The 72,089-nt window shown below is 36.8% G+C and overlaps 2 protein-coding genes across 3 annotated transcripts; one reads left to right on the top strand and one right to left on the bottom strand.

Moving 5' to 3' along the window:
* Positions 1 to 34,331: 34,331 nt before the first annotated feature.
* LOC114256052 (short-chain dehydrogenase/reductase 2b) lies at positions 34,332 to 37,555 on the top strand. The gene is made up of 5 exons (XM_028195641.2): positions 34,332 to 34,482; positions 34,607 to 34,850; positions 36,377 to 36,445; positions 36,632 to 36,811; positions 36,923 to 37,555. The coding sequence occupies exons 1-5, from the start codon at positions 34,466 to 34,468 to the stop codon at positions 37,298 to 37,300; spliced, it is 888 nt and encodes a 295-aa protein (XP_028051442.2). The 5' UTR covers positions 34,332 to 34,465; the 3' UTR covers positions 37,301 to 37,555.
* Positions 37,556 to 41,739: 4,184 nt separating this feature from the next.
* LOC114256054 (uncharacterized) lies at positions 41,740 to 71,738 on the bottom strand. 2 transcript variants are annotated; one of them, XM_082903408.1, is made up of 6 exons: positions 71,321 to 71,738; positions 69,040 to 69,126; positions 54,474 to 54,656; positions 54,275 to 54,361; positions 54,049 to 54,120; positions 41,740 to 44,064 (listed from the first exon to the last, which is right to left on the bottom strand). In XM_082903408.1, exons 1-6 carry the CDS (start codon positions 71,483 to 71,485, stop codon positions 42,145 to 42,147), a joined length of 2,514 nt encoding a protein of 837 aa, XP_082759534.1. In that variant the 5' UTR covers positions 71,486 to 71,738; the 3' UTR covers positions 41,740 to 42,144. The 2 variants fall into 2 exon arrangements, with proteins under 2 accessions (XP_082759534.1, XP_082759535.1); XM_082903409.1 differs by lacking the exons at positions 41,740 to 44,064; positions 54,049 to 54,120; positions 54,275 to 54,361; positions 54,474 to 54,656 and adding exons at positions 60,361 to 61,085; positions 61,193 to 62,775 and having other exon boundaries at positions 71,321 to 71,713.
* Positions 71,739 to 72,089: the final 351 nt, after the last annotated feature.

Raw genomic sequence — 72,089 nt, 5'->3', positions numbered from 1 at the left:
TTTATAATTTAATTACAAAAAAAGGAAAATTAATTTTCAAAAATGAAAGAAACCACATTATGAATGAAAACTCAATACTCTTCGTAGGTAAGTTATATATCAGCCCATTAGCACATATGACTCCAGCCAAAAAAAAACTTTCATGGCTTACAGGGAAGGATAAAAAAAAAGTAAATCAAATCTACATATCTGCTGCATCATCAGCAGCGTCTTCTGAAGAGTTGTCCGTACTGTCTGACTGACTGTTCTCATCCATTGTTTTATCAGACTTCGCTTCGTCCGCCGCCAATTTGTCATCGGTCAGCCAATCAACGTTCTGCTTGATAGCGCCGACTTGCCGCTCCAAACTTGACAACCGTGTGTCCACTTCATTCAGCCTTTCGTAGATAGCTTGCAACTGCTGGAATACAGGAGCAACATGAGCTTCAACAATAGCTTCAATCTTGTTCGAATCGGACATTTTGTAGGAATATGTGTATGGTTTATTTTACTGACTACTTTTTTAAAGGAATGTACAGATTCATAATATTACACAACACTATGCTGTAAGTATTTGTAATATATGGTACATGACTTGTATGTTTGCAGAAGACCTCATGCATTGTGACATACATCGTATTAATTTCTCAAACTGGCCGAATTCATCTTGCAAAAATTCGTTCCTTCTTGCATGCACCAAGTCATCCGTTCAGTACCCCTGATCGTCCATTATTTGGCATTTCCAACACACATGCATTGTACCTTCCATCAGTACTATCCCACTGTCATTGATTTCCACACCCACAGTTCATCATACAGTCACATTCGTCATTTGTATTTGTGCCCCAACCCAATTACATGTCTACTCATCCATAAAGGTTAGCAAAATTGCTCTTATCAGATACATATGCCGTTCCAATTGCACCGAACCTTTAAATGCAATACCCGCAGTCATTAAGTTGCTTTTACGCAGTTTGGGTAGTTGTTGCCACCAAACAACAATAAGTGTGTTCACGTCTTTAAACCTACCACCAACGTATTAATAACTATGGGTTGAAGGTAATTTAACATTTACTACCAACCACAAAAAAGTTTGCAACCAGTGTTGTTTCCTTTGCATTTGGGTTTGTTTTTGCGTCCATATATTCTTCGTGAACCTGTGAAAACAAAGTTGGACTCAATCAAGAAGCTTCACACCTATGGATGCACACCACGGTAAACGTGGTCGTGGACAATCACTTGCAACGGCTGGCAGCTCCCGACCGAAGTCACCAGAATTGGATTATGCAGGTGGGTATATTGATTCCTTCGGTGATCGACGTTTCTTTGAAACAGGGTTCCCACTGTGGAGTTTTGAACCTCTACGGGATTACAACTGCACCCCAATACAAGATGCTTGCCTGGGGAAGTATTTTGGAATTCCAGTTTCACTGTTTGCCAAATGAGTTCAGTGTGAACACCACTGTCGATGTGCTTTTCTGAAGGTCACAAAAGCCCGATCGGTTGAAATGCAGCGGCAATTCCCTCATGTCAGCGACTCCCAACTTAGGCATCGTTTGCAAAGTGAGGTTGATCAAATGACTCGTCGACTCATTAGGAACTCACAGATAGAGGACGCAAAGGCAGAGTCGAAGATACATGGATCGAACCCGGCATCTACGATAAAGGCTATAATGGAGGATCCTGCACTGGTGTCGGACCCTGACCTTTCAGATTACTCAGACTCCGAAGTTGTTGATTTGAGCGAGGATTAGCAGACCTGGACATGTGTATGACATAGTAAGCGTAGTCTTGTGAGATGGCATCGTCGCGCGAAAATAAACGACTTAGAAACTAACAGACCGTCATACTCTGCTAACCATTGTAACGGTGCATGCGTTAACATCTTCATCAAAATGATTTGTTGAAGGTATTTTTTTGGGTCACCGTCCTCGACTAAAATCTGTCTTATGATTTTTGTTGGTACGATGACAAGGTAATTTTTTTGTAATGTCAATGACCGATATCAGAAACTATCATTAACCTACGTTTTGTTGATTACTTCATGTTTGTGAATCGTTCAATATGGACAACAAGGTTTAAGTGTCGGAATCATTGACTGGAATCACAAGCTGTAATTGCAAACAAAAATTGTGCACAACCAGCCAACGGTCTCATACACTCTTACCATCAATATGGGCACAAAATGTTTTGTTTTTTCAAAGACGACGGTTGTGTGGAAGCATACCCCATGGGGTCAACCTGTGCATTACCAATTTTTCTCCCATTGTGCATTGTTATGAACTAATCAGCTCCCCTCCAAACAAAAAAATATACAATAGACCATGCAGAAACAGAGTATTGATATTCATTAATGAAGAAGTCAGCACGATGGTGAAGAAATGTACCACGCATCCTATATCTGCTTTCAACTTGCTAACAGATAATAGTTGAGGCCACAGATAAGTGGCAAACAGATACTAGTTGACAGATAACAGATTTTCCAAATCTGTTAATTACAAACAAACCTGCAACACATAACAGAAGTTGTTCATTACAACCAAAATTGATGCACCCAGATAAGAGAACCTGCAACAGAAAACAGGCCACAGATAAGTGACAATGCACCGAAAAAATTCAGTCATCCACAAAGCATCCACAAAATTCATCCACAGAGCATCCACAAAAATGAATCCACATACCATCCACAAAATTCGTCCACAGATCTGCCAAATAGCATCCACAAAGCTCTTACAATGACACCAATGTTTCCCAAAATTCATTACAGACTAACATTATAAGTCACATCATAATAACTTATAAAATTCATTCCGTACATTCATTCCATAATAAAATTCATTCCACAAAGCTATTAAGTAAGTTACATAAGTTACATCATAATAAAATTCATTCCATAAACATTACTTACATAATGAAGTACAATACAACAAAAACTGGTACAAACTTCCATTCAATTTCCCAAAATACAAACAAGTACGAAAGTTACATGATCAAGTACAAAATGATAGAAGGGCTGTGCTACATCCCCCGAATTTGGGGGCCCCTAATCCCCCGAAAAATCAGAACAAGGCAAAAAAAAAACATGCCCAAAACGACGTTGCTTTGGGCATTAGGGGGATTAAGGGGGGCATTTTTATGGGGACAAATCATTTCTCAATGATAGAAAATAGGAAAATGATTTGTCCCCCTAAAAATGCCCCCCCTAATCCCCTAATGCCCCAAACGACGTCGTTTTGGGCAATTTTTTTTTTTTTTTTTAATTTTTTTTTTTACCCTTTTTTTTTTTTTGCCTTGGTTTGAAATTTAGGGGGATTAGGGGGCCAAAAATTAGGGGCATGTAGCAAGGCCCTAGAAAAAATAATGAAATACACCATCGCTTTGATTATATTGTCTATCCTTTCAAGCCTTCGACCATGGTCATTTCCCAAGTCATGAAGCCTCGTTCTTACATCGTTGAAGTGTTCTACTGTTAAAGCATCACCAGCTCTAGTGTTGGAAGGGATTGTGGACATAACGCCTTTATCATCTTCAGCCACGAAGTTGAAGGAATTGCAATGGGGAGTGAGAGTGGTACTCTACAATGCATGACAATCAGTTAGTTGAATACGACAAATATTACTGTGACTACTAAAGGATTAAAATTTCCAATACATACTTACATATTTTGATGGGCAAACAAAGCACAAACGCCCTTCATTTCCATTCTTATTGTTCTGACAATACGTATGGCAGCGGTTCTTCCACAATTGCACAGCCTCGTTTGTAATCTTATGTTGCTAATGTTAGAAGAAGAAGCCATTTTTTAAATCCGCATACATGAGAAATTTGTAGTGGTCTGCTATGCTTCTGTTTGATGGGGTTAATAGCAGGTCTAGCTTAATTTGAGGGACAGAGTGTGTCTTTACTGAAAACATCTATTTGTTGAAACTGCCATGTTTAATAGCATTTGCACAGAGGTTACACAGACTAAACTGTTAATAGCATTTTAACAAACATCGCAGCTCAATGTACACACGTAGCATTTTGAAACTGAACAAATACAACAGTTTCAAACATAGCATTTGTGATTAATTACACACATGTTACACACATAGCATTTTCAATCTGAACAAACATGGCAGTTTTACAAACATATCAGGTCAATGTCAAGTAAATTATCAATCACACATGTTAAACAACTATTATCAACAAATCATGCTGAAGTGAATTGATTAGGGGCAGATTGTTGGAGACTGTGATTCAGTAGTTATCAAACTGAAATAGTTATCAAACTGAAATAGTTATCAACAAATGACACATGTGATTTTCAACAAAGCACACTGAAATACTTATCAACAAATCAGTAATAGTTATGAACATTTAAGTTCAGTTTGATAATAGTTACCAATGTTGATAATAGTTAATTCAAGTCACGCAGCTAACACATTAGTTGATAGCAGTTCATTACAACAATTCATGCGTGATTGACAACAAATTCAGCAAAATCACATTATCAATCACACATTGAAAATTACACAACTATATGCATTCGTTCAACTAATTATCAATCTGCATAATCATACTATGTTCTGCAAAGATGTGATCCTTTCATTTTATGTTGGATCAGTTTCTGCGTATTCATACTACGTTTTGCAAAATTTATACTTTAACTCTAAAAGGTAAATGCATAAATGTTCGTCACAATATGTGCCGCATTTTTCAAGCATACCATTTATCTATCTGCATAACAGTAATTTTCAAATATATTTTGTGAATCACAACCCTAACTTTTTTATTTCAGCGTTTGGAGGACGAACCTGGTTCATCTATGGCCTGAAAGCCCACGTTATCGTCAACAAATTCCTTCTCTACAGCCGATGGTGGTCGCGGTCGAGCTATGGTTCGCGAAGCAGAGAAAATGAGGGCTACAGCGGTGGGTTGGGTTTACGAGTGGGTGGCCGTCGGGAGTGGTCGCCGGTGAGGCTGGGTTCGGTGGAGGAGGAGTGAGTGTGACAGTGAGGGGGAGTGAGAATGAGATTGAGGTGTATACTCTGTATAACCTGTATAGCAGAGCGGGAAAACGGAAATTTATGTTTGGTTTGCATTTGGGAGACGAGTTTTAAAGAAAAAAATTTCTAAAAAATTGTTTGGTTTTAGTTTTGTAAAAAAAATTTCAAAATCACTTTCTCTCACTTACATATCAATCAATCACTTTTTCTCTCTCCTCTCTCCTTTCCAATCACTTTTTCTCTCACATACATCTACTCAAATTCTCCCAAAATATCAAATCATCCCAAACTCCCAAAAAAACAACTCTCCCAAAATACACAACCATTGTTAACATAAATTTCAGAACATAAACCTTACACTTTTGATCATTTACCATGTGTATTATCAAGAAACCAAGACAAAATGACATACCTGAATCCATTGATGAACGGTTAAACGGAAGCGTGATTATCAATGAACTCTTTGTTATTGATTATGTTATTGCCTTATAATCCTTTCCCCTTTGGTGCCTTATGTTTTTCCTTGAGAGGATTTAGAAAATAAAATGGCAGTGTTATTCTTTTTTCAGCTTTTTCACTTGGGAAGGAATAGGGACCATAACCTTTTAAAGGTTGTAATTGGTTTTCAAAACTGAAAGGTTGTGGAAGTTCAAAATGAATGAAAACCAACTTTAACCATTATTGGTTTTAATTTCTATTTATTGGTTTTCAAAACTGAAAGGTTGTGGAAGTTCAAAAGGAATGAAAACCAATTTTAACCAATATGTTTTAATTTCTATTTCTGCCTCTCATAGAAATAGAAATTATACAACTAGCTAGTATCTACACATTAGGTCCATAACACATATACTTTTAAGCCTATTAACTAAATTGAATCACTTAAATTGTAGGCTTCTTATAAATGATAACACCACATTCAATTATGTGGTCCCATTGAGACATTATCTAACAATCTCCCACTGGACCACATATGTATCCTGAAAAATGTGCTTAACTTTACTGAGCTCAGAAATTTGTTATCATAACTTGAGGGTATCCAAACAATCTTGTTCATTAACTATATTAATATAGGATCAAAGCGGTCTTCATTACATCAATCGTAACTCGACCCACCAATGGTCACGTATACTAATACAGCTAAATGACATAGATCAATCATGGATGCGTAGCATGGAAATTACATGTGATGTGATCCATACATGCCTATTTCCAACTGGTCCTACTTAACTTTATTGAGATCAATACTTCACAATACGTAACAGAGCGTAATAAACAGAATATTTCATTTCTGCAGAAATTAATCAAATTACATAGATAAAACTCAAGGCTGACATAAAGCAATAATATAAATACAAACTCCCACTAAACCAGAATGTTCTCAAATAGAACAACACCCATCTGAGCAGTGTGCTCATGAAAAACCTTGGGTGGTAGTCCCTTCGTAAGTGGATCCGCTATCATGGAGTTTGTCCTAATGTGCTCTATGGAAATCTGTTCACTCTGCACTCTTTCTTTTACAACTAGGAACTTGATATCAATATGCTTTGATTTTGTCAAGCTCCTGTTGTTATTTAAAAGAACAAACCCAAAAAATTTTTAAACTCTCTCCCCAAATTTTTTTTCAAAAACAACTCTCCCAAAAACAAACCAAACAGTCTTCATTTTAATTTTTAGTCCATAAGCCAAAAAATCACTAACAAAAGACAGAATGAATTAAGACTGGAACCCCCTTTCCCCGTACAAGGATCCTCTCTTTGCAAGCCCCTCCTTGTGCCCATCCTTGCAGAGCCTTCGGGCCTACTTTTAGGCCCAATTTTGATAATCCAAACCGTTCATATTTTCTGATTTATTCAGTATATCATACCTGTAAAAAATCAAGTAGATTTATTCACTCTCTCTGCTTCCAAGTCCCTATATATGGAGCCTCCCTTTCTCCTCCCTGCCTTGGCGCGCTCGCCCTCCAATTCCCTCTGGAGATCGCCCACTCTGCTATCCACCTCGTCCTTCTGCCTGACCAGCTCCTCATTATTGCTCATAGCCTCTTCATCTCGCTCGACCGCGGCGGCACAGGCTCTTTGCGCCTCGTCGAACTACTTCTGCTCGCCAGCAAGTTGGAACTCGAGCGACACAACCTGGCGGCGTGTGTCCTCCAGCTCCGCCTGAACCGTTTGCAGCTCAGTGTGGGCACTCTCCCAACTTGCACTCTTCTCCTTCAACTTTGCAAGCTGGGCCTTGGCCTCATCTGCCTTGAGTTTGGCACCCCCCGCCTTCCTCAGCAGGGCCCCTGCTAAGGTGGTTACCTCCATTTGAGCAAAGTATAACCCCCTTAGCAGCTCAGCCTCGTTGAAGCTGGAGGCCGAGCGCAAGGCTGCCTCTTCTACAATCCCTACAAGGTGATCTGCCCCTGCTCTGGCTGGGCCTTCTTCTCCCTCCAGCCGCCCTGCGGTCCTACCGACTCCTCCTTCTTGAGGTACAAGACCCCCCTGAGGCTGTCCCTCCCTCCTTGGCCCAGGGCCAACAGCCTCATCCTCCACTTGCCTTTCGGGGACGACCTTTGCGCCCCCTACGACGATCGCCGCCACCACTGGCACCACCTCCATGACCTTTGAGGCAAGCATTTATTACGACAACACCTCTCCGTCGGAACAGGACCCCCTTACCCTGAGCAAGGTAAGCTACAACATAGGCTTTCAGCAAGGAGAGCAGGTCGGAAGGGACAACGAAATGATGAGAAAAGGATATAAGCAAATGTTGTAGACAAGAAAAAGGTTAAGTTCTCTATCTGGAATCCTCTCCCATATACTCTGCTTCTTTCCAACAACTTGCTCGTCGGAGAGTTCGCTGGGGGACTACTCCGTTCCCCGTTGAACTTGCCTGCAGGTTATCTGGTGGGCTTGATCATTTGGACACGGCCTGGAGGAGCTTAGACCTGTCTGATCCATACACTGGGACGAACAGCATTAACACATAATCAGTGCAAATTTCCTGTCACAAACATCATATCCAAGTACAACAAAATCTATTACTTTGAAAACACAAAAAATTAAATTTAAAAAATATGAAAATACTAAAATAACATAAAAATAGCAACTTCCTAACCACCTTTTAGGGCTGGTTTGGCATGTTTACAAAAAGCCAAAAGTCAAAAAGTCAATATTTTTACTTGGATCACATTATTTTAAGTCACATCACCTCTCACACACATCATTTCAACCCCTAACCCAAACGGAACTCATATTTCACAAAAAGTGAAAAAATACATTTATTTATATTTAAAAAGTGAGGAAAAAAATTGAACTAAAAAGGTGCAATTTTTGTCTTTGTGGATGAAAAAAATGTGGATGTTTGGGTTAACTTTTTGACTTTTATAAAAAAATGTGTATTACAAAATTGTATAAATTAATGTGTAAGGCAAAATTAGAATTCGGAATTGTGTAGGCGTAATTTTTGACTTCCTGTGAATAGTAATAACTTTTTGACTTTTTGGTTTTTTTTCCCAACTTGCCAAACTTGGCCTTAATATGTAGTGTCACGTACGTTTCTGTTTCCCTCCCAAATTTGGAACAAAAACCAATGTCGGCAGACAGCGCTTTTGAAATCCCACAGACGCAGTACTTTTCATGATGACACACATGCCGTAGCCTTTCTAATCTCACCAACTCATTTCCATTTCCCATACAAATTTCGGCTACTTTGCTGTCCCTCCTTCTCTCTCCATTTCGGTTTTGCTGTCCACCTCCAGTAACACACTCTCTCTCTCTGTCTCCATTTCGACTGCGCCAGGTCGCCGACGGTAACAGTCACCATTTTCTCGGGCATGTGTGAGTCTGTCTATTTTTTATTTCGGAGCACATTATTATTATGACCTACTGTGTTCCACTCGCACGACATTACCATTTATGAACTATGAAACTGTTCCTCCTTAGGTAATTGAAACCATACGTACGATTAGGTATACAAACTACACGGGTGACAAACTGATATTGCCATTGAGGAGTTCCAAACTGACAGACGGTCTTCGTTGAGCAGTGTAGTCGGGTTTTTATTTCTCTGCATGAAGGTAAGCTGCGTATGGGTGCTGTTGGGTTGAATGTCCGATGTGGCCCTGTTTCAAGTGTGCGCATTGGTTGTTGATTCGGGCTTCAAGTCGTAAATACTATAAAACGAGTACAACATATGGCCAATTAATTTTCGTAAAACAGTGGCATGCCATATCTGCATAAATTAACGACAACATATCGTAGTTGAAAATAAACGAAAAGTACCACTCGTACAATGCACGTACGACTCAATGGTCCGTTGATTGTAAGTTGTTAACAGTCAATTTCGTTTTGTTACAATGTGGGAGTAACGTTCTTTCTGCATCCTTATGAATATTGCATGCAATTCTTTGCAGGAATTATCGTAATTGGATATGGGCGACATGTCAGACAATGCGAAGCAACTGTGAGTTTATGTCGTTCAGTATTTGATACAGTTAGGTTTGCAAGGTTATGTTTCCTGTACCTACTAAATACCACGGTCTGTTCGTGTATGGCATATTGTGCCGTTATGTATTGCCATTAGGAGGTTGTGCGATTTGAGTTTGACACATTTGCGATAGCCTCAAATTGCACCATGAATTTCGTGTAATGGATTAAAACTGTGTCGATTTCTTACCAGAATATGTGCACATACGGCACATGTCGCGTATTCTGCGGAGAGCATTTGTGAAATCCATAATTCACTGAGTTATACTAAACCACTTAGGTTCATCATTTTCGGTGACAACGGAAAACGACGTTACCAATTTCACGAAAATGGCACAACTTTTGAAATGGGAAGGCAAGATTGACTAACTTGAAAGTTAACCGACGAAGATGATAGGATGCACAAAACGTACATACCACCGATGTAATTTGGCCTTGAACAAAATTTCATTTACGCTGATATTTGTTACAGGCAAAGGAAAGCATTGAAGGCAAGTGGCAAAGGTTCAGGAATGGAAAGGGTTGACATTACTGAGCCCCCTCGTCGAAAGCGGCCACTTGGGCCATTTATTTTTTACAGGTTCGATTTGTGTCCTTCAAAGCGGCTCACAGTACGAATCCCTCTCGTCAGAAACATGTGACAGTATTTTTGCACAATTCTGCATTACATATTTTGAACTCATAGCTTGCGCCTGTGCAGATTTCAGTTTGTACTCACAAGAAATTAAGATTTTAGAGACCAAAAGTAAGGGCCAAAATAATTTGGACCATTTATAATTGTTGTAGCAGAAATGATGTGGTTATTATATTTTTAGCAACCAAAATTGGACATTACGGATGCATTATTATGTAGCTGGGACCAAATTTGTTTGTGTCACAAATTGTGTACGTATATGCATATATATCCATCCATATCTAACATATACTTGCGCCGAAATTGACAATGGTTGCAGCCAGGAACAATTCAAGGAAAGACGAGAAGCAGACAACCCCGGACCGAATATGGTTAGTGTGCAGACATGTAGTAAGTAGAATACCGTGATGGAAACACGTGACTGCTGTGATAGCAAAGTGTGGACTTCTATTCCATGCGCGCACCAGTCATGTGCTTCTATTGTGTCGCATTCAGCGATTTCCAGCAGTCATAGAAGCCATATTGCATGTTCTTATAAACTCCGATTATTTGTAAAATTCCATGTCCGTTTTTATTTCAACTGTGTGCGAAATAGTAATTTGTATGTGCAAACATATGTAAATACCAGAAAATGTGCACACATTGCGAGTGATACAACTTTTGCTGACAATTATTTTGGACTTACAGCTCCTTTTTGTCCTGTATGTGCGTCACGTTGGTGTAACACTTACAGAGCCGAAAGGATATTGGGGAAAGGTAGAAGGAACTCCCCTGTGATGAGAAGAAGAGGTTTCAGGACATGGCTAAGACAAGTGCCAAGGAACTAGGCGAAGAAGTTGCAAAGAAATCTGCAAAGGTACTTACGTGCTTAGTGTTTTCGTAACTGCATTTGGGGAGGACCTGCTATCGACACAATGTTCGTTACTTTTTTGTATTAATGTTCACGTTAATCACATTGCAGAGTAAAATGCAAGTCCGCATATCATTGAAGGCAATTTTTGATATCGTGAACCGGTGTAACGAAGCACAAAAGCAGGCAGTCATTGATATTGGGTTCGGTGGCCTCATGGGGTTAAAGTGTACCCGTATAGATCACAACATGTGCCAATGGTTGGTACAGAACTTCGATCCCGACACGTGTTCGTTGACTGTTCATGGCCGTCACCTGAGGCTCACCTGTAAGGAAGTGCATGTCTTATTGGGTATACGGTCAGAAGGCAATGACGTGCAGTTCACTGGTTCAATAGACGCATATCCCAATATCTACGAAGAGGTTGGAGCTGTTAAAGGAATCATTCCTTTGAACCAGTTGAGAGTTTATCTGACTGAGAGTGATGATGCGGATGACGAGTTTCGGCGGAAGTTTGCGCTGTACGTGTTGGGGGCCATGTTGTGTCCTACCACAATGACCGCGTTGAGCCTGTCGTTCGTTCATGCCGTGAAGGACGTGACCGGTATGGGGGCATGTAATTGGGCAAAGGTGACACTGCAATTCCTTGTGAAAGGTGTTCGGAAGTATAAGATGAAACTTCAGCGCCAGGCAACTGGATGTGTTTTCCTTCTAATGGTAACGTAATCGACCGTTGTTTGTTTGTACCATGCTGATTACATATTTCATCCATTGCTGTGCATATGGTTCAATAAAATGGCAGTCGTTGCGAAATACAAACTTACCTGTTATTGAACAGCATGACAAATATACCTGTACGGGCCACATTTTTTGTAACCACGAAAAGCTTATCTTTTGAACCTGAAAGCTGCATGGGGATTCTGCCATCGAGACACATAAACACATACATATGATTGTGTTGTAAGTTGTATGCATTGTTAGCGAATACGGATTACTTTGCCCCGAAGTGTATAGTAAATATCTTTTCCCCCTTACAATGCAGCTATTTTACTTGGATCGTTTTGGCCCTCCCTGCAAGAGTACGTCGGCTACTACACGCTCCATCCCTCGGCTAAATGATTGGGGTGATGCCGAAATACGGGAGACGAGGCGACTTATGGGAAGGAAGCAAATGTTGCAGCAACATGAGGTAATCAACCCATTCGTTCTGCACATTTGACAGCATTGCCCCACCTGTGTTATGGATAACGGTGACAGACAGAATATGTGTTCCTATGACTAGGTGACAAGCACCGACAAACAGTGACCCATTCCTTAGCGTACGTCATATTTTCAGTTTGTCCCTCCCTATTTACTCTGAAATACTCGAACTTTTGGGGGGAAAACATGAAGTTTCCATGTGGACGATGTTGTAGCCTTACAAATTCAATTTTATGTACTACTTCTGTTACGAAATGAATTTTTGTTAAGTCCTGAAGTCAGATTTTTGGAAAAGCTTGAAGATTTTGGTTTTTTAACCTTGTAAAAAGGTCAAAACATTTTCGTTCAGTTATTGTTAGTTAGTTTGTAATTGAAAGTTTCTCTTTGTTTATGTAATTGGGAAAAGGTAAAGTGGTAAACATGGGATCGACTGTGAAGTTTTTATCCACACCAGATGAGCATCATTTACAACAACATTTTTTTTCCATTTCAGACGAATGGAGTAATTAATTTTTATTAGATATATTTAATATGTAAAGTGTGTACACATATGTTGTGTGCAACTTAAGAAAGCAGACGGAAACTTTACGATTCACAGTTGAGCTCGATTAACGATTCAGTGCATTACCATTTTCATTTATGATTTGAATCCCGATTTGACAACTATGTTAGGTGGAGTTTCATCCAACAAAAGCGGAAAGCAACAACATTGATGACGCAATTGAGACACACCATGTCAATAACAAACAGAAACCACAGATTGATGATGTTCGTTTGAGCAAGGTTGAGACCGACATTGGTGAACTGAAGGAAACCATGAAGCAAGTGCTTCACAGCAATGCGGAAATAAGGGACATGTTGCTCAATTTCCGAGGGAAGGAAGCTGTTCACAATGCAAAGGTAAGCAAAACCAATCAGTACACATGCTTCACACAGTTCACAAAGGTTACTTGAAGATGAAATATCGTACCAGGTTAATGTATGTGTTTGTGTGATTAGGTGGAGTCGACTGAAAGAAATTGTAACATTAACATATCCTCCACCATTGGTGAACTGAAAGGAATGCTGAACGAACTGGTTGCAGCTATATTGTCTGGGAAACAACCGTTTACTGAACAGACACACATTGCTAAAATGAAGCAAATGATGCAGCAAGTGCTGGCAGGTTTATCGGAAACAGCACAATTGGCTCGCTCAGAGGAAAAGGGTGTTGACCCTACCATGGGAGTCGAGTTGCATGATGGCGGCGTGGTCTTACCAAATTATTATGGTAGCCCAAATGAGGGTAATGTTCAAGATTTACAGGGGGTGGATTGGGAGGACAATTATGTGAATGGAATGTTGTCCAATGAGATAATTGATATGCACGTTGGACAGTTGCGTACCGTCCAAGAAGTTGGGGACATGCACAACAACCGTCGCCTTGCGTTGGAGGAAACATACGCAAGCGAAGAAAGCAAATCTCTTTCAGTTCAGTTTCTGTCCATGAAGAACGTTGCAAAACAGAGTTTATCTTCGTTTGATGATTTGCAAACCTTGCCACCAATGCGAGGAGAAGCAGACAATGTGCATCCTTCTGCTGGTAAGGTTGCCCAAACATTGGGAGCGGGACAAATTGTAACAGGCACACGAAAGGGAAGAGGAAGAGGAAGAGGAAGAGTTGTTGAAGCGACAGACGTAGGGGATATGCATTCGTGCAACGATAGCAAAATAAGTACTCGACTTACTGCCGAAAAATTCCCAAGTCGCCACATCACTTCATCTTTCGTATGTTTCATTACCAATTGATGCCGACAGCATTACTGATCATAATAGAACCATTATTTGTGTTGTATTTTAATATTTGTCATTCTACTGCAAGTTTACAGTAACAAATGTTGTACAATTGTCTTACAGATTTCGGACAAACTCCTGTCCAAACTGCACAGGTTGGACAAGCGGTTCCGTTCAGAGGTTAGACATCGCTTCACCAATTTTAGATGCATAAGGATGTGTTATGTACTTTGCAAATTACATTTCTGAACAGTGGTGAGTTAGTTAATTGTTTATATTAATAGGAGGAGTTGATGTTACTTGATTGTTTATATTGATAGAAGGACTTGATAACACTGGAGAGCAGAGAGGTTTTATCAGCGGCCCAAGACGAAGTTGTTGACTCTGTACTTGACGACAGAAACAATGAAAGGTACGGATGAGTTTAGTACTCGCAATTAACCTGTTCCGTAGTATTTGTGAAATAAGTTTGAATTCCACAATTTTCATGTGTCGTGCTATGTTTATTTGATTCTAGTAGGTATCAGTTCTTTAATTTTTCATTCTCTATGATTTTGATGGGTTTATGATGGGTTTATCCATGTCGTATGTAGGATTCTCTTTGAATTTAATGCAGTGGGCTACGGAAAGATCAGTGGCTAAATTTCCTGTCTGAAGTTTTCTTCTTTTGGTCTTATCCTGCACACATGTACCTATTGGGAAAATTGCAAACCACTGATATTTTCACAAAAATATTTACACATTCATGGAAACCTTTATAATTTTAATTATGAAACTTAATAAAGTTTACCAATGATTTGTAAATTTTTTTGAGAACTTATAATGAAGTGCAATTTTCCCTACCTATTTTCTTCTACTCTGCTTACATTTTCCATTTTGATCATTTTGGGATATTGTTGGCTCCAGTTTGTAAAAAACGTGTTTCTTTTTTTTTAACTTGCTGACCTGTAAATGAGCATTTCAATTTTCACATATTATTTTAGCAAATACTATTGGGCATGTCATGAGTTGTAATATCTAAAACTTTGTCTTTTCATTTTGTTTTTTAAAAACTTAAAACTAATCTTCATTGGATTGGAGCCTAGTAGAATCAGGAATATCTGCCATAGTTGTACAATAGGAAAAACTAATCTTATGTTGTAGAGTTAAGCCAGATACGTTTAAGTTTTACTAGGCTATAGGTTGCTTCTTACTGATTGATGTATACGTTTTATGTAGGGACATTGTCGTGTCTATGAATCTGCATGAAATGCCTTGCGAATGTGCTACGCGACGTGACATGCGCACGCTGAAACCAGGGGCATGGCTATCCAACACTGTAAGTCGTGGCATCTGACAATGTTATTTCCACTATATTTGCATGATGGACATATCCATGTAGGGACATTGTTATTTCGTATTACATTTAAACAAATGGCAAACCTTATTTCGCAAGTTGCCTGGTCTGTTACAATGTTCCAGCCAATCAACTTGGTCGCGGTTCAATTGACTAACGCACAGCGGCAAGTACACAAAGACGGGAGGCATACTGCGTGGTTCTTTCCAGTATATTTGTCGGTAAGTAAGTGTTTTAGGTCGGTTGTGTATTGCAGAAGACATATTTTCAGAAAACTTTGGCTGACTGAACTTTACACACTAAACATGCAGACTTTGATACTAAATCAAAAAACTCAACCTCTGAACCATGAAAATATGGTCAAATCATATTTTGGACATGACAGATATACTGGGGTGCTTGATGCATGTGAGAAGGTAATATGAATGTCCATCCCATTGAAGCGAGTAGATTTAATATGGACGTCGGTAATATGAATGTCGATCCCATTTACTTGAATGTCAATGTAAATATGAAAGTGCGTACATGTTCGCATGCCCTCTAAACAATGTCTTCACTTGTGTTTATGTTTATGTGTAGATTTACATGCCTTTCAATTATGGAGGAGTACATTGGGTGTGCCTAAAAATAGATATGGTAGACCGTGTGGCGTACCTATTTGACTCATTGGCATCCGCCACACTGGACACCAACAAGCTGAACACAGCAAAAATGTTGGTATGTCGTGCTGAATTTCACAAATCTACTTCCACACTGTCACATCCTTCACATAAACTAACCGTCTCATTCTGCAACAGGTTCAAACAATGCATGCCTTACTGCAACTACAGTTTGGAAATGAATATGTTGTAGACATGCGTACCTTTGAGGTGCGTATGTTAGAACAAAGGCCATTACAACAGCTGGACGAGTAATCCACAAACCCTGCGTCACATTGACTTCACTCTTGAATCACTCATTTAACGAACCTGCTTATATTTTACGAGAAACTGAATGTTACATTTCATTTGTAGCACTTTCGACTGTGGGATGTTTGTGATCAAGTACATGCAGCGGCCTGATATACCCAGCGGTCCACACAAGGTACATTGTACCGCTTGATTTCCAATTGCGAAATAAATCCGTTTATTCCCTACCGCTGCAACTGTACCTGATTTGTGCTATTCGCTTTCTGTACATAGTTTCATCCTTCTGTGCGCCGGAAGTTGGTGCTTGACTTCGTTATGGATGTGAACAATACAAAGATGGGCGAGTATCGTTCGTGCATGTGATTGATTGCAATTACAACAAATAGTGTAGCGATTTTATCATGGCCTGCCAGTACGAGTGTAATTTTGATGCCCAACCACAACTGGATTACTGCATCAGCTTGTCGTGACTACTTTTTAGGTCGCAGCTGTGATAATACTAATTTCCCACGCGTATTGATTGTACACGTAATTCCAATGTTTGGGACTCGAACAAACGAGGGAAAGTAGTCATGTTTGTTTGCTTTTATCGTGGCCTGTACGTAATGTGATACACATAATTCCAATGTTATGGGTACAGTACAGAACAAACAATGCAATGTCATATTTGCCCAAATGACTATAGTATGTTTGTCCAGTGCAATGTGATATTTGTCCAACAAACAATGCAAGTTGAAAGTAGTAATGTTTGTTCGCTTTTACCACATGAATTATGTTTGTTCGATTTTTTTGAATGCCATGATTTTGTCCAAAACAAAGCAAGAAAAAGCCCACAGAACAAACAAATAGCGGTGACTATAATGCACTTTGAAGGGGAATTGATTACTTCATAAAAATGCACAAACGGTGAAAAATTGCACAAAAAATAAAAACAACCATACAACAGACCATTAAAAACACAGAGTATTGATATTCAATTTTTTTTTTTGTTCAACAAAACAAAAAACTGTATTGATGGAAAAGCACATACAAGGTGTCAATGATACATCAACAAAGAGGAGGTTGGAGACCAACGAAGAGAAACAAAAACAGAAGGAAAACAATAAGAATGTAACTCCAAGCCCATCCTCACAAAACCACATAACAGGGCAACCAGATGAAACTCCAAGGCAGCATGAACAAACTTCAGACCATACAGCCACCATTGAGACTTGAGCCTGAACCTTCAACCTCCATTGAGACTTGAGCCTGATCCTTCAATACAGTTACAACAAGGCCCGCAGCAGACCTCCAATAACTTTCCCCAATCCAAGAGCAGACTTCCAATACAGCACACCAAAACCTCATTCAAACAATTGCAAAAAGGCCAATATGCAGCAGCAGACTTAAGCCTATTCGTTGATCCCATATAGCAGCAGCAGAGTACATATATAGCAGAGCATATTTGAAGCACAGCAGAGCAGCAACCAGAAATGAGCATGCTTGACCCCATAAACTAAGCCAGAGCAACAAGCCAAAAATAAGGCAAAGCATAGCAACATTGAAGCACAGCAGAGCAAAAGTAGCCACCAAGAAGATATGGTAATACCACAGACTGACCAAAATCCTGCATACCACAGCTTGACCAAACTCGTGCACCCCAGTTTCAAAAAACACCAAACACCACCCCCTAAATGAGACTTTGATACTATCCAGAATACAATATATGTCGTCCACTGAATACTGTAGGCCTCTATAACTTTGCTTACAGCAAAGTGCAACCCTCACTTTCACCATCTCAGCCAATTCAGGCCCATCAACAATCTTATCATTAAAAAGGCAATCATTCCTACCTTTCCAAATCATTCCTAGGTGTGCAATACAAAAGAATACATATATAAACTAGCCTAGGATTTGGGGAACAGAAAGCCTAGAACACCCCACTCTGATTGAGCATCTGCCAGCATGGCTTGGGCTTGGTCCAACTCAGCTTTAGTTGTCTGAATGGATGCAGAACGATGTCTAATTTGGGAGAGCATCATCCTTGCTTCTTGATTAAGCTGGTCGTGTTGCTGCTGCAGATGAGCCTTTCTTTGCCGGACAGAGGCAAGTTCTGCCATGAGTTTGGCTTCCTCAAGTTCAAGTGCTGAGTGTTGCTGAAGAATGGCTGCAGAGGTCTGCTGGCTGAGTTTGAGTGAAGTAGATATGGTGTGGGCTTCGTTTAGGAAATCCTTATTGGTTTGAATATCCTTTGAGCAAGTCTGAACCATCTCTGAAAGGGTTGGCCATTCTGTGATGATCTTGGCCAATTGCTTTAGTTGAATGGGGTTGAAAGGATTAGGGGAGAGGTTTACAACAGCAGAAAGACAGGCCAAGGTTTCATTAGGTTTGTGGAGAATGATTTCTTCAACTGGGGTGTTAATGAGGTTGATGAAGGTGGTTAAGGTTTGTTGAGTTTCAGCATCAAACAGATGTAGCCTTTGAGGCAATGGGGATATTTCGTCTAGATCTTGTTAAAGAATAGAAACTTCGGCCCAAATATCCTGGCATGGACCGACGGCCTGTGAACATTAATAGTTTGGTAAGAATATATGCTTGCAAGTAATAAAGAGTAAATAGGATGAGGTTGGAAATGGTAGTACCTGTCCTGATAACGTGCACGCAGACGGTTGGCCTTGTTCAGCTGTGGTTGTCGCATGAGGACGAGTTGTTTCTGGTACTGATGAAATGGCAGCATCAGCGCCTTGAGGGTGTTTCTCTGGTTCTGCTAGCAGGGGAAAGTCATGAGGACCTTCAAGTTCTGTCTCGCCCATTGGTCGTGGAGGTGAGTCCTGTATTATGTCCATCCCTGTAAATTGGAGAACAATACCAGTTACTTAAAGAGAAGTTTTTTTTTCCCAAACGAACAGTAACATTTGTATTTCTATTTACCTTGGTTGTGGTGAACTTCTGGTTGAGGGGATTTTGTGTTGTCATCTGTTGGAGAGGATTGGCTGTTGATTGAAATGTCAAATTCAATCCTCTGTGATTCTTTGTTTGACGTTTGGGAATTGGAGGGGTTGGATGGTGATGGTTGAGGGCTAGAGACAGAAGGGACAATGTGTTGAGGAGAAGTGGAAGGATGTTGTAATGCAGACTGTGTGGATTGATGTGGCGAAGACTGTGAAGCAGGTTGTAAGGAAGTTTGTTGCGATGCTTCAGGTGGTGGTGGAGTTGGTTGTACAGTGGGTTCTGTGGGTACATTACTGATTGGACTGGGAATTTGATGAATGTGTTGAGGAGAAGTGGAAGCATCGTCATCATCAGCAGCAGCAAGGAGTAATCTCCTTCTTTTTCTCTGCACAAAAGTAAGTGATCAGTCGGGCGTGAATGCAAATTCAGATGCTGTAAATATGTAAAGTGAAGGCTTACTTGGTAGAGCTGCCCTGAAGGATTTGATGTTGTTTCGCCAACCATTTGGCTGAGAGGGATATCCCACTCACTTAGGTCTGTGCTTAGAGCAGGAGCAGTGGAAGGCTCTTCTCTCTTCTTCGCCGTGACCTCTGTCTCAGCAGGGGTACGGGTGGTAGCTCCTCTCTGTGCTTGTGTCTGCGCGGCTGTGAAAGAGTCTGCCATTAATTTCGGAACTGAGGGGGTGTTTGTCTGAGTAGTTGCATCCATTGGATCCTTGCCTTTACGTTGGTCCCTAACCAATGGTTCAGCAGCAGGCACAATTTTGGCTGTCAAGGGTTAAACAAGTTAGTGTTGTAGAGAAAAAAACAAAACAAATTGCATGACACAGTCAGGGATATGAAGTATATGAAGGAAGGATACCTGTAGCCTTAAGCTTGGAAGGCGAGGATATGCGGCCCTGAATATGAATACAAGTATCGTTAAGGCAGCTTTCAAGTGGCTTGCAGAAAATAATGGCAGTCATAAGTCCCCACCAATGGTCAAAAGCAGCCGAGCAGTCCGAAGCAGGTTTGAAGAAGAAGGGGCCAAAATCTTGGAAAAGTTTGGTGTTCTCTGTCAGAATGGATTCAGCTTGTGTAGGATCTTTCAAGTGGATTCTGGACCCAATCTCCTCATGGATGGTTGGGTGGAAATAAGGATAAGGGATAGCCTGGGAAAGACCAAATTGCCTGGACCATTGATTGGGACAGTATGTCTCAAAACTGCAGCTGGATAGCTTGGCGGAGGATATGGAACAGCCAACCAAGACATGTCTACAGGTGAGAATGTGTCTCCAACTCTCATTTTGTTCTTGGACTTGCTCATTGTGTAAATCAGAAGGGTCTGTGAAGAGGAAGCGAAGTCTACTGGAGGAGAATTCAAAGTTTTGAAATGGCATGTCCAGGTTGGAAGGTCTCTGCGAAGGAAGGTTGTAAAACATGGTAAGATGATTTGTGAAAGTGAGTTTTGAATGGCTGTTATAAGTGAGCAGTTGCTCAGCATAGGAGTGGCAAACAGGTTTCAAGGTGTTAGGTGGTGGGGGTCGTGCCTCAGGGAAATAGGCATATAACCAGGCCTGGAAGAGCCAGAAGGGGCCACCACAGTTGCCAGAAATCTTCTTGTCGACAAAGGAAAATAGGGCCTTGTAAAGGGTGGCAAGAAGATAAGGGGCTAAAGCCATAAGTTGGCCGTCTTGCATACACAAGGCAAGGGGGAGGTATTCTTTCGTGATCTTGTACCCAAGGACACAAAAAAGAAACTCACAAAGCCAAAGTAAGTAAAAAGCAGTTCTTTCTTTGTCATCGACAGGGGAACCACGCTTGCCTTGGTATTTTTTGGCAAAATCTGTATAGCACATGTCAGTGTTTAAAGTAAATGTCACTTTTGGAGGCTCAAGGAGAGCATGAATTGGATTGCCCAAGATTGGCAGACCAGTCAAGTGAGCTACATCTAAGATGGTAGGGGAAATCATACCAAAATTGAGGAGTAGGGAGTTACTAGACTGTGACCAAAAGCATGCAGCAGCAGCAGCAGCAATCAGCCCTTTGTCCACGTCATAAATTTTAGTCGACAGTCTAATTGCTTCAGCAATGCCCTGGTGCTTCCATACTTCGGCGTCGTGACCTTTAATTCTCCTGGCCCAGCTTCGCCAATCAGAGTCTGGTGACCTCCACCCTCTGAGTGGGTTTTTGCTGACATTCCAGTTAGTCCACTTGAGTCCAGCTTGGTTGAGAAGAAGGTTCTCACCATTACCAAGGGGATAGTATGGAGCTAGCTCGTCTGGGAAGTAAGACGCGAAGGTAGGGCCTAGAGTAGCCTTAGCGACAGAGCTTGGGCTGGGCAATAGGGTTGCAGCAAATTTTAGAGGAGCGATAAGTGCTCTGATAGGGTCCGGGAAGCGGAGTAGGTCTTCATTGTTCTCCTCAGATGGAGATGGTTGAGATTTTTTTGGTGCCATGGCTTAGGGTTTTGTGGTGCTCTGGTTTTGAACGGCAATGGTTGAGAAGGAGTACAGTCTGGGGAGTTCGAATCAGAGGGAAATGAAGTGGTTTGAAGTTGAAAGGGTGGGTCTTTTATAGCTTATGATGGGGCCAGTATATTTAAAAGCTCTTATATTGGGCTGTACTTTATGTTTGTTTTGGGCCCAAACAATGGCCCCCTCGTTGAAGTTAAATATCATATGACTTGGACCCCCATGACCCCCTCTCTCTCTGATTGGCCACTTTTTTTTTTTTTTTTCAATTTCTTATTTTTTTTCCTTCTCCAAACAGCAGCCCCCACATGTGTGTGGGGGGGGGGTGATTGGGGGGGTCTCAATCACTTCCGCAATATTTAACTTGAACATGGGGGCCATTGTTTGCACCAAGTTTTGCCAGTCTCTGTCGACAGATGGTCCACTTAATCGAGGGCATGTGGCCAAGTCTGAAGGAATGTCCATGACCTGAAAGTGGGCTCTCTGCATGTGGGTCACCTAGAAGTGATAGGGGAAGTTTTTACCACCAGTCACGGAGTTAGCGGGCACACTTTCAGGAGGAAGCATGAGACAAAGCAGGAGCCTTGCTCTGTCGACAGAAGTTTAAAACAGTTGGTGGCCATGAAATAAACACAAGAAAAGGGAGCTCGACAGATAGAAGTGGAGGTTTAGTATTGATATCCGTATACTGTTTTTGTGGCCCATCATTGCATGATCCCACACGTCTACACCATAACTGCCACTGTAACTGCCCCGACTTCGAATCTTCAAGTCCACTCTGCCAAATATTGACTCTTCCCTGTCGACCTTCCTTTTCACCATTGTGGGGCATGTCCCTCATCATTATGAGACAAAAATCGACAGAATATTGTCCACTAAACACAACCACAGTCCTTGCAAACTGGGTCAATGAACCGCAACACTTGGCCACTCACAATTACTGCCCCTGACTATGAATCATCAAACTCTGCCAAATATTGAATTTTCCCTGTAATTTAATCAAAATATATTCAATGTCGGTAAACTTGAAAATACGTTTGAAATAACCTTTTTCTGTATTGTAATGACTTAAACACAATTGTTGTCCTACATTTTACGTAACGAAAATACACAACTTATTTATATCAAAAACAAAATATACATCTCAGGTTTATAATCAAAAAAATGGGAACTACTTTTTTTTAAAAAAAAGTTCACTCATATTTTCACCTACATTCTGATTGGATATTAGATTAAAAATTCCTCTTTGCACCTATTTTTCCCACATCCTCCCAACAGCTGCTCCATTCAACTAACATTGAATCTTGCATGCCACCTGACTTACACGCTGGAGCAGTTACTGGCAGTGCTCATGGATTTAGTGGCCACCCTCCAAGAGGAAACATGAACGAATTGGGAGTCTATCTGTCGAGGAAAGGCTAAAAGGACCTGGGCACAGGTGGTAACTTCAATTATATGCACTTCGACAGGTGGCAACTTACTTTCTACATTGTAACTTCTGTGTAGTTTTTTCCCTTCTACTTTCTACTTTGTTACAAACAACACAACAACACAACAACTTACTTTCTACTTTCTACTTTCTACTTTGTTACTTTCTACTTTGTTACCATCAGTTCATCGAAAGAAGTCTTCATCCATTTCAGGCATTTGAACCAATACCACAATTGCTTGATTTTCTTCTTGAACTTGTCAACTTTAAATTACTGCTTCGTTGCTGTCCATATAAGCCCACCATAATTTTACTAACAATAAACCCATACTTCCATAGTAAACATTAAATAATTTCACAACAAATCAATACGAAGTGAAACACATCGTTAGTTGATAAACCACACCGCAAAAAACCCTTCAGTTAGATCCAACCAAATATGGAACAGAAACAAGCAACCGGCAATAGGAATCTTGGAATACAGACATAAGCCAATTTCCCACCCAAAACAACACACAGACAACCCATATATATCTCACCTCACCTTCAGTTAGTTTTGAAAATGACAAGTCACTGCAAACACAAATGACAACATCACTCTAAACAATATGGGAAATTTACAACTCGTGGCCTTGTACATAAGTAACGTTGTGCCATTTCCTGGCATTGTACATAACCAATTATTTACACGTTACATACAGCAATCCATGCAAAATGAAAACTACATACATTATTTCCATGTGTTTTCAATAGCTAAGGGAATAAGTAAATCATACAAATTATACAATTACCTGATTCACCTCATCAATTGTGTTCGAATCATTTTTCCACACTGCTGCTTCAACACTACCGTATTGGCCCACAGGCTGCTTGGAATCAGGAGAAACATCAAAAAATAGTCGCCGTTGCTTAATGTGCGGTGTACTTGGATCCACCAACCCAGTTTTGCAGCGAACGGGCAATGACTCCGCATTGTACTCACGGTCAGTTATGTGGGGTGTATCTGCATCTGAGTTATTACCCACTGTTCGGCTAAACCGAACCTTAGGACACGTTCGCTTTGTGTGCCCAATGCATTTGCAATTCCCACATTTTCTTGGTCTTCGACAGTTGGACGAGGCCCGTCCTGGGTTCCCTTTTGTCTTCACAACATCAGGATCTTCTACTCCAAATTGTCGACGGAATGAATGTTTCCCTTTGTCTCCATTCCCACCGTTCAAATTCCTCTCATATAACTCCTTCATCCGGCTCGTCATCGGAAGACATGCATCCCTAGCATCCTTGAAACCTTCCGTTGATTGCGAGGCATAGAAACACATTTCGTTGTAGGAAGAACACAATATCCCATACCGGGCCGTCTATGTTGTAGTGCTATCAATTGAGGGTTGAGGCCATTGCTGGCCATCCTTGCTTGCAGCCCTTGTCCATCTATGCAGCACACAAGTTGGGGGAATTTGCGTTAAATTTTCAGCTTTCATAACACATATCATGTGGCAGCAAGGTAGCCCCAACGACTCAAACTTCATGCAAGAACATCTCATTGCAGCATCCATTGGACTGTGTGTTACTATCCATGATCTGTCCTTCACTCTGTACTTATGAATATAGTAGCATTTCTGACCATCCGGCAAAGGGAACACATCCTTCACATTCAACTTCCCCTCTTCTAAGATTTCATCACGGAACATTCTAAATATATTTCGGGTGAATAGCTCAGCTCCATGTCTCTCTATATCTCGCAATGGAGTAATCAATACCGGAAAAGTGTTATTTGTTTCAGCATCATCTCCAGCCTCGTTATACCTTATCCTTGCAAGAGCCCGATCATAGTGCCTAACAAATTCATATAGCTTCAATTTGTGTTGGAGGAAGGGATTGAAATAAGCATTCATACACTCCGAGCGCTGAGTGCTCTTCATCCCAGCAAAGAAATGTCCACGCATATATGCCTCAGCCCACATATGACGCTTCTCATATGTCTCCAACACCCAACTGTTGGTTTGAAGTCCAAATTCTTCGACCATTGTCGTCCAGCCATGCTCAAACTTTGTCTCATCCGTTTCCATGTCCATGCACTGCTTGAAAGCATGTGCAAAGCCACTTATGTGAACATTTGAAACAGCATTTTTCCCAAGATGCCAATTACATAATCGATGTCTTGCATCTGGAAATACTCTTCTGATTGCCTCTCGCATCGACTTATCCCCATCTGTCAGTACGGACACAGGTGCGTTATTGCCCATCGCCTCCATAAATGTTTCCAAAACCCACGTGTATGTCTCAATTGTCTCATTAGCTAGCAAAACACATGCAAATATCGTGGTCCTAAAGTGGCTAGTCACACCAGCCAACATGACAAACGGTTTCTTGTATGCATTGGTTCTGTAAGTTGAGTCAAATATCAACACATCACCAAACTTTGCGTAGTCGGCCCGCGATTTCGAATCTGCCCAGAACAGATTTTGCAACTTGTTATCGTTACACACATCATACTTGTAAAAAAAACGTGCATCAACATCAAGTTTTGCGCATAGGTAAACCAACGCACCCTGCGCATCACCATCCTCAACTTCTGCTCTACGTTCGGCTTGAATATGGTTGTGCAGATCCGTGCGGATGAAACCAACATTCTCATAAGACCCGGACTGATTTACCATATAGTCCATGATTTGGCTAGTCTTCACACCGACATTGCGCATAGCCATTGCTTGAGCTTTGTCACCGCTGTTTAAACTGCGATGTGACCTCAGATACATCACACAGTGTTGTTCCGCCAATTCATGGTTGTGGTCTGCGACGAAGTGAGTCACAACATACTTTCCCCCTTCACCAGCATCCGCATCGTACCGTATGCGAAATTGGGCTTTGCAACCTACTCTTGTTAGTGCCTTGGGAGCTCTACTCTTCTCAGCAACACGGTCCAAGTATTTTGGTAATCTCTGACCTTCCCTAGAACACAACCACAGCCTACTAACGACCTTTCCCTCTTTATTTGTGTTAAATCTGGATTTTGGTATACTAAATCCCTTGGCTTTAGCATACGCATTGTAGAAATCTTCTCCATCTTGGACCGAATCAAATTTCTGTTCCAGAATAGCACGTTCAACATCACCAACCATGTCATTGCGATGAGCATCGTCAACCATTTCTTTTTTCACATCGGCTCCGCCATCTTCAACGTTCATGTTGGTTGCTTCTTCATTGCTCGGACCAGCTTCGCAACCATGATCAGGTTCTGCCCGACTTTCATTCATCAAACGGATGTCATCTGCTTCATTTGGAATGTCATAATCATCACCTTCCCTTTTAACTTCCGCTGGGGCCATACTGCACATGACATTACTACCAACAATTACTTGATGACCGAAAATTGTTAACACAAACACAAACATTACATTTTCACACGGTTTACCTGTTTGTGCAAACACAAACACTCGCTTGAGAAACAGAAACAGAAAGGTTAGCTGCCAATGGAGGGGTTTCCGTTGGAGCGAAGCGTAGAGCGGTTGAAGTTAGGATGGGGGTTTAGTTGAGGGAAAATAACTGAAGTGAACGGGCCAGAGAGACAGAGAGAGAGACAGAGAGAGGGACACAGCTCCATACCTCATATCTAGTTCGAGAGAAGGGCTTCACTTCAGCAATGGAACCAACACAGCCTTCTAGTTACGTTGTTGTTGGAAATCGCCCGTTATACTGTTCCCTACAGAGCTTCGTCAATGGAACGAACCCAACAGGGGCTTCTCCCTGTTAATGGAAATCAACGGTTACACTGACTCAACCTTACACAGAGAGGAGAACAGAGAGAGATAGAGACGAAATACAGAGAGTGAGTGGGATGCAATCATGCAAATACAAGCATTAACCGGTTGCCCCGGTTTCAACTTTTTCACGATTAAACAATTCAATGGTCTTGATCAATTTTTGTAATCTAACGGCTAACAATTGGGTTGCATATGGTGTGCAACCTTAAGGGGGTTGCACACTTAAGCATGACCCTATAAGAAAATAACTTAGATTAAGTCAAACATAAGTAAGTAAAAAGAGATTCATGATTAAATGTCTCAACAATAAACTTAATTATACATGATAACGTATCAAAACAATCAGTTAGTATAATATATGAATAAGTAGTAGGGTTGGACATTTTGCACAATCAAAACATGTTTGAAAAGTTTCTCTATAATATAGAACAGAGAAAGTTTTAAGGTGATTAAGTATTTGAGTCATGTTTAAGCACTAGTTTGGGAAGTTGGGTTGGGGTAAGTTGGGACTAAAATAGTTATAAAAAAATAAAATAGATTTTTTAGTCTCAAGTTAAAAAATGTCACATCTAAATAATAATTATTTTATTTTTTCTCTTACAAAAGTTAAAAAAGCCTATCCCAAACAAGATTTTTTAGCTCAGACTAAAATAGTCAAAAAGTCAAAAAACCAACCCAGATACCCAAGGAAACCTAAGTATTCAAAAAAAAAAAAAAGTATTTGAGTCATGTTGATAAACTTACTTTTTCAAGTTACAAAATTATTAGCAGTTCGTGTGTGTGACGAATAATATCTGAGAGGATTATATAAGTCGAGTTAACCATGAGCTGATCGTCAGTGATATTCTGGTTAATTAATGACTAGAGACAACTTACTTTCTAAATAAAAACATAAAGGGATTTATAACATTTTCCTTTTTCTTTATATATATATATAATGTTAGTTGATTTTTTTTTTTTTTTCTTTTGATTCTTTGTTAGTTGATTAGAAAGTTAAATAATTGCTAATAACCATTTTGTATAATATTCCATCTTTGTCAAACCCTAGACAAAAGTAACCGCGTTTGAATGGGAATGCATTAAAGAATTAAACTAAATCTAAGATTTTTTTTAAATCAATAAGTCCTATTTTGTAAAGCTGAAAATATTATTAATTTTTCTTAATTTTTAAAAACTATGAATATTATCAATTTTGCATAGTAGTGTTCCATATAATTATTTCACTAGCTGATGAAAAAAAACAGAGTATGAAATTAAACGTTTTTACCCTTCTACTTATTAGTTTGATTCAACTATTCAATAAAACAGAGAACATTATCAGTTTTTTTTTTTTCAATTTTAAAACTGAGAACATTACCAATTTTTCCATTTTTAAAGTTTTTTTTTTTTTAAAGTTTTGCACATCAATGTTCCATCATCATTCTTCTTTTATAGATACAAAATTTTCAGTTTTTCACTACAAAAAAAAAATAAAATAAAATAATAATAATAATAATAATAATAATAATAATAATAATTTTTTCAATTTTTAAGGTTTTTTCAATTTGAAAGTTGATGTTTTAAAGTTTTGAAAATCAAAATAAATGTTAAATTATATTGTTCCTTTATAGATAATCATAAATGATGAATAATCATTGTTTGAAAAACAATTCCGACTATTAAAAATTTAATAGAACTTGAAGGTCTAAAAAAATCTTAATTAAAACTTAATAAAGTATAAGTTCATAAATTAGAACTTGTGTGTACATGCTCCTTGGGCAAATTATACTTATCATTATATCATGTTTGGTTCCATTTTTCTAAACCCAATTTTTTGAAAATTTTGAAGTTTTTGTTTGGTTATTTTGAAAATGGGATAAAGTTTTGAGAATCTTGATTTTGATGTAACAATTTTTCTTTTTTAAATTGGTCAATGTATCTAGCCTCCTCTCTCAACTTTTAGAGAGAAATTTGAAATTGCATAGTGCATTTTTTTGAAGGCAGTGGCTTTGGTCCAGTCCAAGATCGGACTGGACCGTGCTGTTGGGCTCGTGGGGGCCTACCACGAGCCCAACATTTGCAAAAATTACAATTTTTTTAAATAAATTTGCAAAAATTACGATTTTTTTAATGCGAATTTGTAAAAAAAAATTCTACGTAACATTTACGAAAATTTAATTCTACAAAAGAAATTTTTTAATGCCCATTTGGAAAAAAAAAAAAATTACGCTTTCTGCAGTTGAAATGAATGAACATTTTCTGATAAAGTCACACATTTAATAGTAGGATATATACCCATAAATTGGTACATACCAAATTATGTTTTCATATATATATATAACTAAGATGAGAGTATTTTTTGATGTGACAATTTTTTTTTAAATTGTCTCTCTCCTTAAATTGAAGGGAAACTTGAAATTGCAATGATATATTTTTTTGAAAACCAAACAATGATTCTTTTTTAAAATAGAGTTTTCAAATCACTTTTTAGAAGAAGAAAAAAAAATTTCAAAAAAATGGAACCAAACATAGTGATTAATTTTTGTAATTTAAAATGTTACTTTAATCTAAGTAATTTTTAATTTCAACAATTTTGTTCTTATATTTTCAATTTTGTTACAATATGGCCCTTACGTCACTTACCACTAAAATTTAAAACGGAAAATGACTTTGTATAAATTAGAGGGAATGATGAAAAATTCTAAACAAATTATAGGGACTATCAGTATAATATATTCATTACACACGTGATCTTTATAATTTGTTTGGCACCCTTAGGGGTTGTTTGGTAAACATGTTGGGCTAAAAAATCACAAAAGGACAAAAAAGAGTGCTGCTATTAGCACCTGCCAAAATTTTTTGGACCTCCCATTTTATAATTTTTTTTATTACAATTATACCCTAAAGTAAAATTACATTAAAAGACATTATTAAATGGAACACCCACCTATCAATAAGAAGTAATACTCTATAATATTGGACACCCACCCCCACCTCTAACTCTAACTATATGTATTCCGCGTTTGTAAACCCTAAACCTACTACTTTTCATAACCAACTAACATAAACCCTAAATCTATTATTTTTCATAATCATCTTAAATCTTGAATGTGTCATCTTCATCACCATCATCAACGCTATTGAACTTGAAAGTTTTGCTTCAAGTATAACGTATACTTCATCACTTATTTCACTGTGTAGAGCAATGGAGGACGATGACAACATTCTCAGTCGTTTATCTGTCTTGTATTAACATTCTCAGTTGTTTTTTGTCGTTCTTGTTTCGTTCACGCTGTTCGGTACTGGTTTGCTGACTGTTAGAATTATGTTCGGTAATACAGTACTGAACATAATCCTTTCGTTCAATACATAGGTTCCGAACATTAATGCAGATAGTCAGTTATGTAATTTTCTTTGTTAAACTAACTTAGAATGGAAAAGAGTGAATTGGAATGGATTTAAGTTATGTATTTTGAGTGGATTTAATTCATGTTATTTTAAGTTGTGAATTGGAATGGATTCAAGTTACACAGTGATGAACAAATTTTGTTCGGACATACAGTGCTGATAGAATCATTATTGTTCGACAAAACAGTTCTGAACAAAATACATTTTTTCAGCTACACAGTGGTGAACAAATTGGGTGGGTGTGCATTTCATTGTGAAAATATGGAGATTAGTTTTCTATTCTGAAAATATTATGGAAATATTATGAAGATTAGTTTTCCATATATATGCATTGTTTTCTATTCCTACAATTCGCATCAATCTTCACTTTCTCATCTGAATTTCCCAATCAATGGCAAATTCCAAAGAGACCCACGTCGTCGAAATCCCAATCGACGAAGAACACCAACCCCACAAGTAAATGCATTGTGTTTTCAGGAACCACTTTTTAGATGTGGTTAATGTTGGAGAGAGAAGAGAGAGAAAAAGCTAAGGTTTTGAGAGAGAGAGAGAGAGAAAAGAGAGAGAAGAGAGAGAAAAATCTTCACTTTCTCATCTGAACAAAAGGGGTTTTGAGAGAGAGACAGAAGAGACATCACTAATGAGGAGAGAAAGAGAGAGAGAAGAGAGGGAGGCAGAGAGTGGATGTGGTTGGGGATGTGAATTGTACGCATTTACTTGTGGATTTAGGCTAAGGTTAATGTTGGAATGGATTCAGGTGGGTGTGCATTTCATTGTGAAAATATTATGAATATGTAGATTTGGTAATAAGTGGGGTGTCCAAAAAAAATATTATTAAAATTTAGAGTTTAGGGTTGGGGTCTAAAGAAATGGGGGGTCTAAAGAATTTTGGTAGGTGTTAATAACAGCACTAACAAAAAAAAGTCCAAAAATCACAAAAGGACAAAAAAATCCACTATTCCAAAGCTAAAAAGCCAAAAAAGCCAATTAAAAATACCAAACGAACAAAAAAGTCTTAGATTAAAAAAGTTAAAAAAGTCAAAAAGTCAACTAAAAAAGTCATTGCCAAACGAAGGCTTAGTTTTGCATGTGATTTTTTCTGTTCAAATCTTAACAATACATGACGGAGGGATCATATTGAAATTATTCAAATTAAAATTATAAGAATCAAAGTGAAATGTTTGCTCAAACTAAAAGAACTAATAATGTAATTTACACAATTAGTTTTGACGATCTCATAGCATACGTGTGTTCAATGTGAATATTAATGTGCTCTTTATCCTATTATTATTAGGAATATTTTGGTAACTATGTCACCTATAAAATTTATTAGAATATAAGAAAATAATTTAGATTAAGTCAAACATAAGTAAGTAAAAAGAGATTCATGAATAAATGTCTCAACAATAAACTTAATTATACATGACAACGTATCAAAACAATCAGTTAGAATAATAAATGAATAAGTAGTAGTGTTGGACATTTTGCACAATCAAAACATGTTTGAAAAGTTTCTCTATAATATAGAACGGAGAAAGTTTTAAGGGGTTAAGTATTTGAGTCATGTTTAAGCACTAGTTTGGGAAGTTGGGTTGGGGTGAGTTGGGACTAAAATAGTTACAAAAAAAATAAAATAGGTGTTTTAGTCTCAAGTTAAAAAATGTCACATCTAAATAATAATTATTTTATTTTTTCTCTTATAAAAGTCAAAAAAGTCTATTCCAAATAAGGTTTTTTAGCTCAGACTAAAATAATCAAAAAGTCAAAAAATCAACCCACATACCAAACGAAACCTAAGTATTCAAAAAAAAAAAGTATTTGAGTCATGTTGATAAACTTACTTTTTCAAGTTACAAAATTATTAGCAGGTCGTGTGTGTGACGAATAATATCTGAGAGGATTATATAAGTTGAGTTAACCATGAGCTGATCGTCAGTGATATTCTGGTTAATTAATGACTAGAGACAACTTACTTTCTAAATAAAAACATAAAGGGATTTATAACATTTTCCTTTTTCTTTATATATATATATATATATATAATGTTAGTTGATTTTTTTTTTTTTCTTTTGATTCTTTGTTAGTTGATGAGAAAGTTAAATAATTGCTAATAACCATTTTGTATAATATTCCATCTTTGTCAAACCCTAGACAAAAGTAACCGAGTTTGAATGGGAATGCATTAAAGAAGTAAACTAAATCTAAGATTTTTTTTAAATCAATAAGTCTTATTTTGTAAAACTGAGAATATTATCAGTTTTTCTTAATTTTTAAAAACTATGAATATTATCAATTTTGCATAGTAGTGTTCCATATAATTATTTCACTAACTGATGAAAAAAAACAGAGCATGAGATTAAACGTTTTTACCCTTCTACTTATTAGTTTGATTCAACTATCCAATAAAACAGAGAACATTATCAGTTTTTTTTTTCAGTTTTAAAACTGAGAACATTACCAATTTTTCCATTTTTAAAGTTTTTTTTTTTTTTGTAAGTTTTGCACATCAATGTTCCATCATCATTCTTTTTTTATAGATACAAAATTTTCAGTTTTTCACTACCAAAAAAAAAATTAATTAATTTTTTCAATTTTTTAGGTTTTTTCAATTTGAAAGTTGATGTTTTAAAGTTTTGATAATCAAAATAAATGTTAAAGAACAATTCCGACTATTAAAAATTTAATAGAACTTGAAGGTCTAAAAAATCTTTAAAACTTAATAAAGTATAAGTTCATAAATTAGAACTTGTGTGTACATGCTCCTTGGGCAAATTATACTTATCATTATATCATGTTTGGTTCCATTTTTCTAAACCCAATTTTTTGAAAATTTTGAAGTTTTTGTTTGGTTATTTTGAAAATGGGATAAAGTTTTGAGAATCTTGATTTTGATGTGACAATTTTTCTTTTTTAAATTGGTCAATGTATCTAGCCTCCTCTCTCAACTTTTAGAGAGAAATTTGAAATTGCATAGTGCATTTTTTTTAAGGTAGTGGCTTTGGTCCAGTCCAAGATCGGACTGGACCGTGCTGTTGGGCTCGTGGGAGCCCACCACGAGCCCAACATTTGCAAAAATTACGATTTTTTTAATGCGAATTTGTAAATAAATTTTCTACGTAACATTTACGAAAATTTAATTCTACAAAAGAAATTTTTTAATGCCAATTTGGAAAAAAAAAATCGCTTTCTGCAGTTGAAATGAATGAATATTTTATGATAAAGTCACACATTTAATAGTAGGATATATACCCATAAATTGGTACATACCAAATTATGTTTTCATATATATATATAGCATGTACATATATATATATATATATATATAACTAAGATGAGAGTATTTTTTGATGTGACAATTTTTTTTTTTAAATTGTCTCTCTCCTTAAATTGGAGGGAAACTTGAAATTGCAATGATATATTTTTTTGAAAACCAAACAATGATTCTTTTTTAAAATAGAGTTTTCAAATCATTTTTTAGAAAAAAAAAAATTCAAAAAAATGGAACAAACATAGTGATTAATTTTTGTAATTTAAAATGTTACTTTAATCTAAGTAATTTTTAATTTCAACAATTTTGTTCTTACATTTTCAATTTTGTTACAATATGGTCCTTACGTCACTTACCACTAAAATTTAAAACGGAAAATGACTTTGTATAAATTAGAGGGATTGAAGAAAAATTCTAAACAAATTATAGGGACTATCGGTATAATATATTCAATACACACGTGATCTTTATAATTTGTTTGGCACCCTTAGGGGTTGTTTGGTAAACATGTTGGACTAAAAAATGACAAAAGGACAAAAAAAAGGTCCAAAAATCACAAAAAAGACAAAAAAAAATCCACTATTTCAAAGCTAAAAAGCCAAAAAAACTAATTAAAAATACCAAACGAACAAAAAAGTCTCAAGTTAAAAAAGTCAAAAAAGTCGAAAAGTCAACTAAAAAAGTCATTGCAAAAAGAAGGCTTAGTTTTACATGTGATTTTTTCTGTTCAAAATCTTAACAATACATGACGGAGGGATCATATTGAAATTATTCAAATTAAAATTATAAGAATCAAAGTGAAATTTTTGCTCAAACTAAAAGAACTAATAATGTAATTTACACAATTAGTTTTCATGATCTCATAGCATACGTGTTCTTTTGTTTTGCTTGACCGGATATGGGTTGATGTTGTCATCGCATACGACCAAATACTAATAAACAACTATATATATTTGACAGAGCCCAGTGTTGCACTGCACCAATCCAAAACAGATCAAGCTAAAATCAACTACCAAAACCAACTACAAATATCCTCCAAACCCATACCCTCCACAGCATATACAAAGCCACCATTTCTGCAAATACCATATTCATATAAAATGGAACAGGCAAAGAGGTACTAATACCATATCTCATATGACTATGTTATTCACTCTTTTGAATTAAATTAAGTCTTCAACTACATGTTTTGATTGATTTTTAATTTTCTTCGCTTTCACATCTTTACTTTTTTTATTCAGGATTGCTATTGTTACTGGAGGAAACAAAGGAATTGGGCTAGAGATTTGCAAACAATTAGCTTCTAATGGGATAATGGTGATTTTAACGGCAAGAGATGAGAAACGCGGTCTCGAAGCTGTGAAAAATCTCAAAGCTTGTGGGCTATCTGATATACTTTTTCACCAGCTTGATGTGACAGACCAGGCCAGTATTGCTTCCATGGCTGATTTCATCAAAAATAAATTTGGGAAGCTTGACATATTGGTAAGATTTAATGCTGATGTAACTTGTTTGGCTACATCTTTCGTTTCCCATATGTTTTAGTCGGAGGGTCTCTTTCACTGAGTTGTCGTTTTTCAAATAATCCATTTAGAGTTTGGTTTTAATTTTTAGAAACTTTTTTTAGATAGATTTTCATTTATTTTTAGTTTTTTTTTTTTCATATTTTAGTCAATATACATATATATTACTTTTTAGATACATCAAAACTAGAAGCATTTAAAAAGTATAAAAAAAAAATAACAAAACATATGAAAAAAATTTAATAAAAACGAGAACTGAGATAAAAATGCACATATTTTTTTTTTATTTGAATTTTCATTGTTTTTAGCAATTTATTTTTTATATTTTAGTCATTTTTTTTTTTTTTATGTATCTAAATTAGGTGCATTTAAGAAGTTAAAAAAATAGACTAAAATGTGGGGGAAAAAAATACTAAAACAAATAAAAACTCATTTAAGAATTGTTTTTGAAACTTGAATCGAATCGGGTCTGGTTCTGGTCTAGACTAACACCTAAAACCACTTTAATTGGAAAGGGCCTAGCTCGTGAAAATTGGAAAATACTGGCCTAACCCCCAAAATTGGCTTCTCACGATTTATACTAAGGGAGGCTATCTTTGTTTGGGTAGATATGACTTTGGAATTGAACTAACAATCTCGCAAAATGCATTATCTAACGTTTGACTGATATAATTGAAATTTGGATTAATAGTTCATGTGGATATAATATCCTCCATATGGGGGGACTATTGAATCCCAACAACAAGATGGGATACAAAACATAAGTTTGGACTAATTAATTAAATTACAAAATTGATAGGATTTTGTTAATCTTTTCTCGTAGTCCTAAGCCAATTCAAACATCAATTGATGATCCTAAAATTTACAATCTTAAGCATGTTATTTTCATCTAATCTAGTTCATCAGAACAAACATGGCCATTGGCCTATGGTGGTTGAGGCAATGATTATGTGAAATTCGATAGTTTCTATTAAATTTAGAGTAAAATACAAATACACCTTCAAGATTTGTTTAAAATACAAATTACTTCTTGTGGGAAAAAAAAAATATTACCTAAATTATATTTTTCATTTAACAAAATTAATGGGAAAAAAATAAAATTTCTAACTGCTCTCTTGTACACAATTAAATTACCTAAATTATTAATTGAAATATATTTCTAACATCATTAAAACTGTTAATTGACTTGCTGAGTTATTAATAAAATGGGACATTTGTAATGTGATTAGAACCTTGAAGAGCACGAGATTTAATTTCTAAAACTATAGGGGGTAATATGTATTTTAAGCAAATCTCAAATAGTATTTTATAATTTATCCTAAATTTTAATAGATGGACTCAACACACATTAAACAACAATATTTTTAAAAAAAAAAATTCTCTTCTCCTTTCGTATACAACATGCTAAATTGAAATATAATTTGTTTTTTCTTCATATTTCCTTTCAATTTTGGAATAGTATATATAATTGAGTAAAAATTGGAGCAGGTGAATAATGCAGGAATTAGTGGAAGCATAATTGATGAGGACGCTCAAGAGAGGCTAACCCTGGCTGATGTAAGTCTCTCCATCAACCAATGTTATCTTATTTCAAGTTAAAACATTTATCAGTTTTATGGTTGAGTAATAATCCTTTTTTATTTAATCAATTTTACAAACTCTATGGAGTTTGGAGCCACATACAAATTCTGTTTATGAATCAATTTCTCTAAAAATAATTTGTTATTGCCAACTTTGATGTAGATTGTAAGTTCAAATGTTAAAGGAGAGAAATTTATGGAGCAAAGTTATGAGATGGGAGAAGCTTGTCTAGGAACAAACTATTATGGAGTGAAGCTAGTGACTGAAGAGTTTATTCCACTTCTTCAACTATCAGACTCTGCCAAAATAGTTAATGTCTCCTCTACCTTGGGGCAATTGGAGGTACAAAAACTTTTCCATCATATAGAGAAAAGAAAAAATATAACATAATGATTTTTTTTTTTTTTTTTTGGTTGACTACTTTTGTATAACGACATTTCAATTATATTTCAGCTTGTTTTAAATGAAAAGGCCAAGAAGGAGTTAAGCGATACTGATAGCCTTACAGAAGAGAAAGTGGAGGAGGTACTTAAGAGATATCTTGAGGATTTGAAGGAGGATTTGTTGGCAACCAAACGATGGCCTCTTAATTGTTCGGCATACATAATGTCCAAGGCAGCTCTCAATTCGTACACGAGAGTTTTGGCAAAAAAGTATCCTAATATTGCTATAAATGCAGTAAGTCCTGGCTATGTCAAAACAGACCTCAACTATCATAGAGGGATCTTCACTGTTGAAGAAGGTGCAAGAGGGCCCGTGATGCTGGCTTTGCTGCCTAACAGTGGGCCTTCTGGCTTGTTCTACGATCAGATGGAAGTATCATCTTTTTGAATAAGAGAACTTACATAGTTATATCACCTTCTATATGTATCAATACAATGAACACTATGGGTGTATGTAGGACTCATACTAGTACATGTGAAAGGGTTGGAAAATTTTTGGTAAGCCATGCTTGATATAATTTAGGAAGTTCAAAATTAACTGGTAATGTATGTATGCATGAAAGTGAGAAGAATCGTATAGCTTCTCATCTTCCGTAGTTATATACGTTTTGGATAATAAAGGTGTGCGAGACTCCAATATCAATTTTGTACTTTTTTTTTCGATTGGCAATGGAATTAAAATTTTATTGATAAAATAGGCTGTTTAAATTTAAATTTATAGCTATCATTCATTTTTTATAATAAAAAAAGAAGAAAAAAAACTTGTTCATGTGTCTGAAAAATGAACAAGTTCAGACACATGAATAACTTGACCCGAACCCTACAAATCTTATTCTCACCACAAATGTGACCCTACCTTCTTGAAAAACGCCCAAACCCATTTTATTAGGGCTGGGAGTATCGGGGACCTATTGGGTCAGAATACTTTGCCATCTCTAGTGGTAGCTTGTTTCTCCCCGATGATGAAAATTGTATGTAGCTAGTAGTAGCTGTTGGGCTTGGGCTTAGTGATTGATTTTTAGGTTTGGTAATTATTAACTTTCTAACTATTGCGAGGTTATTGATCTATTTGATATAATATTTTTTATATCTGTAATTACTTTTTTATAGATTGCCAAAAAAAAAAAAAAAAAAAAAGGAAGGAATTTATCCATAATATAAAATTCATGATTAAGATTCATTCATAGAATGGGTCCACAACAAGAAGATTAAATCTATACCATCAATCTAAAATTTTGGGTCAGATTCTAAATGTTTTTTTGATTCCCAAATTATGTTTGAATTATGGATTTAGAGAGTGTTTTTTTTTTTTTTTTTTAACAGATTTAGATAGTGATTTGGAAAGGAAATATATATATATATATATATATGGTGTTTATATATATGGAAAAGAAAAGAGACATTCATAGGTGTTTATCGACCTTGAGAAAGTATATGACAGAGTGCCCCTAGATATAATATGGTCGGTGTTAGAGAAGAAAGGGGGTGACAAAAGGCTACATTGACGTGATTAGGGACATGTATGAAGGGGTGGTGACCACTACTAGATCGTCAGCTGGAGAGACAAATGAATTTCCTATCACTGTAGGGTTACACCAAAGATCTACCTTAAGTCCTTATCTTTTTGCTTTAGTTATGGACGAGTTGACGATAAATATTCAGGATGAGTGTGGCTGAGATGAGGATGCTAAGGTGGATGTGTGGTAAGACTAGACAAGACAGGATTAGGAATGAGTATATTCGAGAATGGATAAGGGTAGCACCGATAGAAGATAAGTTGAGAGAGAATCGTTTGAGATGGTTTGGTCATATTCAACGGAGACCAACAGGGGCAGTAGTGAAGAGATGCGATGCTGTAACGATAGATGGAAGTGTTAGGGGACGGGGGTAGGCCTAGATTAACGTTGACTAGCGTTATAAATAGAGATATGAATCTACTTAATTTGACTAATGAAATGGTCTCTGATAGGTCCGCGTGGAGAAGAAGGATTCATGTAGCCGACCCCATTTGATGGGACTTAAGGCTTGGCTTGGTTTGGTTTATATATTCCATTTTCCATTCTATTCAAATAAATAAATTATGCAAACAGTAAAGTGTAGGAAACTAGTCAATTTGCTGAGCTCATAGCATACGCAACAAGAAAGGTACACATTAAAAGTAAACAGTAAAGTGTAGTAAAGACTGGCTTCTTGTCAACGAGGCCTCACCACTTGGAACAGAGATGCCTTTGGAAATAACAGAATCAAGTTGAGGGACTTAAGGGCAAAACTACTTTAATACCAATCTCTACCCTACTCGCTGGATAATGGCTCACAAATTCATCTAATCCAAGATGAGATAGAAACGACCTTACTTCAAGAAGAGATGTATCAACATCAACGCTCTCGAATTAACTGGCTTAGTTATGGAGATTGAAACTCAGCCTTTTTTCATGCAACAGTGGCCCAACGCCAACAACGGAATCAATTGGTCAAAATCAAGAATGAAAGTGGAGTATGGCTAGAGATGGACCATGAGATTAACCAACATCTTCATAATTACTTCTCAAGTTTATTCAAAGCTAAGGATCCAAGACCATTTGAGGAGGCACTTTCAGTGGTAAGCCACATGGTCACATCGCAAATGAATGATAATCTACAGAGGCCAGTCACTGATAACGAAATTAAAAGTGCTACTTTTCAGTTAGGGTCTTTAAAGGCACCAGGACCTGATGGTTTTCCTAGGCTGTTTTACCAAAAGAATTGGGATGTAGTGGGTCCAGAGATGTGTACAGCAGTCCGAAGTTTCTTCACAAGTGGGTCCCTCCTTAGAGGCCTTAATCATACCAATCTGATTTTAATTCCCAAGGTGGTTGCCCCTATTAGTCTCAATCAATATCGCCCCATAAGCCTCTGTAATTTCAGCATGAAAATCATTACTAAAGTCATGGCCAACAAATTGAAAAAAATTCTGAAGCATCTCATATCCCCTCAACAAGCAGCTTTTGTCCCAGGCAGGCTTATTCAAGATAGCATTCTCATAGCTCATGAGGCCTTCTACTATTTGAAGCAAAAGAAATCTGGAAAGAATGCAAACATGGCCCTTATGCTGTATTTCAACAAAGCATATGATCGAATCCAATGGGACTTTTTGCAAGCTGTGTTACTAAAAATGGGTTTCCAGGGGAATTGGGTGAAATTGGTTATGGAATGTGTCACAACAGTGAGGTTTTCAATTTTCGTTAATGGAGCTAAATGCACTTCTATCACCCCCTCATGCGGACTTCGCCAAGGCAACCCACTCTCACCTTATAAATTTCTAATGATGGCTGATATGTTTTCTAACCTCATAACTCGGGCTCTTTATTCCCAAGGGATTCGAGGTTGACAATGGGAGGACTTGTCCAGTCCTCTCTCACATTTTCTTTGCTGATGATGCTATTCTCTTCCTATAAGGTCAATCAGAATGAATGCCAAAACATAATGGCCACTTTGAGGATGTACAGTGAAGCTTCTGGACAACTGATCAATTTTGCCAAATCAGGAGTGATGTTCTCCTCCAATGCATCTGCAACAACCCGTAGCTCCATCTGCTCTTCTTTGGGTGTTTCACAAGCCAATCTTACAACTAAATATTTGGGCCTACCTTGTTCATGAGGCAGATCTAAAGCTGAAGCTTTTGGGAGTCTGATTGAAAAAGCGTTAGGCAAAATGCAATGGTGGAAATCTAAGCTTTTATCTCAAGCAGGTAAGGAAACACTAATCAAAGTTGTCATTCAGGCTTTGCCCTCCTATGTCATGTCCTATTTCAAAATGCCACATCTTATTTTAAAATGCCACAATCTTTCTGTGCTAAGTTAAATTTTTTTGTTTGAAGCTAGTGGTGTAAAGGGGATCCGGATAACAAAGGCACTCCTTGGGCAAGTAGGGATCATATGACAAACCCCAAAAATCAAGGAGGTATGAGCTTGAAAGATTTCAAAGCTTTTAACCAAGCCTTACTTGCTAAGCAAGGTCGACGTCTCCTTATGAACCCGAACCCCAATTCTTTCTGAACCCGAACCCCAATTCTTTCTGGGCTCGTGTGTATAAAGGCCTTTACTTTCCAAATTCCACTTTCTTGCAAGCATTCAAGGGTAAGAGAACATCTTAGGCATTGTCAAGCCTTCTCAAAGGTAGGGAACTCGCCTGCGCACACCGGAAATCGCCTCCGTCTCTCTCTAGTTTGTGAACATGTCGAGATGAGGTTTATATATTTAGATTTTTGGTAATAATTGATATTGATGAGGGTCATTTAAGTAATCTTGCCCCCCTCCAATATAGCTTTCCGCCTAAGCTGTAATTGCTTAAGCACTTCCTAGGCCACTTTCTCAAAATTCATAGTTTCTGGCTTAAATTAAGCTGCCAAAAGCTGAGTTAAACTAAACCAAATACTCAAAAACAGCTTAACTTAAGCCAAAAGCTGAGTTAATCTGTTTTTAAGCAATACCAAACACCCAACAAGAACAAAAGCAAAAACAAAGTTCAAATCCGTGATATTTTCAAAAAATAATCACAAATTAAGGATAGACTTCATAATTAAATCTTAAACTCTATTTTTCTATGAATTATAATTTCCCCAAACATAAATCAATTTTACAGAAAATATTCAATGATCAAGATGAATCAAGTTAGCTCTATCTGTTATGGTGGAACTTCTCCCAAGAGAGATTCCCAAAAGAGAGTTGAACTCAAGCCCTCCACGAGGCAGACTCTCAAAGTTCAATTCAATTTCTCACATATATAGCTGCCAGAGAGCACAACCATCTACCTTGGACAAGAACCCGCAAAACAAAAACATTGAAGCCATTGAAAAATAAATGACCTTGCATTAACCATCTAGGATTGAATTTCCTTCAGAAGTTCATTTTCTCGAGAAAATCACATGTCCTCTACATTCTACAATCTTGAATTACCATCTAGATTTTATCCACTAAAACAAAAATATTCTGTGAATCAAAACTACACCTCAAATCTTATAGGTGGCCATTTTTGCAACTACCAATATAATTTCGGCACCGCACCACCATTCACCGAATCCTACAATTGAAAATTTTTAGAAGATAAAAATGTAAATTAAAAAAAAAAAAAAAAAAAAAAAAAAAAACTTATTCCCTGGGTTGAAGCTATATATATGTTACAAATCCTTTGTAAAAAAGGATTTTTTTTTTTTTTTTTTTTTTTTGACCTACCTCCTAAAAACCAACACAACCATCAACAAGAGCCATTTACCGTTAAACTGCCAGGGATGAATCTAATACGACTACACTGTTTCAACTTGGTGAGAGCTTCTTGCGTCTTCCCAATCATGAGATCCACATAAATAGCGGTCACAATGGCTTCTGGACTATCGGGTATTATGGACAAAGCTTGCATCACAAACCGTTGAGCCTGCACAAGATCTCCTTGCACTGCGAACACCGTGGCTAGGTTTCCATAAACAGTCCCACATGCGTCTCCGGGCTTGAGGAACACAACATCTTGCGATTCATCGAGTGAAGAGTTATTGGCAGTCAACGACCCGCCATTCAACTCATCACAATCCACATTTTTCTCCGCTCGCCATTGTTCACAGTCCTCTTCTGTGTATGGAAGTTCAACATTGCTTCCACCGGACAAATAGATCAACAAATGCTCAGCCGCTTCCTTTGGCCGGTTTAGCAGGCAGAGAGATTCCGCTGCGTATACATTGGCAAGAAAGATGTAGATTCTGGAACATTCTGGAAGTTCTAAGAGAGACCTTGCTGTCGACAGGGCCTTTGAAGGATTTCCTAATTCCAACTCTACATATACCAAGTCAGCAAGAAGAGCTTGCTTGATCATCTGATTCTCTCTTCTACAAATTTCTTCATAATCCAATATGGAGCTCTGTAAGGCGGTGTTGGCACTGTTTCCACCCTTTTGATCTTTAGGATCCCCATTTGCATTAAATGGACCTGAGCCCACCACCGGATTAGGTGGCTTGGAATCACCATCAGATACACTCTCATCATTTTCTTCAAACGTTGAACTATGAGGTGAACCAGAATTCAAATATTTTGATTCTGAACGGTTCAACAAGTACAGGGCATTGACCAGACACTGCCGGGCAAGAGACACTGAGAGATTGGGGTGTTTATTATCACCAAAAAACCAATCATTTTTTTCAACAAAATCCACCTGTCCATTACCTGAAATCCCATCTTCCAGAGCAAGTTGTCTCCATTTTCCTTTTCCAATAACGTGAACTTTAACCTCTGATCTATCAGAATGGGACACACCAGATTTCACAAGTCCCTTTTCCAATGCCATTAGACAGCATTCAGCAATTCGGAGCCACAATAGAGGCCAGCTGTAAAAAATTAAACTTGCCTTTTGGAAACAGCGAGCAGCAAGTATTGGTTTCCCACAAGCCAAGTACTGCACTCCACAGTTATATATAATTTGGAGAGATTTGTCCTGTGAAAAAGTTGTGAGCCTTACAAGCTTTTCCTTCCGGAGTGATGAACAATTACTCAGCGCCTTGGAAAAGAATACACTTGATGTGTGATATTTTCCAAGTCGATAATAGATGCAACCTAGATTGTTGTTGTATATGCTTGAAATCCCTAATTCTGTTCGATTACTTGAAGCCATCAAGAGCTTGACGGCTTTACGGTAGTTCCCACGAGCATACTCAAGCTGGGACTTCAACAGAAGAGCCACAGAAGAATCTTTCCCATGTGCTACATTCATAGCCATAGCCATCTTAACTTCACGCTTAGCTGCCTTGAAGTTCCTAGTAAAGAGCAGAAGCCGAACCTTGTAAAGTTGTAACTTAAGCCTCAGATCACCAGTTGAAATGGAATGATCGGCAGGGGTCCTTGAAAGATCATTTGAGGATTGAGGGCCGGATGGTCTTGCTAGGTTATGTCCACTCAAGTCAATTGATGAAATTAGGGATTCAAGATTCTCCTCTGATAAAGTTCTAGACAAAAGACTTTCATTTGCGTTAGCGACTGAATCAATAACAGAAACATCTGTGGCAGTAGAATTGCTCGGAAGTGAAGAAGATTTCGTCACTAAGTAGGAAGATTGTTGCTGTGCAGAGCTTCCATTGTCACTCTGAGTGACCAAACTGAAACAATAAGCTTTCTCCACATAATTAATTACATCCTGACAAAAACAAATCACAACATAATTATTATGGTACTAGAGCAATAAAAATATAATATACAAACTGAAAAAGAATTCGAAAAATATCAATAACGCTGTCAATAAATGTGACAACCAAAGCATTGCAGTATATAGAATGAGAGAATAAATTAACTGATGAATGATGTGTTGACTACTATAATGTGATTACTTAACCTCATTCATAATGAAAAGTGCAGGACAATCATGAGTTGCAGCATACTAATAAATTCTTGGACCTGCTCGAGTAGAATAAGAATAAGAAATGCATTCAGGGAAAAAATTAATAATAAATAATCAAAAAAACTCCTTGAAATGGTTGTTATAATATTATGCACATAATCTACAGTTCACAACAATCCCCCTGTTACAATCCATCCAATTTATGAAATAATGTAAAGCTAGGTAGCCCACAAAATAAGAAATAAATAACCACTTGAAGCTTCCAAACACCAATCTCAAGGATGGCTAGGGGGAGGGCCACAACCCCAAAAAATTTCAGTAATACTAAAATACCTCAGTAATACTAAAATACCTGTCTAACAAAAACTGTTATACAGAATGTGATTTACTGCCTAAATCTCTCTTGACACATGCATTTCAATCAGAGGCTTTACTATAGAGACTTACTGATCAAAATAACCTCCCTATTTCCCTACATATCCACCGTATTATTTCCATAAAAGAGGGAGGGAGGGAGGGGGGAGGGAGGGAGGGAGGGGGGGGGGGGGGGGGTTGGTGGTCACACAATTAACTAGCTCTCACCCATTTTACAGTGTTGCATGGCACCTCTCCAACCTTTGGTAATCAAAATCAGCTAGCTCCAACATTCATCATTTCTGCTCTCTTTACAGTCACAGGCAGCAACCAAGAAGAAGATGAAACCACACTCTTTGTTGCTATTTTCTCTTCAAAAATTTTGACAGTTCCTTCCACCCAAATGTACAAATTATTGCTAAAATAATTCCACATTGACACAACTTTTCCATTTTCCTTGCCAAAACTGAAAAAGAACATTGAAAAAGATTCACCTCGGGGAAACCAACTAAGAGCATCTCCAATGGTTGTTGCTATAATACCATTGCTATTGCTATAATTTGGCAATGAATAGTGTTATTTTGCCAAATTATAGCAATGGTGCTCCAATAGTCACTTGTTATTTTAACAATTTTCAACCAATTTTCCCTCCTAATTTGTAGATGTTGTTTGGATATAGGTTTTTTTGTGATTTTTTTTTTTTTTTTTTTTTTGTCTTTTATGACCTTTTTTTAACTATTTGTAAAAAGAATTATACATTTATATTATTCCCGACTAGACAAATATAAAAAAATGAAAAAAATTGAAAAATTAGAAGAAAAAAATTAAATATAATTCAATTTGAAAAATCAAATAGAAAAATTAAATTTGAAAAATTACTTGGTTTTCTACTGTTTCAATTCTGTTTTTTCAACTGAATTTGGAGCCACAAATATGTTCATATTTGCTGATGTGGCATTTTTGGCAGTTGCAATTTTACTTGCCAAATTTGAGAACAGATATGGCATATACCATCTTTGGCAAGTAAAATAGCAAGCCATTGGAGGCCCACTTTTTATCACTATTGCTAAATTATAGCTTTGACAAATGTTTTGAGAGCTCCATTGGAGATGCTCTAACCTTAGCAAACCCAGACATCTTTTGCAACAATGTACGAGTCACCAGACAATGCACAAGATTATGTACATTTCGAATAACACAAACATAGAAAGCTCTTTGTAAAGAAGCTTCACCTTCCATCCTTGCAGTCATATTGCATCCAATCCAAACCATATAACACCTACTGCTATATAATTGTTGGTCTACATCACATAACCAAACCACAAACGTTATCCAGTTGGCTTTTAATTGACTACATCTGACAATATGGGTAAATTCTTCATGTGTTCTAGTCTTGCCACGCATCCACCCAACACCCATATCATAGCAAATGCTCATTTTAAAAATGTGTCTTCTTCGCATCTTCATTTTGTTTAAATTAATAGTTTCATCCCTCACACAACATCTCCCAAGAGCAAAGCCTTATAAGCTACACGATGAAGTAACATTTCAGTGTAAACAAGAAACCCAAATGATGAAGGCACAATTCTATCCAAGGTCTCCAATACAACCACTTGGAAATGCTATCTACAAGGCAGGTGGCTCCTTCAACAATATAGTTGTAACTTGTAACTACTCATATATTTCTATGTAATTATGTTATTTTTCAAGTTTATTTGTGTTATTTACTTGGCACACAAGTTGGTACAAGAAGAGTTCTTGGAGCACGTGTCTACAATTTGAATTTTAGTCAATGAGACTGAGGGCTTGTTTGGGAAGTTACAATTTTGTCCTAAAGGCCAAAAAGCCAACAAACTATACGAAAAACTCAAAGGTTCCCTTTTCTCTTTATTTTTTGCACATTTTTTCATCAAAAGCCAAAAATTCATCCTAAACATACTCTTCTTTTTTTTTGCCAAAAAGTTACTAAAATAGCATATTTCCAAACAAGGTTTGAGTTGTAGTCACTGCTTGAGCAGTTGTCAAGTGGGGATCAAGTGGTAAGTTATTGGAATCTGGGATTTTACTTCTTAGATAATCGCTCAAGTGGTATGTAATAACCCGACCCTCGTATCTGTTTCTGGAATATTTTCAATCCCTTATTCTGAGCATTTAAATGCTTACGGTGAAATTTTATGTGAAACTGAATTTAATTTAGTGAATCCTATGGTTATGGATGCATATCTGTTTAATAAGAGAAAAATCTGTCACAATTATAATGTTTGAATCAGAAATTGGAAGCCTTAGAGACTTAATTATCTGAAATTGATTTTACATTTGGAATCGGCATAATTTTTAAGTCATAATATGATTTTCTGTGAAATTTTAATTTAGAATGATTAAACGATTGATTTTTGTCTTATTCACCTATTATATCTATCTATGTCCTCTTTACCATTTGACTCAGAAATTATCCTGGAGAGAGTGAGAGGAGAAGAAATTTGAGAGTGAGAAGAGAGTCCCACAAGGAAGGAATTAGGAAAGAAATTAAGAGGGTTTATAGAGAATTCAACTCAAGGTATGTTTAATCTATTCTAATTGATCCCTCTCTTTGATTTGAAAAGGAATTCCTCCATGTTATGTAAGTTAGGGTTTATAATATGGGTCAAGCATGTATTAAGTGATTAATTGGAGTCATGTCTCTTATGTTTGATGGATTTGGAATTATTTTGACCCATTTAGTGAGAATTTACATTTTATTTCTTTAAATAGTCATTTGAGATCATCTATGTAAACAAATGGCTAAGTGTATGTATATTTATGGAAGGAAGTTGGAAATTCCATGGGATTGGATTGTGAATCATAAATTCAAAGTGATTAAGAATCTAAGTTGATTTATAATTGATTTTTCATGTGATTTTGAGCTTTAAACTTGTGTTAAATTGATCTATTTTGAGCCTTGCTATGTATTCTCTAAGTTGGGTTTTGTGTGAGTTTCGCACTGCCAAAACAGGGGCTCGGCCGCACGTGCGGAGGTCATGGCCGCACGTGCAGGCAAGAGAAAAAAATGAGATTTTGCATTTTGCCTATGGCCGCTCGTGCGGTGAGGAGGGACCGCACGTGCGGTACATGTCCGCACATGCGGTCGGGACGGCCGCACGTGCGGCCCATGCCGAGAAACCTCGTCTGCTCCGTTTTGCGTGCTTGACCCTCTAATGTGTTTGAAATCAGTATTTGATGCTTTTTGATGTTTGTAAACTTATTCGAAATAAAACGAGTCAGGAAATAGTTTAAAAATGAAACGAACTAATTCTTGGATGGCATGCTTATGTAGGGCACCTACCGGGAGGGATTATCGCTCCATCCACGCACTGTGAGTAATAGTACGGCAAATGTACATTTTACTTACCGTTAATGACTATGGTTACTAACGCTCTGTTCTGTGTAAATGATTACATTAACATTTATATCGGTTGAGAATCAGTGTGAACTTGTATAAATGCTGGAAGCTTTGCATACATCGGTATGACATTGGAACCTTTTTGCTCTGTCACTAACGAACATTAACGCTTTGTTATCGATAAGCAAACTACGTCATTCTTAAGAAATAAATAGAACTTATGTTCATCCAGAAAGGATGGAACTTGTGTGAATCGAAGATTATTCGGTTGTATTATACATAAATCTAAGGTTATTCAGGACCTATAATATGAGCACAAAGGTCTACCACCATAGATGACCCACGTTCTGATATGAATCATTCTATCTCTATTGACCATACTGTCATGATACATGCGTCTTCCGTTACTAAATGTTATGGATACTCTATTATCTGCAAGCTAGCTATATTGATTCACAACAAATAAATGGAATGTATGTACATTATTTATGGGACCTATGGTATCTCCGTATCTCTGAAATGTGTTAAACCTATATTACCGATGGTAATTCATGTGAATAATGGGAAGAATGTATGTAATTTCTGTATGATGCTGAAGTTACTTTGTTTTGATGATTTTTGGTATGGAGCAAAGTGCTATACGGAACTAAGTGCTACACTTTGGTGGGAGCCACCTCTTGAGTCCATACACATGTTATTTCTGGGCCGCTAGGCCGTTCTGTTATTTCTAGGCCGTTAGGCCGTTCTGTTATTTCTGGGCCGCTAGGCCGTTCTGTATCTGTTAGGCCTATGGCCGTTTTGTACATTAATGGGCTTTAAGCCATTTTGTTATGAAAACTGGACCCATGGCTGTTCTGGAAGTAATTACAAAATATAGTTAATCATATGTCTCTGCAGTTATATGCTTTATTACTCAAGTTAAACATTACATTATTTATGTACTATTATTCACTGAGTTTCACTCATCCTATATTTTGTCTGTTTCTGTAGGTAATCAACCAAGAGACCAGTCCTAACCCTTAAGGCTCGTCTCTCTCTTGTCAACCTCGGTGTATCCAGGCACTTAGCTAAAGCCCGTACATTTTGTAAAGTGTTGTTAGTTTTTTTGGATTATGTTTTGATTGTCTTTCATTAATATTTTTGTTATACGCCCAATTGTGGGGCTGAGTCGAAGTATATGTGTGTAAGTTTTCTGTATATTATTTACCAAGTGTGATGTGTGATCCTAGCATAATAGTGGCAGCTCAATGGAATAGATTTTTGTTATCAAGTGCTTCCGTTCAGGCCCCATACGTTACATATATCGATTATATGTCCGTTTCTGATGTAGTCATGACCAAAACTTTTAGGGGCGGTTTTGGGTTGTGACATGGTAAGTGTCTGCTTGAGCAGTCTGCACAATTTTACTGCAAGAAAAGTCGCAATCGGTCAGATTTTGAGGACCAATGGTACCTACTCTGGAATGGAGCAACTAGAAATATAAAGAAGTAGCAGATGCACGAATGGAGTTGTGCCTATAAATATAAGAAGTCAAACCCTTGTCCCTTCACCTTTTCTTTCTCTTCTTTCTCTTTTCTCTCTCTATATTCAATATGCTTTGTGAGAACGTCGTATAACTCATAATTTAGAAGTTTCGGGGTTTGATTTGCGCAACGTCAAAGAAGAAAGAGTTGTTCTACATGACAAGAGTGTCAAATCTATCCAAGCAGAAATGATTTTTGTCAAGATTCATTTCTTAGGTTTCTCCTCTTCGCCCCAAGACATAGTGAGTCCTAATGTGTTCACACTTTGGGGTTGTGTGGGGGCTATTTTGGTTAGGGAAATGGTAGAGTTATTCTTGAGAAATTGCATGCTCTAGGTTTAGGGAAAATCACATGTTAGAAATTGGAGATTTTGAGTATCATGTTTATATTATGAAATTGAGTATGTTGACTTAAAAAAAATGTTATTAAATTGCATAAATGTTAATTACCATGAGACTTGGGTTTATTTTAGAGAAATTCATAAATTGTTATCATATTTACATAGCTTGAAAATGTGATAAAATCCTTGAGTAGGGTGTTTGAATGAGATTTGAGAATGTGTATAACTGAGAGACATGGGATTTGAAATATGAAATTGAGCCTTCGATCATTGTTATTGAAAATGGAAAAAGAGCATTTTAGGATAAATGGCATGAACCTTAAAATGGTTTCATGAAATGGGTAAACATTGAAACAGTATTAACAATTGAACTTTGCTATGAAGCACGGACACGGACACGGGACGCAGCAATTTTTTTTTTAATATATTTTTATTTGTTAACAAAAATATACATTTAAATAAATAAATAAATACATATATATATATATATAATAAATACCAATACATTAAATAAATAAATATAATATATAAATATAATACATATATAATATATAAATAAAATATAGATTATATATACAGAGCGTGAGGTGAGAGAGAGACCAACAGAGAGCTAGCCAGAGAGAGAGAGAGAGGCGAGAGAGACAAACACGAGCTCGTCGATCGATCGCAAGGTGAGACAAAGTGAGCAAGCGAGCAAGAGAGAGGTGAGAAGACGATGAGAAGACGACTGAGATGGAGAAGACGACTGGAGAGAGAAGAGAGAGATTGACAAGAGGCGAGAGAGAGAGAGAGAGAGAGAGAGACAAGAGACTTGCCAAGATGGAGATCAACTGAGATGGAGCTCGATGGAGATGGAGATCAATTTTGGACTTCAATCGATGAACAAGTTCAATTTTTTCTTCCCTCATTTTTTCTTCTGATTTTGAAATTAGGAGACTTCTCTTCTCCTCGTCGTGCCCCCCGTCATGTCCCACACCAAAAAAAAAAAAAGACGCGACAAATGGTGTGTCCTGTACATGTCCATGGCGTGTCCCTATGTTCCCGTGTCTGATACCGCTACGGCCAGATTTTGCTGTGTTTGTGATTCATAGGAACTTTTGAGTTCAGCATTAGTGAGCAAGTTGGGCTAGACATGCTCCTTGGTGAAAGTCTGAAAACCAGCACGGTATAGTACAAGTACCAAATTTCCTTTGGGTTAGTAACCCGAGAAATAAGGGTTATCTTACTCTTGGTTGAGAACTTGAGTTACTGGTTAATAAACAACCTATAACAAATGCATGAGTTGTCCACTCTTTTAGCTAACTTCGCCGAACTAAGCCTCATAGATGAAGCTTTTAAGAAGCAGAAGTCCAGTGTTCAATAGTTGAAATTAGGGGATCAGAATAGTAGTTATTTTCACGAGAAACTGAGTAGTATAGATTGCAGAATAATAACCTCAGCATAAAACCAGAGAAGGGGGACATGTTGGGGGATCCAAATGCTATCAAAGAAGAAATTCAGCAGTTTTACAAACAGTTGTTGGGTTGAGTTTGATGAGGGAATTTTTAGTCAGAATTTCTTTCAAGAACTAGGTTTACCCAAAGTCAAGCCTGATAGTCAAAATTGCCTTGTAAAAGATGTAACCGATAAAGAAATTAAGGCTGCCATGTTTAGTATTAAACCTGGAAAATCTCCTGGTCCTGATGGTATAGTAGTAAATTTTTTCAGAGCTACTGAAATATTGTGGGGCCTGATGTTGTGAAGGCTGTCAAACATTTCTTTACTTCTGGCACAATGGGCAAAGCCAGGAATAGCACAGCCATACCCTTATCCCTAAATCAAATCCCCAGTCACTATAAAGGATTACAGGCCTATATCATGTTGCAATGTCATTTACAAACGTATTTCGAAAGTGATGGCTAATAGACTTCAAGGCGTAATGCCTGAAATTATAAGTTCCTCTAAGTCAGCCTTCATCAAAGAGATCCATCATTGAAAATGTTTTGCTGCTGCAAGAGCTTGCTAGAGGTTATCATAGAAACAAAAAGCCACCCAGATGCATGATGAAAGTAGATCTAATGAAAGCTTATGTAGTACGGGAGTTTTTATTGAATGCCCCATGACTGCTATCGACTTTCCTAGGGAGTTTATTGGATGGGTGAAGCAGTGCATTTCCACTGCAATGCTCTCTATTGTCATAAATGGAGAATTAGTGGATTATTTCCCAGCTAAGAAGGGTCTTCGACTACGATATCTCACCTTACTTGTTTTTTATTGTTATGGAGTGTTTTCACAGTTTAATACAATGAAGCTCGGCTAATGGACGGTTTATGTATCATCCAAAGTGCAACTGGTGCATCTCAGGTTTGCCGATGATCTTTTTGTGTTTTGTGCAGCTGATAAGGAGTCTTTTCAAATTGTTCGAAGGACCTTGGTTGCTTTTCATAAACTGCCAGGTCTCAAACCTAAAACGCGAAAGAGTATGTTGTTCTTTAGTGGTGTTGAAGAAAATGTTAAGGCAGAGCTTGTCAATCTTATGGGCATGAAAGAAGGAAAGCTTCCTGTGAAATATCTTGGTGCCCCCTCGGTCTCTACTAAGCTTAAATTTGAGGACTGTGAGCAGCTAAAGGAAAGGCTTCTACATAAAGTTCAGAGGTGTCATAGTCAATCTCTATCATATGGAAGTAGACAGCAATTAGTTCAGGCTGTTCTTTTTGGAATCCAAGTCTACTGGTCATCCATTTTCATTCTAGCTAAGAAAGTAACTAAAGAAATTAAGGCCAGTATAAGGAATTTTCTTTGGTCAGGTACTGAGATTCATAAATCTGCTGCAAAGGTGAACTGGAAAACCCTGTTATCCTAAAGAGGAGGAAGTTCTTGGTCTGAAATCAGTACATTTTTGGAACAAAACTGCTGTGATTAAGCAATTGTGGGCACTTTGTATGAAAGCAGATACCCTTTCGGTCAAATGGATCCATACATTCATCATCAAAAAAAAGCTGTGTTAGTAGTATTGAGTGTTCCAATTGATGCTTCCTGGAGTACAAGGAACATATTGAAGTTGAGGGACACTGCCAGACCTTATATCAAAACTATAATAGGAAATGGTAAGAATACTTTCCTTTGGTGAGATAATTGGCATCCTATGGAACCTTTGTACACTAGGTTTGGCAGTAGTATTGGGCCTAACTTGGTAGGAAATCAGGACATGAAAGTTGGAAGTATGATCAAAGAAGGAAATTGGCTCTGGCCAAGCAGGTTGAGTCGAGTAATGTATGGAATTGTGCAGCAAATACCGACGACCATGAATCCAAATGAAAGGAAAGATGACTATATTAGATGGGAGGCAAGCTCAGATGGTAGATTTTCGATTAAGTCTGCCCGGCAAGTAGTTAGACCTCACCAACAGCCAGTGGCTTGGAACAAGAAAGTTTGGTTCACTTATAATGTCCCTATATGGTCCATCTGTTGGCTTGGTTTGTTAAAGAGGTTTACTACTCTAGATAGAGTTCAAAAATGGGGCTTAACTCAGAACTCAAGCTGTGTGCTTTGCAGAGGTGCACAAGAAGACCATGAACACCTGTTTTTTAACTGCAACTTTGCAGTAGACGTTTGGGAAAAGATCTTATTCACGGTGGGGATTACTACAGGCAGAATGGACTTACTTCAGGAAGCTTGTTGAGGTGTCTAGAATAATGACAGGACCTTCCAATGCAAACTGTTCAAGCTTTGTCTCACAGCCATGGTTTACTTTCTATGGCAGGAGAGGAATAGCAGAATTTTTTATCACAAAAGCTGATGAGTAATGCTATACGTCCCAACAAAACTTAGAATCTTGGCTTACAAACTAATTTGGTTAAGTTATTAAATGCATTCTTTTTTAAACACAGGTTAGTATGGTCAACGCGTTCAAGATGCCATATTAGTTAGTACATAAAATCTGTACAAATAAGTCTAGCATTTTCCTCTCAGATGTTATAGCAACATCATGTCATGTCACACCTCAACATTGCATGACGAAATTTCAAATCCCCAAAAAATGTTTGCAAGATTCCAAGTAGATTGAAGAGCAGCAAGGTTATGTCCCAGGGAAAAATTAATTCCCCAATCTAAAAGCATGGGACAATGAATCCTAAAAGTAAAACTTTGACTGACTTTGGTGGGCTCTAGTAAAACTTTGAATTAAAGCTCCTAAAAGTTGAACTTACAACAAATTTCCATGGATCATGGGAAGCTAACGCAACATCCAGGAACAGAAGGCATACATGTAGAGCAGTTGCCTGCAAATAAGTAACAAAAAAAACATTAAGCAGAGAAATTTGAGTACCACGGTCTAAGCATTTTATTTCCCTTTTTGTTGGTTGGTTTTTCTTTTGTTGGTGAGGTAGTTAAATCAACAAAACATAATTCTTACAAGTTAATATTTCATCATACCTCATCCATTGGTTCAATCTTTTGATACAAAGAATCCAAAATCAAGTACGCCTTTGCATATTCATGAAGATGGAACCAGATAACTGCCTGTGTAAAGACAATTTGAAACAAACATCATTCCAACTGAACCATAGAAATGAGGCAACAAAACAGTAGCAATTTAGTAAATTAACTCTAAAAAACTATTAAGTTAACATACTATATTTAACATCCCCACAGAAGTGTCTAAGTCACCATCATAAACAATATGTGAACTACTTGCACTAGAGAACTGATTCGCCACATTATTAGTTCCTTTAGATCCTGATACAGTGTTGTTGCCCAAATTGCTAATATCCTCTGCATGTTCTCCAGATGCATGAGCAAGCCCATCACTTTGTTTCTAAACCAAATAAAAGAATAATAATCCAAATGTCAGAAGAAAATGAAGCCGAGAGAAACCTCATAGTAAAGTATTTAACACAACCATAAAGAGCCTAAAGGTAAATGTCAACCATTATAATAGTACACATATACAAAGTATCAAGAACCTTAATGTGCTTGCAAGTGAAAAAAGTTCAAAGAATTCCATGGGGAGCAATTGATATGCACTTGGCTAATGTAGTTCAAGCATGCAACAGATAATTTGGGGGTGTTTGGCAAGAGCTTTTTTGGCTAAAATAACCAATAAAGACAAAAAAGACTAAAATAGCCAATAAAACAAAATATCACATCCTACACATCAATCAATCACTTTTTCTCTCACAACCATATATTCACAAAAAAAAAAAAAATCGCCACAAACCATTCCAAACACAACTTTTTTTTATCTCATAAAATAGCCAAAAAGTCAACTAAAATAGCCAAGTTCCTAAACGAGGCCTTATTAATTCACAAACAAACCAAAGTCCAAATTGTGAATAAGTGGTGATAGTCATAGGAGGCATGATGTCCACGACAATAGTTCAGCTTCACCATCCAAGCTATAGATGATTTTACTTGCCTTACATAATACATAGTACAATATAAATCATTTACCATCTTAGGCAACTATAGTTCATAGTACAGTATAACTCGTTATTTGTCTCATAAACTTTAACCCACTACCCTTTTGTTCTTCCTTTAGTCCCTTCAATACAATCAATTGGGATCACATCACTCCTTTGTAATGATAAATTAAGTGGTACAAGTTGTATGTAGCTTTACCATCTTAGGCAACTATAGTTAACTTCAAATTGTACACTAACATCCTACAAATGCGTTCATTTCTTATCTTTTATGTTATACCACCATTTATCCCTTGCCTTGTTTATGTTACTGAAGAATAATCCCAAAAGCTTAAGCTGTTTGGAAACGGACCCAACAATGTATATTAAGCTATTCAACACCCTCCCTCACGTGCAACCCCATCTTCACATAGAGAGAACCCATACATAGAGAAGAAAGAATGCAAGACGGGAACCAAATGCAAACAAAGAGACTTGAATAGCTTACAAACTTGCTTTAATCTAAATGGTAAATTATATTCACTAACATAGTTTACAAAACTAAGAAACAAGCAAACCCAGAATTATAAGACAAGTACGAAACTACTTCTATACTAAAAAGCTACTTCCAAACCGAAAAAATTATAATACAACTCTCATAGTTTCCACCACAAATATTTGGACAACCAAAACAAAAACCAAAAAAAAATCTGATTAAAGTTGCCAAGCAACCTTGTTTCAATTAGTTATAGACATTACTAGTCCAACCAAAATAGTCAAGTTACAAACTTAACCCATAATTGTTAAGTGCAACAACCCTGCTTGAGAGGCATGCATCTACTCGGCTGCCAACAAGTTGGACAATCACCGGGAATATACCTAGGTGGCTCTTTTATGTTGGGTGCTCACTATTTCTTTTATTGGCTTTTTAAAAGTAAATTGCGCTTCTTTCTTAAAATGGATGGCTCTGATGGACCTCTTAAATGATAAGATGGTGATTTCTCTAGTAGCAAATATGAGAAAATTTGAAATGGTGAGCACTAAAACAAATCCAAAAAAGGTAATAGTGTGCCATTCAATTTTGGAAACAACAGCCCCTCGAGGTTGTTAAACAGCTCCGCCAGTCCCAAGCCTAGGTAAAAGAGGAAAGTTGTGTATTGGGTAGCCGACAGCCAACATGTAAAAAAGCTGTTCGGATCCCTTATGAAAATGAATCCTACCATGAATCGATTAAATGCTAGGTTGTTCCCCTTAAGTGACACGTTGCGCCTGCCTTCGGGTGTTTAGAACAGTGAGCAAGGGACACCGCATCAACGCTTGGGTAGGTGAAAAATGGGCAAAGGTTTCCGCGTTTTTCTGGACAAGCACGGATAAAGAAGCTAGTCCAAGACCTATGAAGCATGGGTACTTTGAAAAATATGCCATACTCATACCAAGTACTTACCGGCGTATGGTGCCTCGTATGTTACTTCTGCATACGCATCGGGTACACAAAATACGTACCCAAATTTTTTTTTCCTTAATTTTTGGCATACCCAGACGTACTTAGTATATACCCAAGCCGTATCGTACTTCAGTTGAAACAATATTTTCTTCTACTGCAAAGATAAAATTCCTTTCACTAAACCTTTTTTTTATTTTTAGTTTTATGCTTAGGCCTCGTTTGGGAACAGGCTATTTTAGTAACTTTTTGGCTTTTTACGAAAAGATGTGCAGAAAAATAAAGAGGTGATGTGACAACTTTTAGTAACTTTTTGACTTTTTGACTAAAATAGCAACTCCCCAAACGAGGCCTTAGCATTATTTTAAAATTAAACTATGGTTTGTAAGTTATTTAATATATTGGCATTTAATTTTGATATATTCCTTTACTTTTGGCATTAAATGTTAATTATAGATTGGATATTAACAAATTAAACCATTTAATTAATTTTTACATTACTCTAAATTTAAAATAAATATTTTTTTACAAGTGTACCAAGCTATACTAGTACCCTACTTTTTTTGGATTTTACCGTATCAACATACCCGTATCGTACCAGTACCCGTACTCGTGCATCATAGTTCAAGACTATAGGTTTAGGATAGCCACATGGAATTTAAGAACTTTAATTGGTAAGACTATGGAATTGGTAGATGTCATGATTAGGAGGAGAGTTAATATAACTTATGTACAAGAAACTACGTGGACGGGTGAAAAAACTAAGGAAATAGAAGATATTGGTTTTAAATTATATTATAGTGATAAGGATAGACACAGGAATGGATTAGGAATAATACTTGCCAAGGGTCATGCAGAAAATGTAGTTGCAGTCATTAGGAAATGTGATAGAATTATGTTAGTTAAACTAATTATTAAAGAGAATACAGTGAACGTTATTAGTGCACGTCCCCCAAGTAGGATTAGATGATCAAACTAAGAGAGATTTTTGGGACCAAATGGATGAGGTATTACAGAAGATACCCGTAAGTGAGAACCTAGCCATAGGTGGAAATTTCAACGACCATGTAGGAATAGATAAACTAGGTTATGAGAAGGTGCATGGTGGTTTTGGTTTTGGCGATAGAAATGAGGCTAGAGAACGTATTAGATTTTGCGTTGACATCTGACCTGATGATAGCCAATACTATGTATAAGAAGAGAGAGAAGCATTTGATTATTTATCAAAAAAAAAAAAAAAAGAGAGAGAGAAGCATTTGATAACCTTTAAGAGTGGGTCAATTAAGAGCCAAATAGATTAGTTTATAGTAAGAAAAATGGACTGTCTAAAATGCAACAACTATAAGGTAATTCCTAGAGAGAGCCTGACGTCTCAACATGGGATTTTTTTTTTTTTTTTTTTTTGATAAATAAGCAAACTTTATTGAAGAAGTATCAAGATGATGCAAAAAATACAAAACCAACTAAAAGGCTAGCCAACAAAACACATATACGAAAGCAACACAGAGCAACTCCACAAGGGCATCAAAACAACTACTGAATCAAGTCCTCTATGAAGTCAAACAAAAGACAGCACATCTAGATCAACTAATAATGACATCCAACTATGCAACAAAGTGAACAAACGTCGTTCCAACCATGCCACCGAACACATCTCTCCCACAAAAACCCACTTGTTCTGCTCCAACCAAACCAACCACATCAAACAATGGTCAGCCAACTTCCATGCCTTCTGATGCCTCCTCCCAACCCTACCCCCAGCCCAACTTTGTAAAACCGCCAACACCGACCCTCGTTGAACCCAAGCCAAACCAAAAATAGCAACAATAAACTTCCAAAGACGTGAAGCAACTAGACAACATACAAGCAAATGATCCATTGTCTCCGCAACCTCACAACACATGCAACACGAATTCACTAAAATATGGCCACGACGAATCAGATTATCAGTAGTCAAAATACGCCCCAACACTAGTGTCCACACAAAGAAAGCAACTATATCAACATGGGATTTTGGTACTAGGTTTATGCTTTAAGGGGGCAATACTAAGGCAGGAAGGATAGTGAGCATCGTCGGACGAGATGGTGGGACGTAAAAGGGGTTAAACTAAAAATATTTAAGAATAGAATGAACAAAAAAAAGTATTTGGGACTTGGAAGATGATACTAACACTATGTGGAACTCGCTGGCTAATTGTATGAGGAGAATCTCAAGGGAAGTCCTTAGAGAGTCGAAAGGAAAGGTATCCAACTCTAAGGAAACTTAGTGGTGGATGGGGGAGATTCAAGCGATAGTAAAGACGAAAAAATAGTGCTTTAAAAAGTGACAGAATGATAAAATTGAGAAAAACCTTAAGAGCTACAAATTGGCTAATAAGAAAGTCAAAAAAGTAGTTAGAGAAGCTAAGTTGAAAGCCTATGATGACCTATACACTAGACTAGATAGTAAGGAGGGAGCGAAGAGAATATACAAACTTGCTAATATAAGAGAGAGGAAAACAAGAGATTTTAATCAAGTTAAGTGTATCAAAAGTGAATATTCTAAAATATTGGTGAAGAATGAAAAGACTAAGAAATGTAGAACTATTTTGAGAAGTTAAATGAGGAACATGGAATAAGGTCAAAAGGGGAGGAAATAGCCAGTAATAAGAAAAACCAAGACTACAAGTTCTATCGCAGAATTATGAATTTTGAATTGGAGATAGCGCTTAAGAAGATGAAATCGAATAAGGGTTTAAAACCTAATGATATTTCTATTGAAGCTTGGACATGTTTGGATAAAAAGGGGGTTGCTTGGTTGACTAGGTTATTTAGCAAGATTTTGTTGACTAGGAAAATGCCAGAGGAGTGAAGGAAGAGTATTTTAGTGGAGATGTCTAGAATTGCAACAACTACAGAGGAATCAAGCTGATGTGCCATACAATGAAAGTGTGGGAAAGTGATGGAACATCAATTGCGAGATATAGCAGCGGTTTTAGAGAATCAATTTGGATTTATGCCTGGTAGGTCAACAATGGAAGCGATCTATCTTTTAAAGAGAGTAATAGAAAAATATAGAGAAAAGAAAAAAGACATTCATATGATTTTTATCGATCTTGAGAAAGCATATCATAGAGTGCCTTGGGATATAATCTGGTGGATGTTAAAGAAGAAATAGGTGACAAAAAGTTACATTGATGTGATTAGGGACATGTATGAAGGTGTGGTGACAATTATTAGATCGCTTGCTGGAGAGACAAGTGAATTTCCAATTACTGTGGGGTTACACCAAAAATCAACTTTAAATCCTTATTTTTTTGCTTTAGTTATGGATGAAGTGAAGAGAAATATTCAGAATGTTGTGTATGCTTTTTGCTGATGATATCATGTTAATAGATGATACTAGAGGAGGAGTTAACACTTAGTTGGAGACTTTGAGAGAAGCATTTGAATTTAAAGGATTTAAGATAAGTAGCACTAAGACACAGTACATGGAGTGTAATTTTAGTAACAGTAACAATGGAAGTAAAGGAGAAGCTAGGAAGCACGGATACGGGATACGGGTACGATACGATACGGATACGGCGATACGGCAAAATTCAAAAAAGTAGGATACGGATACGGCGGGGATACGTTCAAAAAAAATATATTTTTTCACAATTTTTAGTAATGTAGCATACACAAAAATAAAACTTCAACAATTTTTAGTAATGTAACATACATAAAATAAAACTTCAACAATTTTTAGTAATGTAGCATACATAAAAATAAAACTTAAAACAAAAGACAACTTGATAAAAAAAGAGAGATTCCTATGAACTAAGAGTCTTCAACATCAATAGGTTCAACTTGTTCCCCTTCATCAGTGAATATCACAGCTTCCATATCTGGTTCATCAAGAGAAAGGCTTGCAATTTCAAGTAAGCCTGCACCCTCCAAAGAATCAAAAGCATCTCCACCAACATCCCATAACTTAGATTCTCCTTCAATGTACTGTCGACTTCTCCTTGATAGGAGACGAAGATTGTTGTGCACAAAAACCAAATCTTCAGCACGTTGTGGTGTCATTTTGTTTCTTTTCATGGAGTGAATAAAGGAGTAGGTGCTCCAATTCCTTTCACAGCATGATGAGGAACATGGCTGGCCAAGCAATTTTAATGCTAAAGATTGAAGCATAGGAGCAGGAGACCCATGTGTAAACCACCAAATAAGTGGATCCAATACTCCTCTATCAATCTTTGAGTCAAAATCTCCAAACATATCCAAACCTCCTGAAAACTTGGCATATTCCACATTTACAGCCCGTCTCTCCTCTAAATTTGGAAAGTATTTCTTGAAGCACTTGTTTCTCATACTTGAAATTTCTTCATCCCTATGAGGAGGGACACGATTGGGATTTTCATCAAGCCACGTTGAACTATAATACCTAGATTACAACATTAGAAAGTTTTAAAATTAAATTATGTTATTCATATTAAAAGACAAATGTCAACAAAGAAATGTAATTAGTAAGAGTATGAATTAAGCTATTACCTTGGATTCAAAGAATGTGCAAGGCAATGAAGAGGAGTGTTACTTTTGGACCACCTCTCAACTAGTATATTGTGCACAACGGAATAAAAGATTGATTCCTCATGATCTAGCTTCCCTTCATGCCTAAAGATGCTCGCCTTCACCTTTTCAATCATGGTGTCCCACATTTCATAGACTAAGTGAAGGCATGGTTTGTCAGTGTCACAAAACCTAAGCATCTCATAGATAGGCAATGTAAAAGTCAAAATATAATCAATCTTATCCCACCACACATCATTCAATAATTTTTCCTTCACAGATGTGGCTTTCCCAACATCGTCTTCTTTGTAAGAAACCCACTGGTCACTAATAACCATTGATTGGAGGCCACGCTTTATAAGTTTAAACCTTTTGAGCATGATAATGGCAGATGCGAAACGTGTATCTGCAACAGCAAGCAACTTCAAGGGTACAAATTCATTGAAAATAGCTAGCCGCATGGAATGGTTCATGATGAAGTTTTTGATAAACATCACATCATCAACACAAAGTGTGATCCAGTGACATTCATCATAAGCAAAAGCAGTACCCCCTGTTTCCTTTGGAGCACAAATGTTCTTAAGAGCAAGATTCAATGTGTGAACTACACATGGTGTCCAAAAGATATTCAGGTACTTACTTTCAATGAGTAAACCAGCTGCACTACACACGGGAGCATTATCTGTAATGACTTGAATGACATTCTGATGTCCAACTTCTTCAATTGCTTGACTAATTAAGTTGGAAATAAAAAACTTATCTTTATGCTCGCCTTCACAATTAACAGCTTTCAAGAACACTGCCCCAGCTTCTGATGCTCCCATAAAATTAATAAGGGGCCTTCTTTGAGAATCAGTCCATCCATCTGAAACAATACTCAACCCTTTTTCCTTCCATGATGCTCTAGTTGGCTCCAACAACCTCTCTACATTAGCCCTTTCCTTTTGAAGCAATGTAGTCCTCAACAAGTTATAACCAGGTGGTACATAACCAGGAATTGGATTGTTGGCAGCAAATTGAAATGCACTAACATAATATGGGTTCCTTGATAAATGAAAAGGTAACCCCGCTGAATAAAACATGCGAGCAATCTCAGAATGTAATTGTTCACGAATAACTGGGTTGAATGCCTTTTCTAGAGCAGAAGTTCCAGTAGCTTTTCTTTTTCTTGGCTCATACCCCTCCATCCTAAATCCTCCAATATCTAAAGCCCCTGAACTTGTTGAAGTAGATTGGGTGGAAGGTGGTAAAGGAACTTTTTTAGGCATAGCCATCTTTAACCTCTTCTCAGCTTCTTCAATTTTCTTTTGCATTTCAGCAAGGTGTTGTGGAGTCACTTTGGGGCACACTCTAATCCCATTGCCAGAAAGTTTTAACAAATGTGCCTTGACCCTAAAGTATGACCCCCTGTACTCTTGTTGACAGTAATTGCATTTAAACCTAGTATTACCACCTCCTCCCAATTTTTCTAGTTTTGTAACATAACACCAAAGAGGAGCATGATCATCTTCTTCCATTGGTGTACCACTTGTTGAACCTAAACTTCCCGTACCTGAACTCATTTCCTAAAATTTATGGTAAACAAATAAAAAAAAACATTAATGTAGCATCACCCATAACAACCATAATGCATCATCCTCATCCATAACAAAAAATTCATCGATTCAATTAAATTTCAACAATTTTAACAATATAGCATCACCCATAAGAACCATAATGCAATTCAATCCCAAATTAAGGGGGAAAAAATTTACAAAGTTCATTTATTTATCAATAAATTTATTTATTTATTTATTAATAAATTTTTTTTACCTTATTTGATTTATTAATAAGTTTACAAAGTTTATAATTTTATAAGTTGACAAATTTTATTTTTAATAAGTTTATTTATTTATTTATTTATTACTAAGTTTTTTTTACCTTATTTTATTTATTTGTTTATTTGTTTGTTTTATTCAATAAACTTATTCAATTTGCAGAGTCTACATATAAGAGTTTTTTTTTTTTTTTTTTTTTTTATACGTGATTTGTGATTTGCAGAGTCTACGTATATAAAAATAAATAAATAAATAAACATCCAAGTCCAGAAACAGATCGACATCTCGATCGAACCAGAGTCGAGACAGACAGATCGAGTGAGATCGAGAGGGAGAGGGAGAGAGAGAGTTCGTGACAGACAGAGGAAGCGAAAGGGAGAGAGAGATGAACGAACCTGATCGAGATGAGATCGATCGGCGAGCTGTTCGAGACGATCGGCGAGCTGTTCGCGACGATCAACTGTTCGCGACGATCGGCGAGCTGTTCGAGACGATCGGCGAGCTGTTCAAGACGATCGGTGAGCTGCTTCTCCTCCTCCTTCGCGGCTGCGTCGAATTCGTAGGTAAGACAGAGTTTGGTTTGTTATTTTTCATTTTTTTGTGTTTAATTTCATCTTTATTTTCATATTTTACAATTTCACCCCATTTTAAGTTTTTTAAATTATTTTTTTGCCCCCGCCGTATCCATACCGTATCCATTCCGTATCCATACCGTATCCTCCCGTATCCGAGACGTATCCGAAATTCAAAAATTAAAAAAAAAATACGAATACTCCATTTCCCGTATCCGATACGTATCCTCGCATATCGGGCGCGTATCCGTATCTGATACGTATCCGATACGCATACGTGGCCTATTTCGGAATATCCGTGCTTCATAGAGGAGAAGTGAAGATTGAGAACCAAGAACTACTTAAGAGTGAATATTTTCATTCTTTAAGATCAATTATCACAACGGCTGAGGAAGTTGGAACAGATGTAGTCCACAAAATTAAGGCGGGGTGACTTAAGTGGAGTGTGTCTGTGGTACTGTGCAATAAACGAGTACCCACCAGACTAAAAGGAAAGTTCTATAAACCGAATATTAGACCAGCAATATTGTATGGGACAGAATGTTGAACAATTAAGAAAAAATATATAGATAAGATAAGTGTTGCTGAAATGAGGATGCTAAAGTGAATGTGTGGAAAGACTAGAAAAGACAGAGTTAGCAATGAATATATTCATGAATAGATAGGAATAGTACCGATAAAAGACAATTTAAGAAAGAATAGATTGAGATAGTTTGGTCATATACAACAAAGACCAATAAAGACAGTAGTGAAGAGGTGCAATACAGTGACGGTAGATGGAAGTGTTAGGGAAAGGGAAAGACCTAGATTGACGTGGACTAGTGTAATAAATAGAGATATGAATTTCCTTAATTTGACTAACCAAATAGCCGTTGATAGAATCGAGTGGAGAAAAAGAATTCATGTAACTGACCCCATTTGATGGGATTTAAGACTTGGTTTGGTTTGGTTTAGTTTAGTTTGGTTAATAATTTGTATTTTTTTATTTTTTTCAACTTCTAGTGTTGCTTGATTACATAAACTACTTGGGATTCTATTCAAACTTATGATTGACTTGTTTATGATGTACATTTTCAATTTATTAGTTTATACTTTTATAATTACTTTTATATTGAAATTATGAAGTTTTAGTGAATAGACATTACTATATTTGAAGGTGAATTTGAATAATTAACTTGCATAATTTTTTAAAGCATGATTTCCGAAGTGTAGCCTATGTTATTCAACACAATGTACATATCATTACTTTTGCATTGTCTTTTATGACCATTTCGAGGTAAGATCAGAAAGATAATGAATAAAACATCACCAAGCAACATACATTGCATGTTTTAAATTAAATAAATTTATAAATGACTAAATGACTTCCATACTAAGTTAGCCAACTAGGAGATTACCCAGGTACCTGGGCTATTATTACTGAGGGTTACCATAGCATTTTGGCAACTATGATTTGACCCGCTACACAATTGTCAAACAAAAATAATAATCTACAACATCATTCCTCTAAAAGTAAAAAACATAGCCCACTTCATTGTCACTCGTCAGGTGGTTGTTTAATAGTGGCCACTTTTGCTTATTTATAAAGTTAGAATATATTACACAGCAAAAATTAGGAGGAAAAAAAAAACAGTTACAATATAGGGTTTCAACCTTGTGCGCACATTTTGGTGTTTGAAAGTTTCAACCAATAAAACCCAAAGGCTAAAGTTGTTTCTATTTTATCAAACCTACCCATGCAAGTAACTTTAACATATATGGTAGGGTGTTTATGTAAACATTTGAACAAGTAGCATTCAACCCAAGGCTTGTCTAATATAATATGCTCAACCCAAAGTTGACTTTGCACCTTTTTGCAAAAGCCCGAAACAAGCTAAACCATAACTTCTAGTTAACAAACTTGAGCTTCCTCATTCTTCGTTATATTCAGCTTGTACGCAACCACAAGCCCTTTTTTTAAAAGACGTTTTCCTATGCGAAACTGTTCATATCATGGTATAGTTAACCTTATAGTTGCCTTGTGAAACCATACCTTTAACTGGCTCCATGTTTTAACATACTCAAAAATTTAAGGCATGTTCGGTTGTGTTTTCATTCATCATTTTTGTTTTACATGTTTTCATAAACAAAAGCAATGAAAACTTCAAAATCACCCATCATTTTCATATTGTTTTCATTTTTGTGTGAAAAATATTTTCAAAATTTTGAAATACAACTTTTGTTGTTTCCTAAAAGTAAGTAGTTTTTTAATAAAAGAATTCCAAAAATAGTGTTCAAAAATAAAAATACAATCAGGTTCTTAGAATCCTTTTTATTTCATCCTGTGTGTTCTAATTATATAAGCAACATCTTCCCTAATCTCCATTCCTTACAGTCTGTGTGTTTGGTCGGTCGCCTTTGGGTATTTCTTATCCATCAAGCTTCAAAGGACCTTATTTCCACTTCTTGTTTAACAATTTTTTTTTTTGCTTTTTTTCGATAAATAACAAATATTTTTTGTTATATAGTCAAGTGCTATACAACAAATATAGCACTCGACTATGAAGCACCGACACTTAAAAACAAGTGCCGTATCTGTGTCGAACACATGGACACGGCAGGGACACGTGGACAAAGTACGGGACACACCACATGGAGTGTCCCCTTATTTAATTAATTTATTTTCAAGGAATGCACCTGAGACACTTTAGGGACACACAAGGGACATGCCTAGTTGTCTTTTCCCCCGTTTTCTTTAGTTTTTGATGAATGTTGAATGTTTATTATTTTTTACTTAGATTTAAATACATAATAAACCATCCATAAAAAAAATATAAATTATAAGTGTTAATTAAAAAGTAATTTTTTAAAAATATATATAAAATTGAAGTCAATTTTTGTTAATATTGATTGTTTGTGAATGTAATATCAATTTAGCAAATAAACAAAAATATATGAATACATATTTTATTGTCATGTCCAAGCCGTGTCCATGTCCCCATTTTTTTTAAATCACTGTGTCCCGTGTCCAAATTTATGTCTGTATCCATGTCCGCATCCATATCCATGTTCATGATTCTTAGGCACTCGATATCTTTTGTTTAGTAGCAATCTATGAAACACATGTACTGGTACAGGTACGCCGATGCAGTGAAACCTAAAAAAAATAGGATATAGGTACGGCTAAGGTACGACAATAAATTTTTTATTTTTTATATTTTATAGTTTGAGATTCAACCTATTAATCGAAGTTCAATACCAAAACTTAAAAGAGAAATTACAAAACCAAAAGAAAAATCATTGTTCAACAATAACAATACCAAAACAAAGTCCATGAGCTATTTTAATGTTATTAAATAGGAGAAATTATAAAACAAAGTTTCATTCCAAAAGCAAGTTAAGCAAAATTTGAAAACTTGAAATTTCAATTTTCACTTCCATCAACTTTATCATTGAATAATACATCTTTCATCTTTGGCACATCAAGTAAAGGATTTGCAATTTCAAGTAAATCAGAATACTTTAATAAATTAAATATATCTTCACTGATGCCCCATAGCTTGGTGTACCCTTAATGTACCCATCTCGTACCCACAGTTAGATGTACCCCATTTGAAGTGGTGTATGGTCACACCCACCTAATCTTCAGGATTATATAACCATAACATCCAATGTGGCTATTGTTGAGCAAGAACTATTGCATAGATAAGCAATTATCAAAGATTAAGAGAGAGAATCAAGGAGACCCAAGAAAGAATGAAACATATCTATGATTCCAAGATATAGAGGCGGAGCTACAAATAAGTGATTGGTGTAATTAAAGGCGCAACCATATAGGTGTATGCATTGTTGTCAAATCATGAAATCATGATTTGAAGGTGCAACTGTATAGGTGTAATTAAAGGTGCAACCGTATAGGTGTATGCATTGTTGTCAAATCATGAATCGTAAGATTCACTTTTTTTAATATAACATATAATTTTATACATGTACATACATATAAAAATAGACACATAGGGTATAAAATAAAACAAAATAAATATCAATATAATTAAATTGTATATACATATAAACAAATAAAATCACATATATCAATATAACTTATTGATATTTCTTGATAGAGAAGCAAAAACATCGTTTCATGTATTATGCAAACAAAAATAACATAACTAAATCATAGTAAATAATAGTGAATCATAATGAATCGTAGTGAATCACAAATTAAATTGCATGATTCACTCAATTTTCGATTCAACATGATTCAAATCGTATGGTTGAACCTCATTAAATTGTATCAATCGAATCATGAACTGCAATATTCTAATCTTAGGTGTATGTTTGTGTCCATACAAAAAAAATGAAAACACTCTCCTAAGTATTATGGCACGTTTATCGTTATGCCCAGTGATTCCACATTTGCTCGATTTTACATGCGTCTCTATTCATGCAAATCTTAACTAATCTCACCATTCAATCTAAACTACCACTAGTAAGCAAAGAAGATAAGAATCAACTCCAAGTTCACAAGCCATTTTTTATCATCAAGGCAAAGGCGAAGGTAAAGGCAAAGGCAAGAGGTTTTAATCCACTAGCAAGGGGACTCACCAATCGAAGCAACATTGGAGGATCTTGATTTTATTAATAATCAATTAGCATAATTTGTCCTTGAAGACTAGAGCACTATCCAAGGGAGCAGATTTACAAACTGTTCAGTTGTATTGTCATGTAGGTCCATTACGAATAAATTAAAGAACTAATAATAAGGTTACTTTCCACTGGGTTTTCCATTTTCAATTATGGCATAAAACATTGAAATAGTGTTCATTTAATAAACGGAATGAATAAAGAAAGATCAAGGGATCACTGCAAAATATGAAAAAATGTCCAAACTAGAGGTCCTCACGAAGGATCATACTCAATCACAAGCACTTCCAAGAAACAACAAAACCACTAGGTCCCTAAGCAATAGATATTGCTTTATTTTCAAGAAACTAAAAAGAGAAACGTTCTAACACTCCAAAAAATGTAGTAGAAAGCTAGATGCTTTAACAGCCAGACTCAGACTTCGGCTCAATTACAGCTTGAGCCTTTATAACCAGCAAAGAGCAGCTACAGTAGATTGACGGTTTAGCCTGATCTTGTGTCTACGTCACATATGCACCTCACATATTCCTTTCTTTTAACTTCCATGATGTCTTCTTTTATATTCTATCAATGATTATCCATATCCCAATCCTGTAATTGTCTTGACCTGTTGGCCATATATCAAAGTTTACATACTATCTTTTCTCCAATTAATTCACCTTCCAAAACATTTTGAGGCTATTGTTTGGATACATGTCACAATAGTAGCACAAATAGAGCACAAAATGTAGATCCAAGAAGATGAATGAAAGGAAGTAGAAATCAACCTATTCCATGACCACAAAGCATTAGTACCAACTACCATATTAACACATACCTTAACATTATTAAGTACTTCAAATAACTTTTTGGGATCTGAACACCCATCCTGAAAGTATCTTGCAATAGCAATATTGTGAAGAACCTGAAAATACATCACACAGTCTGCAACTTTAAATAACATACAAGACGCAAACAAACAATTATAACAAATTAATTTGACAATCGAGCAAAAAACACATAACTTCTAACTTTGTAGTAAGTAAAGCAACAATCAATGGACAATCCTTTTAGACAAGGTTTGAATCAAAATCTGTTAGAATTTCCCATCTTTACCTTCACCTACTCCACTACACACTCCACTTCACCTACCTCCACTTCACCACACACTCCACTTCACCTAACCCACTATCACCTCCACTACACCTACTACCACATTTTCTTCTATATATAGATTGTATAGGAATTGTAATTAATCAATACATCAATCAATAATATACATCTCAATTTATTTTTTACATGGTATCAGAGCAAGGTTAAGAATTTAGTATTTTTCGCTTCACCGGCGGGCGGCAACCTCGCCTTGGCCGCCCGCCGGACCTCAACCTAGTCCGCTAAAATTTTCTACACATACCTTCACTCCCAAAATCCCTCTGGGACATTTCGTCGAACACCATGTCTGCAACCATGATAGTCCACCAACAACACCACAACTCCGACTAACCCCATTTCTCCGGCGAGAACCCGAACTCTATAAACTGTCCCGACATTTGATACCGGTTAGCTTTTTCAAGGGTCCGACAAGACTCTGTAAACTGTCCCGACATTGATTCCGGTTAGCTCCTTTATGGGTCCGACAAGACTCTGTAAACTGTCCCGACATAGATTCCGGTTAGTTTCTACAAGGGTCCGACAAGACTCTGTAAACTGTCCCGACATTGTTTCCGGTTAATTTCTACATGGGTCCGACAAGACTTTGTAAACTGTCCCGACATTGATTCCGGTTAGCTCCTTCATGGGTCCGACAAGACTTTGTAAACTGTCCCGACATTGATTCCGGTTAGTTTCTACAAGGGTCCAGCAAGACTCCGTAAACTGTCTTCTACAATGGTCCGACATGACCCCATAAACTGTCTTCTACAATGGTCCGACATGACCCCATAAACTGTCTTCTACAACAGTGTCCTCTACAACGTTATGACACCCCATACAGTGTCTTCACCAACGGTCTGACACGACCATACAGTGTCTCCTATCCTTTTTTATTTTTATGTATTTTCTTGTTTTGTTACTCTCTCCAAACTCAAGTTGGTTAGTTTCTCTCCTCCTTGAGTTTGCGGGGGGCTGTTAGAATTTCCCATCTTTACCTTCACCTACTCCACTACACACTCCACTTCACCTACCTCCACTTCACCACACACTCCACTTCACCTAACCCACTATCACCTCCACTACACCTACTACCACATTTTCTTCTATATATAGATTGTATAGGAATTGTAATTAATCAATACATCAATCAATAATATACATCTCAATTTATTTTTTACTCTACATTAAGACTGCTAATAACATCAGAAAATACCCTAAAAGTTCTGAAACTACTCCTATTTCATTAAATAGAAGTAATAAACAGAAAAATAATAAGAAAAGTAAAAAGAACACTAGGATAAAGAAGGAAGGGGGGGGGGGGGGACAAAGCTACTAATTTTACACTCGCATCGCATCGCATCGCATCGCGTCGCACTGCATTTTTGTAACTCACAATAATAGCATGGCCTATTGTTGGAATCTAAGTTTAAGTTTTTCCCAAGTGAATTTGGTAGAATTAGATTAGTAATATGTTCAAAATTACAAGACTTGTAGGGTGAAGCACTAGGTTTCTCAGACAGACCCCCTTCCAGGCACAAGTTACAATATCAATATGGTATCCCACAATCCTTGGTACAGCACAAGGAAACTTATAAAAATCCAAGTAAATAATCAATCTTAATTGCCTAATTAAAGATGTCATTTTGCTTGCAAAGACTATTGCGGCATAAAATCGAATGCAGGACATTGATAGCACATCAGAGGTAATTTGTCAGGACTCGAAATTGTATACAGAATAACTACTGAGAATTACTAAAATTTAAAACAACTAAGCAGAATGATACATTCATTTCTTAATTTCATCGTTTGACGTAGAATGCATTTTCCCACAACATGAGGATCAACTCCACTACCCATTTCAAAAACAAAATACAAGAAAAATGAAAATAAAAAAAATACAAACACTTGAGATTCATATACTGTAGTTGATATATGTATGGAAAAGATTTAAAAAATAAAAAAGTAACCTTGGGATCGTCTCCTTTGTTCTGCAAGAGCTGATTCAATATATCCACGCATTCCGAAAACTTCCCCGAATGGAAGGCCAAACTGGCGAGCCCCGCGGTGGCAGACAGAACGGTCTCGTCCTCCGCAGACGGCGACGACGAAGAAGAAGAATCCTTGGAATCCATTCCCAGATCGACTAATCGACAACGCTCTATATTCAAATCCCAAAACCCTAACTTTTACCGATCACACGCTAAAGTCTCTCTATCGCTCATTTACATACACCAATTCGAATAGATTGCCGTCCCGAAACCCTAAGGTCCCGACCTGAATAAGAACACCACCTGCGAGAGACTGTTTTCCAAATGGGCGAGAGAGAGAGAGAGAAGGGAGAGAGGGAGAGTTGGATGATTTGGATGAAAGATATTAACCAAATATATTTTTAAAATATAATTTAAAATTATTTTTAAAACCTTTTTTTTTCTTTTATTATTATTATTCAAATAATTAATCATTTTTTTTCTCCTTTTACATTCATTCACTTTCTGTATATTAATTAATCTACTTTATGTATATTAATTAATCTTATATCTACTCTCTCCTTTAACATTCTTTCACTTTCTATATATTAATTAATTAGAAAATAAAAAAATTACAAATCATCTCAAAATTATCTTCAAAATTCATAATTAAATAAATTTTCTATTTTTAAATTATAATTTAAAATTTAAAATTCAAAATATAACTTTACATTCAAATTATAATTTTAAAATTAAACAAAATAGACTT

The sequence above is a fragment of the Camellia sinensis genome, chromosome 13 (assembly GCF_055761805.1).
Source record: "Camellia sinensis isolate YWXY chromosome 13, ASM5576180v1, whole genome shotgun sequence".
In the NCBI taxonomy this organism is placed as follows: Eukaryota; Viridiplantae; Streptophyta; class Magnoliopsida; order Ericales; family Theaceae; genus Camellia; species Camellia sinensis.
The sequence above is the reverse complement of the archived record's forward strand: the minus strand, read 5'-3'. Positions and strand labels throughout refer to the sequence as shown.

Coding starts and splice junctions, on each gene's coding strand:
- LOC114256052 (XM_028195641.2), top strand. Junction 34,851..36,376: donor TTGGGAAGCTTGACATATTG/GTAAGATTTAAT, acceptor AAATTGGAGCAG/GTGAATAATGCAGGAATTAG. Junction 36,812..36,922: donor CTACCTTGGGGCAATTGGAG/GTACAAAAACTT, acceptor ATTATATTTCAG/CTTGTTTTAAATGAAAAGGC.
- LOC114256054 (XM_082903408.1), bottom strand. CDS start 71,485: ATGGATTCCAAGGATTCTTCTTCTTCGTCGTCGCCGTCTGCGGAGGAC. Junction 54,657..69,039: donor AAGTACTTAATAATGTTAAG/GTATGTGTTAAT, acceptor TATTTGGTTTAG/AAACAAAGTGATGGGCTTGC. Junction 54,362..54,473: donor CTGTGGGGATGTTAAATATA/GTATGTTAACTT, acceptor GTCTTTACACAG/GCAGTTATCTGGTTCCATCT.